The 72,089-nt window shown below is 25.2% G+C and overlaps 4 protein-coding genes across 4 annotated transcripts; 3 read left to right on the plus strand and 1 right to left on the minus strand.

Annotated features, from left to right (window-relative positions):
- Positions 1-14,713: 14,713 nt before the first annotated feature.
- LOC145835034 (uncharacterized) lies at positions 14,714-15,862 on the plus strand. The gene is made up of 2 exons (XM_082942564.1): positions 14,714-14,847; positions 15,356-15,862. Exons 1-2 carry the CDS (start codon positions 14,722-14,724, stop codon positions 15,551-15,553), a joined length of 324 nt encoding a protein of 107 aa, XP_082798690.1. The 5' UTR covers positions 14,714-14,721; the 3' UTR covers positions 15,554-15,862.
- Positions 15,863-26,077: 10,215 nt separating this feature from the next.
- Positions 26,078-27,620, plus strand: LOC145834422 (U6 small nuclear RNA (adenine-(43)-N(6))-methyltransferase-like). Its single transcript, XM_082941847.1, has one exon. It carries the CDS (start codon positions 26,078-26,080, stop codon positions 27,362-27,364), a length of 1,287 nt encoding a protein of 428 aa, XP_082797973.1. The 3' UTR covers positions 27,365-27,620.
- A 733-nt stretch (positions 27,621-28,353) lies between these two features.
- Positions 28,354-37,566, plus strand: LOC145834411 (protein SHQ1 homolog). The gene is made up of 7 exons (XM_082941837.1): positions 28,354-28,511; positions 31,821-32,008; positions 34,411-34,529; positions 35,408-35,520; positions 35,798-35,988; positions 36,377-36,560; positions 36,845-37,566. Exons 1-7 carry the CDS (start codon positions 28,369-28,371, stop codon positions 37,464-37,466), a joined length of 1,560 nt encoding a protein of 519 aa, XP_082797963.1. The 5' UTR covers positions 28,354-28,368; the 3' UTR covers positions 37,467-37,566.
- Positions 37,567-61,173: 23,607 nt separating this feature from the next.
- On the minus strand, positions 61,174-70,742 carry LOC145833983 (cysteine protease ATG4A-like). Its single transcript, XM_082941281.1, has 9 exons — positions 70,606-70,742; positions 68,598-68,724; positions 68,279-68,421; positions 66,697-66,889; positions 65,870-65,949; positions 65,172-65,317; positions 64,018-64,152; positions 62,778-62,933; positions 61,174-61,935 (listed from the first exon to the last, which is right to left on the minus strand). The coding sequence occupies exons 1-9, from the start codon at positions 70,724-70,726 to the stop codon at positions 61,732-61,734; spliced, it is 1,305 nt and encodes a 434-aa protein (XP_082797407.1). The 5' UTR covers positions 70,727-70,742; the 3' UTR covers positions 61,174-61,731.
- Positions 70,743-72,089: the final 1,347 nt, after the last annotated feature.

Below are 72,089 nucleotides of genomic sequence, written 5' to 3' on the forward strand. Positions count from 1 at the left end.
AATTTAAATCTTTGGAATTCTTTTGAGCAAAGTTGTTTATACAAATGTTCACAAAAATAATGTCATTGGTATAGTTTTAATTAAGAATAAATTGTAGCCAAAAATTTGTTAATATTACATTATAACACAATTATAAATATTTGCTATTATAAAAATTGAAATTTAAAAAAATACATACTAAATAAATATTCAAAAGATAAAGTCAGTCAATTAAAAATAACCTTACAAACCTTTTTGGTTGGTTTTTAAAAGTTTATTTAAATGGTATGCAAGTTATTTGTGTATAAAAAACAATACCCTGATTCTATACTTTTTGGAGCAATAGTCATACCCATGTAGTCTGGGAGGAAGAGGTAGATTTTCAGGAGCACTCTTCCAGTGCTTAAATATAAATTCACAAAACTCTGTATCTCTATCAGCTTTCGTATTCTTATCCATAAAACTAATCATTTTGTTTTCAATTATGCTATTTAATGTTAATCTATATAATTTACTACCTATAATTTTATACTGAAAAGTATATCTTGTTGTATATATAATATTTATAATGCTTAACTATAAAACAACAATAAACACGTTGAACACATTAATTAAAGTTATATGTTTAGAAAAATTAGGTATTTAGTTTATTTAGTAATATACTTTTTAACTTTGTTTTTATAGATTTTTAGAGCACTAAAAGAAGTTTTATATTTATAACTTCAAAATGAAATCAAAACACAGGCTTTAATATTGTTTTACTACCAAAGTAATGTAATAAAAACTGAGTTGTGATTTCTAATTGTAGCCAGTAACTATCAGCTTATGAACAGTGTATTTCTATTTTAAACTATATATACAATTTAATTAAACTTATATAATGCAGCAAGTTTTCTTTTTATATTTATAGATAAAACTTTTATATAAACTATACAGTTTTTGACTTTAATAATATAACTTAAGTGTATAAGTATTTACCTAGTTTTAATTATGTTGTGTATTACAGACTTTATCATTCTTTTAATTAGTTTGTGAATAAACTCAACCAAGAAAGATATATTTATTTATGATAAAGTCTAGCTGAATTGAATCAACAATGCCTGTGATTAAATGCCCTCTTGAGAGTTGCACATATGAAACACCAGACGTCGATGCTTCCGTAGTTGCTTCTTTGCTCATCATCCACAACAATGTTCACATTAGTGCAAATTCTTCAAAACCAAAGCCTCCAAAGATGGACCGTCCTCGAATAGGGACAGACTGCAATGAAGAGGGTTGGAACATATTTGCACAAAAGTGGACTATTTTTAAAGATAGCATGGAGATGACAGAGGTAGAAAAACGTCGTCAACTGTACCAGTGCTGTGAGGAAGATTTAGGCGATGCTATTCTGAAGGGACATGAAGATGTAATAAATTTAAGTGAGCAAGAGCTTTTAAGGATGATCAAGCAGCTTGCAGTTATTCCTGTTTCAGTTATTGTACGACGATCAGACTTTCTTAGTGCAAGACAGGATTTGACTGAAAACACTAGATCATTTGCTGCACGTTTAAAGGGAAAAGACAGTACATGCTCGTACACGTGTAAATGCCCAAAGGATGGCTGTAATCAAATGATAGATTTTACAGACATAATCCTAAAAGATGTCATGGTAACAGGTTTAGCCGATGAAGATATCCGTAAAGAGGTGCTAGGATGGGAAAATCTAGATGAGAAAAATGTCAATGAGACAATCGGTTTTATTGAAAGAAAAGAGATGGCACGTGATGCAATGTCAAAACCCGCTGTTACAGCCTCAGTTTTCTCATACAAATCCTCAAAAAAAACCACACAAAAACCAAGTGGTAAAATAACTTGTGGCATATGTAATAAATCAACTGATAAATTTGTTTGGAGCAGTAAAATATGAGGTATTTTGAGTGTTCTGCCTGTAAAAAATGCTGGATAAAATCCTGTAAAAAAGTTTATCAAAGTCACCAAAATAAAGCTGATGAGTCAAATGCACTTCTAGTTGGTGGATTGTATACACCAAATGTATACAAATCCTTAAAGAAAACCACACAAATACCAAGTGGTAAAATAACTTGTAGAATATGTACTAAGTCAACTGATAAATTTGTTTGGAGCAATAAAAATATGAAGTATATTAAGTGTTCTGCCTGTAAACAATGCTGGATAAAGTCCCGTAAAAAAGTTTATCAAAGTCACCAAAATAAAGCTGATGAGTCAAACGCACTTCTGGTTGGTGGATTGTCTACACAAAATTCTGATAGCTTTTGCATCCGAAGTCAAAGGAAAAATATGTTCGAGCGTAAAAACGTAAAAAAGAAAAATGAGGTAAAGGGACAGAAAAATGTATTTTTACACACTGAATGGCGACTAAAACCGCACAAATCCAAAAGCAATCCTCACTTACCTCCAAAAGATAAGAAGTCATTACCTTACGTCAGAAAGAAAGTTATGACTTCCAATAACCCGCAGATATCAAAAATGTGGCGTGACTTTTGGAATAAAAAGGAAGAATCTCTCAGTATTCGTTTTTTAAAGTCTCTGGAAAATATAAGTGAGAACACAAAATCGTTGCCACAACTGAATTGCGGTAATCATGTCGTGATACTAAATCAAACAGATAACTTTCCTAGCAAGTGGGGGAAAAGTGGAGTGGTGGTGGAAGTAAAGGACTGCCATCAATGTGTCTTAAAGGTTGATGGATCAAGTTGCTTAACTGTTCAAAACTGTAAGTTTCTAAGGAGATTTTTCCTTCCTGTTTGCAAATCTCTAAGTAGCATCCCTTATCTGAGAAAAACAAACATACCACTGTAAAAGTTTGTCTTTTCTGGTAAAGTTGAGAAAAAAGATGTCAAGAAAAGTTTTAATGTTCTTTGTTTCCAGAAAAAAAGATTTTTTTTGAGTAAGCATTGTGTAAATTCCCTCTGTACTAATGACTTTCTTCAAGATTGATGTTGAACTGGAATGGCTCGGATTTGCTTTGATCTGTATTTTCTTGACTTGTGTTTTCTACAGAAAAGCAAATAGACCACCAAAGTTTACTTGCGAACAAAAATGTGTCCGGGATGAGTGTGTGAATTTATCGGATTATTTGCAGCGTTTCTGTATAAACCTTTATGATGCTTTTCAAAAGCTTCGTGACACCAATGTTGCTGATATTCATTTATTGTCAAGTTGGAATGTTCACTGTAAATTAATTTTTATGGTCTAATTAATGAGTTTCAGTCCAATTGTGACTTCATAAAGTTTGTAGTTGACTTTGCAGCAGACTTGTCTAATAGCCATCTGTTCAAAGTGATTTTGGATGAGTACGCAGATATTGACTGTCAAAAATTCGAACTGTTGGTTGGTATCGAGTATTTGGAAAATAAGTGTAGCAGTATTTCTTAAGTGTTTAATGCTAGATTAAATCTCAAATTTTTTGTTACAGTTTGTTTGTTTAAGTTGTAGTTTGTTTTAACAAATCATTTAATATTGAACTAAGTTAATCGTAGTTTTTAAATGTTTTTGTCTTTTTGAGTTTAGTTTCGTTGAATTTTAGACCTGAAAATGTGTTTAAGTTGTAAAAAATTGTTTTAAAATAATTTTGTTTCGCTCGGTAAATTTATAGTTTTATCTCCTTTGTAGATAATCTGGGGGGAGATGTATAAGTATTTACCTAGTTTTAATTATGTTGTGTATTACAGACTTTATCATTCTTTTAATTAGTTTGTGAATAAACTCAACCAAGAAAGATATATTTATTTATTAAGAAATTCATTGATGATTCTCATTTCAAAAAGCAATCGTAATAATGAAAACAATTGTGTTGTCTTTAGATTTTCAAAGAAATTGGCTGATTGATTTTGAATTATACATACACTTAAATTTAGAGGAATTTTAAGTCATTGTGGTAACTAAAGTTTTTGCTTGTTTATTATGTAAAATAAATACTTCATTTTTACTTTAAACTATGAAGTATGGTTGCAAAATTTCATTTTGAACTAATGCTTGAATATTTTTTACAAACTTTTAAAATAATTATTTGAAAACGGTTTCTAACTACATACTTAGCGCCCGTTAAATACATAGACTACATAAGAGTCACTGGTATAAGTACATGATTTTCTAAACAAGAGTAAATATAGATTATTATTAAAACTATAGTTCTTTATTGGAAAATAAAAACTTTTGCTGTTTAAAAAGAACATTTTTGATTTTTCTACAAAAGTTGTAGGTAAAATTTATCTTTATTAACTTCCTAATGAGCAAATATTAAGTTTAAAACTTAAAATAAGTTTAATAAAGCTACTTTAATTAGTTTAAAAATGTACTTAAAACATTAAAACAAGAACATACCCTATTCCATCAGTCACCCATCTTGAAATATATGGAAAAAGGTATCTTGATAGCAGCCTGTTAAGAGTTTTATACATATAAGTATACATTAAGCAACTCTTATTATTTATCATTAATTACAACATTCAATGAAAAAAGCACATATCAGGGTTGCTTTTTTTGAGACTCAAAGCCAGCCTAAGTGAACAAAAACTAGTATGGGTTACATAAAGTTAGCCTTAATTGGTCTGAGTTGATTAAAAAAGGGAAAAAATATACTAAAGTATAAAAAAAAGTTATAAAGAAGGAAAATACCTTGTTAATAATTTTTATAAGTTCTAAAATCAGCAGTCTCTGATAAAACTATTTAAGTTTTACTTTGATTAAAAAGGCCTGTTGAAGTGCTTTTCTAACATAAATAATAACCTATATAATAATTCCAAAAAAAAAACTTAGTAAGTTGACACAACTCTTAACTTAGTTAGATGCATATCAAGTTTTTCTTTTATTATTAAAAACAAACAGTAAATCTAAATATTAGTATTTAAAAAATAACTAAAATTAAACTAACTCTGAATAAAGGCAGAAAGTGAGATAATTTACATGCTCATCATTTAGTACATAATTGAAGTTTTTGATTTTTTCTATAAAAAATTTAAAGTAAGTTTTCTATTGAAGTAATGTAATCTAAAAAAAAAAAAATGGTTTTTTTAATTAATATAAATTAAATATCAACTTGTATTGCAAATAAAAAAACTTAAACTTTATGTTGTAGAACATTTTAGGCAACTTTTATAAAAAAAATTATTTAGTAAAAACTAACTCTAAAAAACAACTAAACTTTATTGAGTTTATGAAGTTTTTTGTTTTTAAGCTTAGTAAACTTTATTAAGTTCCACAGATACTTAAAAATTCAAAAGTTAAGCAGTTTTTTTGGTGGAAAAAACTTCAAATTCAAACTTTTCCCTTTCAAACAAAAAATATTTTTTGAAGGTCAACAAGTAAGTTATATTATACATAGTTCTACCTTTCCTTTTACTTTTAACAAATAACCTGAAATTATCCTAAAATAAAGTATACAGTATTTGTACACAAAAATATGTAAAACTTAAATGTCCTAATTTAGCTGACATCTTATAAACTACCACTATTAGGTAGCTTTCTACTACAAGTGCAAATCTTGCTGCCGGTTTTGACTGAAAATTGATTCAATTGTGCCTGCTTGTGCTGGACCAAACCTACTCTATTTATAACCTATCATTTTTTATCAGAGTTTATATTTCTATATGCTATGAAATATTCTTAAAACCCTTGTTGGTCAGCTCCCAGTTGGACAATAATGCCAGTTAAAACGGATGGTCTACAGCAGGGTTTTCAAAAGTTTTTTTAAGGCCCCCTTTAAACAAACAAACAAATTAAAAAAAACCATGGCCCCTTCCAACAAGATTACTCAAAAAACTTACCACTAAAATCATCTAAGACCTTTTTTTTTGCTCTTCATCATTAACTCCAGAATATCTAGTGTAAGTTTCAAATTATGACTTCATGGCCCACTTTGGGAAACCTTGGTCTACAGTTTAGTTTGGTTTATTTACACTACTGCTTTTTAAATTTTATTGTGAATTGATTTAAATTTTGGTAAACTATAAAAAAAACTCAAACTTTATGTATCTACCACACCATAACTACCTAGGATCATAAAAGTTCGAAAAATTCAGAGTAAGTATAATGTATCAACCTTTAAATACCCCTTTTTGTTAATTTTTTTTATAAAAAACACTATAGATACATCACTTTTCAGATTAATGGCAAATTTTTTACCTTTATACTAAAAATATATTAACGTTATACTTTTTATAAATTTTGTAATGCAGAAATTTTGAATTGTTGTGATTTTTAAATTTTTAGGCATTTGTGCCAACAAATTCTACCATTTTATTTATTTAGCTTGTTTAAATTGAGGTTTACAAGTCCTAAACTATATTTTTAGATAAAAATGACAATTGGTGCCTGTTCTGGACAAAACGTTAAAAGGTATCCAAGTGGTGTGCAACTTGATAACCAAATAGTTTTTTTGTGCACCTGGTCTCAGGACTAAACATTTTGAGTGCTTTTATTTGTTATTCAATAAACAATGTTTAGCAAACACTGATGAAATTAAAATACAATTAATTATTCAAGTAAGACACTTCAACCCCTTTTAATGATATATGATGATATCAATTTAAGTACTGAAACTTTTACTACTAAAAAATAACTAAAAAACTAAAAAAATTGACCTAATGGAGTCTTTTCTCCAAAGTTACACAAATCTTTGATAAGAAATTGATCTTTCACTGTTCTCTCTTCTGTTAATCTAGTGGTAAACTCATGTTCTTTGCAACTTATAGAATTTGTTGAGAAGAAAGCAACATTTCTAAATAGCTTGTAATTACTTCGTGTGCTTAAATTCCTAATTTTTGGGAGTAAGACTTTAAGAGGTTGCATATTTTTATTATATTAGAGCATGAAATTTTGTTTTTCCAAAATGTGGTTCTAAAACTTCAATCAATATTTGAAATATAATTTGGCTATTGTCATGGACAAAATGGATTAAACAAAAAACTGATAATAGTTTTTATCTTGAAAAATAAAAAAGTTTCGGTTCTATTTTTATTATAAAAAAAAACATTTCTTTAGGAATCAACAACTGCATAACATTTTATTTATACTATTATAAAAATTTTAAACGTTTTCTAGCTACTCAAAAAAAAATTATACATAAAAACAGATTTTTCGATGGTGAAGTATGTAAACAAAAAACTGTTTGATGAAGTTTATGCAACTTTATTTTACACACATACAATATAATTATTTTGTGAACTTATAATCAGCTTTAATACTTAACTATTAAATAAGGTTGTACGTTATTATGGATGTTCTTAACAGGATATTCTTAGACGTTTAAAATCTTTCAGCTTGTAAATAAAGTAACTTCAATTAGCAACAATTAAAGCAAAATTTTTAATGTAACATTAAAAGGGCCATTAAATTCGAAGAGCAGTCTGTTTTTATTTTTAGTCATTTGTTCACTGACCTTTCATTAAAAAAAAAATCAAGCTAGCGAAAGGTGGTAATTAGATAGTAATTTAAACTTTTATGTTGATTTTTTTAATTTTTGTCGTCTAATTTGCTTAAGAGAATAATCAAGCTAGCTATTTTTCGATTGCCCTTAGTAAAATTTTTTAAACAATATCTAGATTTTAGTTTAAAATTTATAAAATATGCTTTGTTCAAAAATACCCAAGTTTTTAGCCTTAAAGATCAAGTTTTATTATGTTTATTCAACATTAAAAAAATTGCACAAAAAATATTTGGTTTAAGGACCTTGGTACAAAAAAAGATCTCCCGACTCTCGAGTCCCAATCATCGAGTCGTATACCCAAATTTAATCAAAATTATAGTGAAAAAATAAAAAGAAAAGCAAAAAAAACTTAATAGTCAAAATTTAAACTGAAAACAAAAAACTCTAAAAAAATGAGACTATTAAACTTATGTATACACCTAATTTATTTAATGCTTCTATTCTTACATTACAGTAATTATTTTTTACAGAATCCAGTTGAAGTGTGTTAACGAATAAACTTGATTCGTTAACACACAGAAACATATGTAGGTACAATAAAGGAAGATTACTGTATAATTTGTTTTTATTTATATTTCAGTGAACTTGTTTCACTAGGATCTTTTGTTATCAAACGATCAAATCTATATTTTTAACAGTTAGTGTTAGATTATTAAACTTATTATTTTTTCTTAACAAAACATCCAAAAATAAATTATGTACAATAGTAATTAACATTAAAACACATAAAATTTATGTTAAACTCTACGTAAAAATGTAAAGTTTTAATCTGAAATGTTTTTAAGTTTAAAACTTATCAATTATTTTAGCAAATAATTCAACCTTTTTTTAAATTTTATATGATTTAAAAAACAAAATTAAACCTTAAGTTTTTTAAAGTGTGTTTAAGATTTTGGATTCTACTATCAACTAATATTAAATCATTTAAAAAAAAGTAGTAAGAAAACAAAGCTATAACGTTTAAGGAAATAAAAAACAAAATAAAGCTGAAATATAAAAAAAAATAGTAAAAGTAAGCTGTCCAAAACAAAACAAACTATGCTTAAACCAAATAAAAATAAGAATAAAGTAAATATACCTTTTTATTTAAAATTATCAGTTTTTAAAAATTTGAATAAGTATCCAAATTTAAGAGTTTAACCAAACCAATAATGTAAACAAGCACAAAAAACACTTAAAATAGTGAAGTATTTTATTTTCCTAAAAGATAAAAATTAAAATAATCATAAAATAAGTCAACCTAATACCATTTTAAAATTAATATCAGTAACTCAGCTTATTATTTAAGTATTTAATTTTTTTTTTACAAAATTTGTATATAAATTTATAAGTTTATTTGTACAGTTAAAATGAAGATTCTAGACTATTAAATGAACTTCTTTACTAATAAATTTACAAACTAAAAAAACAAAATACAACCATCTACAAACTAGACTGGACCAACGCTATTGAAACCCAATTAGTATACTTAAAATAATATAAATACTCACACAGATGAAGAATATATACTAGTCTATTCGTTAAATTTATTTAGTTGATCATCTAATAAAGTATCCTTCTTTTCAACCTGGAACCTTCCAAGATGACTTTAGTCTTTTGATTAATAGCTAGGTCTGTCCAAAGCTTACTACCTTGACAAGCTAGTGATTTATCACCATATATGTTATTAAACCTTGGTTTTAACTTTGTTTTTGAGGACCTTGTTGAATGGCTATGTACTTTAGTAAAGTCCTTTAAAGTAACACTTAAAATTTACTGGTTAAAAACTATGTATAAATTTGAACATAAAAACTCCCAACTCGTTTTTGAATAAATTTTCAACATTAAATACTTTTTTGTTATTCTTAAATTACTTACAATCTCGTTGAACATTTTTTCATGATTTTCATGATTTAATTAACTTTTGTTTTATTAGTTCTGCCCCAGCATAACAGACCATTTAATTAGAATTTTTAGTAAAAAGAAACTATGTAAACAGTTGTATATTACTTTTTAGATTGTTTTATTTAAGTAAGATAATATTTAGATTGGTTTATAATTAAATGGTCAAGTTTAAAACATTTATTTAGGATCAAAGTTTATGATTTGATTTTTTATATAAAACAATCCTTAAAAAACCTTTTAGCTTAAAAACTTATAACAAAAAATACTATAAAAAAAGTAGTCGAATCGACATTGATTAATTTGTTTTGAAAAAACAAGTTAAATCGTTTTTGGTCAATAAAACATCATATTAAAATATTTAGCGGGTAAAAATTTTAACATCTCTGTTCCAATTTACAATATAAAACGAATATACTTGTCAAAAATATTTATGTTTTTGACGACAAGCAAACAATATATCTTTATTTAGTTTTTCGATTAAAATACGTTTAGTCTGAAAACGCTTATAGCTAATTTTTTTTGATATAATTTAAATTTTTCAAACAGAAAAAGAAAACGTTTATCGTTGCAAGGGGTAAAGTTTATTAATGATGTTTTTATACCATAAAATAAATCTTAGCATATATGTTTATGTATCAGTTTATAATAGCTTTATTTACAACGAGCGTGAACTTAGCTTAAGAGCATTTTTAAGGAATTTTATAAAAATGTCCAAACTTAAGACCCAATTATGTCCTTATCTTAATAGATAATTAAAAACTTTTTTTTTCATTCTAAAGAACGGTCCTTTGTCTTTAATTTAAAAAAATCCATTAAATTGGGGTTTGACTTTTTGAATAGGGCCCCTTTAAAATGTTTGTGTTTTTTTCTAGTTTTTTATTTATACAACCTTTTCTTAAAAAATAAATATTTTTTTTCAAATTTTTTTTCTTAAACATACTTATTAAAATGATTTTGATGATGCTGCAAACTTTTTTTTCAACTTTTTTGTATATCATAAGCCTGAATAAAGTTTTCAGAAAAATTCCAATTTTGCACGATTTTCGTTTTTCAGATATACAACCTTTTATGCAAAAATAAAATATTTATCTAGTAATTTTCATTTTTAACAGACTTATATAGTTATGTTTTATGATGTTGTGATATTTTTTCCCAGTTTATTATTGCTTTTAAAGTATATGACCCATACAAGTTTACCTAAATTCTTAGCAACGCTATTTGAGGGATCTCTTGCTCAAGTTTAAATAATTTAAAGTTTGAATAATCATCATAATGATATTGAAAATATAGGTTTGGACAGTGCCTACAAGATAATTTTTTTAGAACAACCTGAATTTAAAAATTTAGACTACAAAGAAAGTTTATGGATTAAAAGTTTAAATGCAAAAATTAACTTAATTAAAACAATTAATGAAGATTTAATATTTTAGAACTTGGTATTTTAGGATTTTTAGGAAAAGAGCATTTTTGTACATTGTGTTTTGGCTTGTTCACTTGTATGCATTTATGAGTTGTTAGTTAGTAGTATCTTAGTTTCAAAAACTTTGTATGATAATTAGTTGTTTGATAACATGAAATATTTAAAAATTTATATAGCCTAAAAGTTTAAGTTTTAACTTTTATTGAATTTTGTTTACTTTATAAATTAGTTACTATCAGTTGTGTTTTTATAATTTCAGCCGTTTATCGCTTGATAATGTTTTAATAAACGAAAGTACTAGTGAATCGAAAGCGTGTTATTTGTTCATTTTTAAGACAGTAGAAGCAATATTGTATTTTTTACAATAATTTTGTTATACTTATTTATTATTATTCACTATCTGAACAAAGTAGTTCTCATTATCTTTGACACTGGAAATAAAAAACGGTTTAAAATTTAGATAAATAAATTACATGTACTCAATTTACAATTATGTACTTTAAGTTTTTTTTAATTTTGTTATAAATCGTAAAATAGATGTTAATCAATACTTTATTATTCTTTTAAGTTAAGCTAAAAACTTTATAAACAAGTTTCATACTTAAAGTTTTAGTTGTTTGTTAGAAATCTTTATCTTTAAAAGACAAAACAGTAAAATTCATTAACAGTTAACGTAAAGACTTAAAATAAAGACTTACGTATCAAAGATGAATTTTCATATAAACTTATAATTAGTTTTGTCAAAACTAAACATTTTTGCAAAACAATTTTCTTTAAAAGCGATCGTTTTATTTAATTTTAGTTTATAAACTAAAAAAACAAGTTTAAAAAAAGTTGCAAAGATAATATTAACATATTTTAATTTTATACAATATTTATATACGGAAAAAAAAAATTAAATAAAAAAATATATTTTAAACGTAAAAAATAACTAAAAATGCTGCATTAAATTATTTTAATTTTTTAATGTTATGTGTTTCAAAAAACTGTTCATTACTTAACACTTTAAAGGTATTTTTTGTGCTGTAGGTTAAGTTAAAGTTTAAATTTTTTCAAATGTACTATGTTTGTATTATAATATTATTTAAAGAGAAAAATAAAAAATGAGCTTTAAAAAACTTGAAATTCTTGAAAGAATTTAACTTTTATAATAAACTAGAACTGAGTTTAATTTCAGTGTATTAAAGCTCGAGTAAGTATCATTAAAATAAAAAACGAACGTGCACTGTGTTGTCTAAAAAATATCAAGTCAAATATCGATTTTAAAAGCTTAAAATAAGTAAAAAGGCAGCATAGAAAAAAACATCACCGGAAATCTTATTCAATACAGCTAACTCAAGTAAGTTTCGAAACTTGCTTTTTGTTTATGTAAAGTAAATAATAAACAAGCTTTTGATCACGATTTCAGGGGTATTTTACTGGACAACTTGCTTTTGGAATTAGTTGACACTGAAAAACTCATTGATTAGTTGTGTGTTTTATTTTAAGTACATTATATTGATAAATTTTTTATTTGGTAGAGTATTTTGCTTTAATAAAACTACAAAAAGTAATACAAAGTATTTTTTGTATTGTAATGAAAATTTAAATGAACTTCAAATGAAATAAAGTGTTTTTTTTGTTTTGTCATTTGTTTTTTAGTTGTGACGGTTCTTATTTGTTTTTAAACAATAGATTTAAACTAAGTTTTTAAACTTAATTTGCAAAACGTATGAAAGGGCTTTGATATTTAATATACACCTCAAATAGATAAAAAGCAAATAACGAAATAAAAAAAGACTTAATTTCATTTAAAGTTCATTTAAATTTTCATTTCAATACAAAAAGTTGTATTTACTTAAATTATAATAAAATGTTTAATTCAACATTACTTAATCTACACACTAATAACTATATTAATAATGTTTAGTTTTAGTTTTGAATATGTGTAGTTGTTTATTTAGCAAGTCTTGTAAAATGTTCTATGAAAATTAATTAACACAATTTCGTTTGTAATGTAAATAAATTGAATTTTAAACTTTTTTTTCAAGTTTTAATCTAATGAGTATTCTTTTTTTACAAAAATCATTTAGCTCTATAATTACAGTTTGTAAAAACAAATTTTGTTAATGATAAACACATATTCGCCATAAAAAACTCAAAGTCATTAGCAGTTTTAAAATCACAGTAGTAAACTTTAATAGAAGAAAAAAAGGTTATTTTTTTAGACCTTCTGTAAACATATACTCTCAAAAAAGTTGAAACTCTTAAAAACTATATATCAATTATTTAGCACGAGGTGAAGGTAGTTAAAATTATAGTTTCTGTGTTTCGTCTTGTGTTTTTTGTCTGATTATGTACTTGATTATTATTTTTATCTATTTCAGTTTTAAGAATAATTCAAAAGTGCAAAAGTGTTTATTGATTTTCTTAGTTCATAAAGAAAATAACAGTCAAAATTTTTAAAGAAAGGGTAAAAACTTTTAGTTTTCGAAAAAAAAACTCAGGCATTATTAAAAAAGAAATTTATTTAGTGTCACGCTCACTTTTAAATAAGATTTTTTTTTGTTATATCTGATGCTCAAGTTTTACAAATAAATTTTTTTGATAGTAATACTTAGTAGCTTTGTAATACTTAAAAAAAAATTCTGGATTTAGTTTATAAAATAATAACGTTTTACTAGAAAAATTTAAACTAAAAGCCTATTTAAATTTTTAAGTTTTCATAGAAAATATATTCTCATATAGTATAATCTTTAATTGTAGATGTAATTGTTAATAATAACTTGACTGCTGTAAAAGTAAATACTTAATTAAACTAATTTAGTACAATGTTTACTAGTTTACACACTATGATAGAACTAAGTTTACAAAATTTTTGTAGATGTGTTCTATTTCTTAATTGGTGTAAACAACTTGAAAAAAAGATAAAACTTCTTTACTTCTTTGAATAAAAAGCGCTTAAAAGTTTGAACATTACAATTTGTAGTCATTGAATTATTTTAACCCAATGTGATATTTTCAAAAAGCTTGATAGCAATAAAATATGGTAAAAAACCATAAAAAAAAGTTTGTACTTTTTTTTTAATAACCGATGTGTGAAAACCATACAAGGTAATCTCTCTTTTAAACTTTAAATAAAGTTTACTTTACACTATTGAATTACTTATTTGTATTAGACTACATACTGAGAAAGATTTTAATGACTACAAAAATCTATATTTAATATCTTAACTTATTGGTTTATTGGTTTTTGTTTTTATAACATTATAAAGCTTCCGGATAAAACTGAAGTAATAGGTTTTTGTTTTAAACTAATTTTACAAGTTACAAGCATTACTTATCAAAGAAGTTTGCACATAAAGCTGTAGTTTGTTCAAGTTTAGTTCGTTTATTTTATCTAACTTTTTTTGTTTATTTAAAACACTGTTAGCTCTTAGCATAAATTTTTAAGTTCTATATTTTAAGTGTTTTTGGCTATAAAATATATTCAGATTTTGTTCTAATATTTGTAAAAATTATTACTTTTCTTTATTTATTTAAATTAAAAATTTAATTGACAGCTTAAGCTATTGTATAATATTTACGCCCACATAAAAGCCTTATCATCTTTCTTTTCATATATAACGTTTACAAAAGTTTTTAATAATATATTAAAAGTGTTAGTTAAGTAAGTTTATACTTTATATATTTCTACTCAAAGTTTAACGTTACACTAAAATGTATTTTACTGTAAAAATGTGAGAGCTTTTTGTTTAAAGTTTGCTTTTCACATTATGATATAAACTAAGCTTAGTTTTTACTTAAAACTACTAACTAAACATTTTTGGAGGTTACAGCTACAACATTTTTTATTTGCTTGTAATTATTCTAAAGATTTCTTTATAGTTTTATGTTTAGAAATGTTTAATAAATGTGCGTCAAAGATACTTTTTTAATGACAAGAAAAATAAAACAAAAGTAGTTATGTAACATAAAACTACTCCTTATTTATAGTTTTAATATAAATATGTCATCAAAACACGAAAAGGAGGCTGGCTGGGAAAAGTTAGAGGAAAAAACAAAAGAAAGCATGTTTACAAAACTAAAGCAAATGTTTTTGCCATCAAAAAAAGAAAACAACCAAGAAAAATACGTTAGTTATAAAATCGATTACTATTAGTGAAATTGGTACAAATGTTTTAATAAACTTATTAAAAATTTATAGTTTTAAATTGTTATGGTTAGTAAAAGGATAAGTAAACTTTTATAATTTACAATGATGATGAAATTCAGTTTAAAGATCTTTAAATTTGCACCATTGTTTACACGCATTCAAATTAACAGCATATTTATCAAATTTTTATATAAAAATGTAATTTAGTTTATTTTTACAAGTTAATTTTGATGTAGAAAAACTGTTGCGGGCTTTAGCTTACTGATTTATTAAGGTCGAATCGGTAAATGAGAAAAAAAAAATAGTGATAAACTATATTTTTAGTAATATTAGCTTCTTCACAAAAAAAAGAAACTCGTAAAAACTAGATCCGTTTTTTGACATATTTTTCAGCTGATGTTGTATAAACAAAAAAAAAATCTAAACCATCATACCACTTTGATTAAATTATTTTGTAACTTTAAATATAGTGTAAAATAATATCTAGGAAACAGACAACCGAAGCAGACTTTTGTATCAAAACACAGATGATTATCAAAGCAACAACCAGTCCAAGTTGACAACTGAAAGTGACAAGCTAAATGTTAACCAAGATCAGAACTTGTTGTCAGAAACGTCTTCGACCACTCAAAAGAACATAAATGTTGAAATCGGAGCAAAGACTTCACTGCTGAAAGATTGGTGAAGGCAGATATTTGTATTCTCGTTTTTGAAATCAGAGCCTAAATAGTTCTACAAATATCAGACATAAGGAATTTTTAACATTAGCTTTACAATTATAACATTTTATAAGTTCTTAAGCTTCGTTGAATTATATTTGAGCTGTTTTTATTTTCTAGTTTGATTTTAATAGTGCTTGGAGTTTTAAAGATATTTTAAAAAGTATTTTAGAAATACGTGAACAAAAGTTTGTTTAACAATCAAAATTAAAAGTTTTAAATTACTTTCCCTAAATGTATAACTATATGTACACTCACTTAAGTTGTTTTTTTTAACTAGCCTTACTTTTTTTCAATTAACTTTTCTAAAACAAACAATAATAGTTACTGTAATGCATATTATTTGCAAACAAATATAAAAAAACATATTATTTTTTTTATTTTGTTTAGCATTAAAACAATTAAGCTAAAATTTAATTCAAAAAACTTCTACAACAAACTAAAATATTGATTATATTTTTGATTTATAATATGTTTCAAAAGATTATATTATTATATCAGAACTAGATACAGTTTATTAAGTCGAAGCTTATTTTAGTTTTTTTTTTCAAACAACCAGTTAAAATTAGATTAACTTCTATTTTTATAATTTTAAATTGTGAGTTTTCAAGTTATAATTGATAATTTTCAAAAAAAAAATTAATTGTAAAATAGTAGTTAGAAATTACCTTCATTAACGAAACGGAGAACAACTTTTCATGTACCTTTTCTTTTAACTAATTGTGTGTTAAAGTTTATAGCTTAATAAATGTCAAAACTCACTTATTAAGTTTGTTTTTATACTGTAGTTTTAACACTTCCGTTGTGTTATTTTTCTATTTTTAAATAGCATACTACAAAAATATTCATTAAAGTTGTATCAAAATTCTTTTTTTTTATTTTACAATACACTGAAGTTAATTAAAATAAATTACACAAACAATTTACAATTTAAAAAAATAGTTTTCAAAATAAAAACATTTACACTTTCATTTGTTAAGTTATATTTTAACACTTATTCTTTCTTAAAGCGATGTTTCAGTACAAAGTATACAGAATAATAATTTGTCATACTTTTTATTATAATAAAACATTTTTTAATAATACTTTAAAATGAAGTTATACAGTATATGTTTTTTCGGCTTTTTGACATAGGACAAACTAGAAAAGAATCGCATACCACTTGTTTGGTTACATAATAATTAAAATCGATATCCACCATAAAAATCTGCTGAGTTTAGTTAATGCATTCTATATTTTCGTTCTAAACCATTTTTTAATTAAAATTCGTTACAGGTATTAAACTTATACTTGTTAAGTTTATTATAAACAAACAGTTTAGTTTTTTTTCTTTATCCTATCTGAATAATTTTTTTATTTAATCCTATCGAAATAAATTTAATATAAATAAAACAATTTTTCGGACTTTACCCACAAACGGTCGCTTCAGTGCATTTGCACTTAAACCCGCTTGGGGAAGTTCACAACAGCGGTTTCTCGCGACTAAGCCTGCCTGATGAGTCCTAACAAGGACGAAACCGGTCGTAGGCTGTCTGGGATGCAGTTGTTGTTGATCGTGCGGTGAAGTTCATGATCAATGGCATAAAACATCTCAACTTTGTTGATGATGGCTGAAACAAATACTGGCTAAATAGATTGTTTCAAAATCATTAACAACATGTTAAGACTTTTATCTGAATACATTTTAAGAAGTTTGTCGATATTAAACTTAATAAAATGTTTTAATTATTATTATTGTGTAACTTATTTCAGGCATCAGTTAAAAAACACATACAGTTTTTAAACAATTCATTCAAAATTTAAAAAAGTATGTAATTTACTACTACGAACAAAAAAACAACTTTTTTTATACTGCTAGAAGATGCTTATTAAAGTTTTTTTTTTGTTGTTTAAAAATATTTAGTTGCTTAAATATTATATTTTAAGTTTACACATTTTTTTATAAAGACTTAATAGTTGTATTAGCACAAGGGTAGGCAAACTGTGGCGCAAAATGCAATTTTTGACTCAAAAACTCTTTTCTTTTTTTTGAAGCGAATAAAAAAGGTTTTTTGACACAGTTAATAAATTAGTTAAAGAGAGCTGCTTTTGTTTTAAACTAACTTTTATAAAGCAGGATTTTTTTAAAAAGAATTACAAATATATAATAGTTTTTTAAGTAAACATTGCTACTAACTTAAATATATATTTTTTAACTTTTCATTATAACTCAAATACAGTAACCTCTCGCATCTTTATGCACTCGTGACGTTACGCACTCTCGTTTAGTTACGCACTTTAGAATTCTAAAATATTTAAAAAAAAGATTTTTTTATTTTTTTTAATATTGCCCAAATTAGATTTATTGTATATTTTTTTTTATATTGTAATTTTGAATGCTAATTTAGCGCTCTATTTCTTTAGACTTTGTAAACTTATGTTCCTTGACTAATTGATAAACATTTAGTTATACTTCAGTATATCAGAAATTTTGTGAACATAATGAGATTAAATTGAAATTCTGAAAGAAATATGAATGTGTTAAATAATGAAAGTATAATGAAATAATAAGAGCTTAAAACACAAATAAATAATACATCACTCTTACCCTATATATGACAAACATCTGAAAAAGAAACTTAATGAAATTTTCTAGCAAAAAGTAGCAGTGATACTTAATAAATATAGAGCTTATTTTACCACAAATGTCAATTGTTTTTTAGTAAACATATCACTAATTTTCATTTGATGTTTTTTTTTCGTTTAAGTTCCTCTTCTGTGACACTTGCTTTGCACAGCAAATTTATAATTAAGCATTTTTTAAATGGAAACAAATGTTTTATTATAAATTGAATTTGCTAAAAGATAATATAATATAAATATTAAGTATCAAAAAAGTCACAAATAAACAAAAATAAAATCTACTTACTATTGAAATTATTAAAATGTTTCTATAAGTATTATTATATTATATAAATTTAAAATATTTTTTTAAATTTATATATAGTTTCATCTTTTGTTTTCATATTCATAAATAAAGTAAACAAACTAAAAGTAATATCAGAAAACAGCCATTATAGTGAGTATATTTGGTACCTCTCGTATCTTTACGATCTCTCGTATCTTTACGCATTTTTTCTGTGGACACAATGTGCATAAATAAGCGAGAGGTTACTGTACTTTTTTTTTCGTTTAGAATTTACAAAAAATACAACGCCTTGCTAAAGTTTTAATATAAAAAACTATTTCTGTTACTTTTAAGAATTTTAAGAGGCTGCATACCCCTGAGCTGTATAATACAGTTTTGTAAAACAGTAAATCTAATCATTGGTAAATAAATCTTTAACAAGTTTCAAACATGATAATAGATTATTAAGTCAAGCTATGATTCAGCAATAAATTTAAATCACTGTTGGCAAAAACAGCGCGCGAACCAAATTCGTTCCTCTACGCTTAAATATAAGCTTTAAAACCGCATATGCACAACAAAAAACTTTAAAATATTTTTATAATAAGTATATATGAATATTCTATTAATTTAACTTTGAGTAAACAGTAGAGATGATTTTTAAAAATTTAACTGCAATTTAACATCTAGAGAGAAGTTCAATTTTTTTAAAGCTACATTTCTGAATTTTAAGTAGCCCAGGAAACTTAAAAAAAGTCTTGCCCACAAAAGATTATCTTTAAATCTATGTTAACACTTTTATAAGGTTACCGACCCCTACTTCAATATCAAAACTTGAACTAATAATATTTAAAACAACTTAGCGAGTTTACTAGTATACTTATTACTGTTATTAAGAATAAGATTAGTAAATTTACAAATGTTTTATGTAAAACTGTTTTTGATGTTAAATATTTTTCAGTTTAGATACAGCTCTTTGTGCAAAAATATATTGTGCATATTAAAGTTAAAGAATAGTAAATAGCTTACATTTTTAAAACAAATTAACAAATTATTTAAGTGAGTTAGAAGTAGTACTCCATTCCACAAAATAAAGTTTGGCTATACTAAGATCAATTTCCGAAACCTAAATATGTTTATTTTTTTATAATGTAACTAGCACACAAACTTTCTTTAAAGATAAGTAAGTTAAGTAGTATTATAATATTTATTACCTACCGATTAAAGTCTAACTAAAAAAAAATTAAGCAATGTAGTTAAATGATATACAAGCTTAAATTAGTACTAAAACAACTAAAAATCAACTTTATTTAAGATGCAAACTAGTAGTATATTGATTGTGTTTATGATACACATTTTTGTCGGTTAGAAAATTTTCGTAAATAGATAGTAATACAGTGTAGAAACAATTTTCTAAACTATATTTTTTTTGCACGAATAAATCGACTTCTCTAATTTCATAGCTGTTCATGTTGAGAATGAAGTTTTTTTTTTTGATCTTTATACTGTTCTTTTACTTAATTGTATCTTGTTCAAATTATACTTTAGTTAAACCCGAACATTCCAATGTTTCACCACCGTTTATATTGGTAGCTTAGTAGATGTTTTCTAAGGGACAAACTACCCAACCAATTTTATAGAAGCAAAGTCAAGTAGCTGTAATGTTTTTACTAAATGTTTGATGGTTTATGTTTTAATTATGCAATTTTTATTACAATTTTGAAAAGTATTTATTTTTCGATCATTAATAAGGGGAAATGAAACTAATAACTATACTAGTTTATACCTTTACTAGGGGCGGCTCTAAACTTTCTTAGTGGGGTTCCAAAGATACTACTTGTTAAGTAAAAAATCATTTAGTAACTTGTTTTTAAACTTTGTAAAATGAAGTCTGTATTAATAAAATTAATCTAAACTGTGATTTTTTTTTGATAAAGCTCTACTTGAGAAGAAATAAAGTTTATATATTTTTTCTGTTTCAAGTTGTTATTCTTGTTGATTCAAAAAAAATGATCATGTGATTTTAAGTATTACAACATTGCCGCTATGTTTAGCCTAAAGTACCAAAACTAAACAGAGTCAACTAGAGTTTATTATATAACCTAAACGTAAGTGAAATGATCTAAAAAAAATATATAAACTACATTTTTTTGTTCTTTAAGGTCATGTTAAAAAGCGTTAGAAAATCTGCTTTGATAAATCTTTCTTTTTAACTTTATTTAAAAAGGTAAAGTTTGCAGAACATAAATTTATTACAACAAGTGAATGTGTGTAACTCAATACTAAAAAAAAGTAAGTTAAATTGCAGTACTAAATTTAGGAGTAGTGCATGGAATTACTCCAAACAAAGGTTTTATTTTGAAAAAACTTAAGCAAAATAGTTGAGAATTTTTTTAAATTAAGCTTCTATTAACTATAAATATATTGTTGAATCAAAATGATTATTTTATTTAAAATTAATTGCAGCTTTTTCAAGGTGTTAATTTTGTATTTCTAATACTTCTCAATTAATTTTTAAACCTTAAAATTTACAATTTAAAAAATGAATAAGAAAAAGCAAGCAAATCTAAATAAATATTATAAGTTTTTGTTCAGTTTTTTTAGTGAATACTCTAACAGGTATACTAAACTACATTTTTATTTTGTATTTTTAATTTTTTATGGGTAGCATAGAACTCAGGAGTCATTATAAAATTCACTTAAAATTAATTGCCGGAAAGACAAGATTTAAGCACATTTAGAACGCCAAAAATTATTAAATTTAACTCGAACAGAAAATGCATCAGTTGGCTCAAGACTAACTTCATATTCATAAAAATTAAAATTTACGGTCAAATAACCTATCAAATAGTTTTGAATTATTTTCACATCAAAGTATTGTGTTTGATTTTTCTTAGCGAAAAAGCGTGTTTTTAGGTAAATAATACCTCATAGGCCGTAGTTTGCTGACATTGATATAAGTGAAAGAAAGAACAGTAAAATGCCATCTAGGTACGCACTTTTTAGTTACGAACTGCCGGTATCGTACGCACTTTTAGCCGAAAAACGCTGTGTTCAATTTTTTTTTTAATTGCTAAAAATAAAAACCTGAAAGTAGTTAACCAAAATTACGATATTTAAGATTATTTTTAGGGTATAAAACTTTAATAATCTAAAATTAAAAGATCCAGGAAATAAGTTATAAACTTTTAAATTGCCTATAAATACCAATATTTAAAACATACAAGTTATATTTTATTTTTTAAGGACAATAACGAATAGTGTAGTTTAATTTTGCATGCCCCATGATTAAAACATAGGAATAAAAACACTAAGTCTAAGTCATACAAAATTTAGAAAAACGAAAAAAATGTTCAACTAACAGTAACTTACCCGATGACTAAAACACAAATGTAAAAAGCGTATAAAAATACAAAATAAGATTAAAAAAATTATATAATGAACTATGGAACTGACTTTTAAATACCCCATGATTGAAACGTAAACATTATTTTTTTTTAAACGTAAAAGTTTCCAAATAGTAAGTAAGCAGGTATAAAATTTAAAAACCGTAAACTAGATTCTTTTAATGAAAAAAAATAATAAAAGCATAATTAACATTTTCATAAATTTTACTTATTTAACATTAGTAAATAACTATATGTACTATACAAACTACAAGGAAATAGAAAGTAGAATAAAAAACTTTGTTGTTTGAATATAAATACAAATATATAAAATATTACATATAAAAACGTAAATTAGGTATACGCTTAAGACTTCTAATAAATTCTTTAACAGATATGTTTTTTATGGTGAAAGTTCTTTTTTGAATTTTGCTTTAATATTAGTCTTTAATTTTAGTGGCTTCTAAAACGCTTGCATTTTGCTCAATAAAGGTAATTAAAGATCGAAATTTCCTTCGGTAAAGGTACATAGTCTTAATAGAAAATATAGTTATTATAGCTATGTTGTAAAAGTTTATTTATCTTTTTGATTTAAAAATCCTACTGCCGGGGATTTATAATAGTATTTGTTTTAGTTTTATTCAAAGGCGGCGCTTATACCATATCTGGTACATACTGCCTAGTACATTCCTTCTGGTTGGATTGCGCTGTGTTCAAAGTGAGTACCTAGTTGGTATGGTAGGTATATCAAAAGCTCAAACTCCACATGATTGTTTGAATATAAAAATGAGTCTCTTCGAAAGTTTGTTAAAAAAATTCTACTGACTTAAAAGCTAGACTATTTTTATATAATTCAAATAAAAACAACAAGCATAAAGTTAATTTTATAGACAAATTTATAATTTTTTCAAAAAACATAAAACTTTAATGTCAATTATTTTCCTTATCTTAAAAGCTATCTAAAAGTTTTTTTTTTATCTTAGAGAATGCACCTTTATCTTTAATTTAAGAAAAAAAAATTCGTTTGGGGTTCGAATTATTTCATGGGGTCCCTCCAAAAATAAAGGTTTTTTTTTTGTTTTTTCTATTAAAATTGCTTTACAACCAAAAATATTTTTTTTTTTAAATATTTTTTTTTCGATTTCCCTTAGTTTGCATGTTATTTAAACTCTTAAATAGTTATTTTATAAATAATGTTAATATCTTTTACGATTTGGCCCCAAAACAGAATGATGTATATTACACTATCATTTGCCTTGGCCATTTCCTAGATAAAAAATTGATAAAAGGAAAAAAACAATTAATAAGAATGTGAATTACAACAAATGTAATTAAATTATTATAGTTTAATTAAATTTGTTTTAATTTACATTCTTATTAACTGTTTTTTTCCTTTTATCATTTTTTTATCTAGGAAATGGCCAAGGCAAATGATAGTGTAATATACATCATTTTGTTTTGGGGCCAAATCGTAAAAGATATTAACATTATTTATAAAATAACTATTTAAGAGTTTAAATAACATGCAAACTAAGGGAAATCAAAAAGAAAAAAATTAAAAAAAAAAATATTTTTGGTTATAAAGCAATTTTAATATAAAAAACAAAAAAAAAACCATTATTTTTGGAGGGACCCCATGAAATAATTCAAACTTCAAACCAAATTTTTTTTTTCTTAAATTAAAGACAAAGGTGTGTTCTCTAAGATAAAAAAAAAATTTTTAGATAGCTTTCAAGAAAAAGAAAATAATTGACATTAGAGTTTTATGTTTTTTGAAAAATTTATAAATTTGCCTATGAAATTAACTTTATGCTCGTATAAAAACATAATGATAAAAAACACGAACATGAAAAATGGTAGGGATTCTAACTCTTAAGTTTAAAATCTCACTTTTGAAATTATGCTAAATTAATTGTAAAAATGCAAGCTAGAAGTAACTGTCCTAAGGTGAAATATAAAAATACTGTTTTATTGAGTATAGTAAAAAGTGTTGAATGCTTATATAGAATCGCTTGTATCAAATTATCACTCATTTTTAAAGTTATTATGGTGATGTGTGTGGTGAATGTGATTTTTGCTATACTGTAAATTGGTATCTACCATATTTAAGAATTAGTAAATAATTAAAGTTTATGTTTTTTATTGTGTTAGTTATAACTTATCTTATTGTAAAATCCTAATTACAAGGTTGCCAAAAAACCTGAAAACCTGGAATTTGAAATTTTAGGCTAAAAAACCTGGAATTTGAGAAATTTTGCAAAAAATCCCAGAAAAACCTGATATTTTGAACAATATCATTAAAAAAACCTGGAATTTTTAACAATATTAACATGTTAATTAGTAAATTTTTGATTTTATACAAAATATCTATCCTATTGGTATTTTTTTTGTCATTATCAAAATTAAATTTTATTTAAAAACACATTTAAAGTAGATTTATATTATCCTTTCAATGTTTTTATACTATTTAACACAGTTTCTTACCCTAAACTTAACTTTAAACTAAAATAGACCCAAAAATGTGTACTTTTAAAAACCTGGAGGAAATTTTGAAATCATGGAGAAAATTTGCCAAAAACATTGGTAACCCTGTAATTAATGTTTGCATTTATATTAATGTTTGCCATGATAACTTAAAGTGCATAACTTAACTTATATTAGATCTATTTAGAAAATTATTGTTATTAGAATATTTCTACTAAGTTATTTTATTGTAAATGTTTCTTTTTACTTCTTTTATTTGAATGTACTGTTACAAAAATTAAACAATTTAACTTAATTTTTTTGTAAATGTATTGACCACTTGGTTTTTGATCTTGCATCTCCAACACAAAGAGTTTTTTAATTTATCACTTGGGCCCTTACACCATCAGGCCACACATTTTAAGATGGCTTTCAAAAAATCAAATTTGTTAAGATTTATTTTAATGAAATTCATAGTATTACAGGATTAATTAAATGGTTTTTGTTGTTGTGTTAGTAAATAAATTAATTGCTTTGGGATTTGTACTTAGGAATTTCTACACTTAATTGACCAATCTAAGTTTCAATAAATTTTTACTATAATGGGTTTAATTATATAATGTTTTTTTAAGGATAAATTTTATTTTTCTTAATAAAGTACATGGATTAGTTTATATAGATTCAGTAAAAATTTTTTCTTGTTTATGTGTCAACCACTGGATTTCAATCTTGCAATGCTCAAATCAAAGAGTTTTATAAAGTTATCATTAGGAATCCTTAACTACCACGCAAAAATTTTTGTAAAAAGCAAAACTTTTAAGAAAATGATAATAGTTTTGTTTTATGTTAGTAAAATGAATTTTTGAAAAAATTGACTGTTTTATGTTGTTTTCTTTTACTTAGAGCAGGGTTTCCCAAAGTGTGCAAAGTGACCCCTTGGGGGCCATGGCAGATACTCAGGGGGCCACGAGCAGCAAAGGGGTAAGAGGGGGGGGGGGGGCATGAGTAGTAAAGGAGCCACAGGGGGCCATGAGTTCATAATTTGAAATTTACACCAGATATTTGAGTTGCAGATGAAGAGCAAAAAAAAAGTTCTTCAGTGTTTTTAATGGTAGTTTATAAACTTACACTAGATATTCTTGAGAGTTGCAGATGAAGAGCAAAAAAAGGTCTTAGGTTCTATTTGCGCAAATAGCATTAAATGGAAAAGCAAAATTATTAACAATTTATTAATAAGCATAACTTTACTTTAATTTTATTTGCTAAATCTCTAAATTTTGTATTTATTTGAATTTATTACAAACCAATTTTTTTTCAAATTTTATTAACATTTATCACTTGAGAGTTAAACTTGTATAGTTTTAAAAAGCTTATAATACAAATGTAATAGCGTGTAATAAAATATAAAACAAAATGAATAATATATTAAGAATAAGTTGCAAATGGTACATAAATTCTATTTTTATAAATTTTATATCCTTTCTGTATTTAGATGAAAAACTGGAAAAAAGTTGAATATACTTTGCTGTAAGTAAAGATATTAAGAAAGTGTTTGTAACTAGTTTATTCTATGTTTTGTTAAATCAGAGTTTCTATACACTCATGTAATTCTAGTTAACTCAGGCTAGTTTTGTGGCATAAGTGAGAGTTAACTCTGTTTTGTTACAACTTAATTATAGATGTAAATTCTTTTTTAAATAAGATGCCTTAAAGTTTTTATGAAAACTGACTTTAATATATATGTATTTTTCAGAATGTCTCTTAATAAGTTTATGCATCCACGCAATCTGTACAAGAACAATCCTCCTGACTTTAAAGATTTAAAAGAAAAATTTCCAAATTTTGCCAAACATGTTAAAACAAACAGCAAAGGTCACTCACACATAAATTTCAAAAATAAATTTGCAGTAATTGAGTTAGTTAAAGCTTTAGCAAAAAATGACTTTGATTTACAATTAGATATCCCCAATGATCGCTTAGTCCCTACACTCCCATCAAGGATCAACTACCTACTTTTTGTTGAAGATTTACTAAGAACCCTACCAATGAGTAAAGAAAATAAAGTTCTAGATATTGGTTGTGGTAGTGTATGCATTTATGCTTTATTAGGTTGTAAAATAAATAACTCTTGGCAGTTTGTAGCTACTGAGAAAGACAGTAAAAGCTACAAACTTGCTGTAAAGAATGTTGAAGACAATTTTCTAAGTGAACGGATATCTGTGAAAAATGTTAATGTTGAGAAGGATTGCAAGTTAGTTTATGGTGAAAAAAATGTTAGTTATTCTGCTTGTATGTGTAATCCTCCCTTCTTTTCTGACCAGGAAGAACAAAGCAAAACTGTAAAGAGACCAGTTGCAAACTCATCTTGTTCTGGGTCAGCCATTGAATTGCTTTGTGAAGGTGGAGACTTTGCATTTGCTGCACAAATTTACAAAGAAAGTTTAGAAGAACCATTTAAGTGCTCTTGGTTTACTACAATGTTAGGGAAGAAGTCTAGTTATGATAGACTTTTAAAAATGTTAACAAAAAATAAAGAACTTACTGTTGTTCCGTATGAGCTATGTCAGGGTAATACTATGAGGTGGGTGCTTGCTTGGTCTTATGAAAAAAAAATTAATAGAAGCTTGCTTAAAGTTTCAGAGTTTCAAAAAAATAAACTAAAAAGGAAAAAAACAAAACCACTGAAGTTTATTATACAATCAAATGATTATGATGTAAAAATTAATTCTATATTAGGTATCTTGAAAGATGTGCTCAAAGTCGCCAATTTGACCCATGGAAAATTAACCACTAGTTTTAATTTAAGTTCAAGCATAAAAAGCTGGGTTGGCTGCAGAAAACGACAAAGACTTAACAAGGAACATCAAAATGTTGAAACAAGTTCAACTGAAGTTGAAAGCTCAAACAGTCTTGTTTTAGATTGCTTAGTTAAAATAACCCATTTCTCAGATAAAAACCAAATTGAAGTAGTAATCAGTTGTGATAGTTGTTATCGTGAAAGTGTAAATGAATTAATAGTTTATTTGAAAAGGAGAATCTAAAAGAACTTTTTAAAATACATTAGTTTATAAACCTATCCAATTTGTTGTACTTTGAAACAACCTAGTTTACTTGAAAAATGTTAAGTGTAAAAACATGTACAAGTGCCTACCGCTTGAGTTGTTTTGTTATAAATATAATTATTTTAGATACATTTTTGTTTTATTAATACAATCATTTTAGGAAAATTAAAAAAACTGTTTTTTGTTAATGTACCTTAAATGCAGTTTTTTTTTTCTAATAAAAGCTTAACCTTTTAAACCATTCTATTTTTTGTAAACTTAAATTTATGAGGAAATAGTTATGAAGAACTTATATATGTGCTTTTTTTGTAATGTTAGAACTAAAACTTTTTTTTTTAAATATTAAATTAAAATAGTTTTAATAGTATCCTTTAATTATATTCAGTTAATTTCTTTAAAAAATTATATTACTGTATATTGTGTGGAATTTTTTAATGTATAATTTTAAGTTTTTAGTTAGCATGAGTTTTATTCAAAGGTTAAAAACTTAGATTTGAAGATGTTAATTTTAAACATATGAAAAATAAAGTAATTTTTGTACTGGAATATTTACTAAATTTAAAAATTAAATTAATTCTCTACAAAATCCAGCTGGTACTGGCCATTGCTTGCGCAAACTAGGATTAAATTTTGCTTTGATATGTATCTGGTTTTGAATCTAGATTAAAAGTTGGATTTTTCCAAACTTATTTTATTCTAAGGGTGTTCAGCCGTAGACCTTATTTTAAAAAATAGTAGATTCTGGATCAAAGCAAGCAATGGCTGGATCTTGCAAGCTCCGGTATTTAAATCTGGTGTACTACTAGTTTAAGTTAATGTTTTTATTAATTTGAATTTTTTAATAAAAAAATACTTCACAACAAAAATTTTAATGTTGTAATTTTTATTGATTTTATTGTTTATCTTAAAGTCATAGTTCAGCTAATTTTAAACATAAAATAATTTTTGTTGCAGTGTAAAATATTATTAGTTAGTATATAACAATGCTGTTGCCTAAATTTACTTTGTCACAATGTGAAAAATTTATTTCATGCCAAATTCATGCTCCCTACACTAAAGTTTCTGATGTTCAAATACATATCGAAGATTTTGACTTTTCATTCTTTGCCAAGCCCTATTTGCTCAAGTTTGTAGAGTTTCTATATAAAAAGTTCATTTTGTTCTAATAATATTTTTTAATTTATATTTTACCTTATTGTTAAACAATTGTTTAAAAAGTTATTTGTAAGTAATTCTTTGCCAGCTTTTATCTTATTATTTAAATATCTTAAAAATATTTTACAAAATTAGAATACAAAATTTACCTATGGTTAATTGAACTGTAGTTATATAAAGTTTTAGTAGTTAACAGGGTTCGTGCGCGTCAGACTAAGTCATGCTAAATTAGTTTTTTGAAAAAAGTTGAAAAACGTCAGGCTAAATCATTTTTTTTTTTTTTTTAAATTTGAGAATCTAAGTTTTTCTCAGTTCAAATGCTTAAAAATTTTAGATTAAAACAAATTGAGAAATCATTTTAAGATCAAATTGAGATGTGAATTTGTTTCTAAATAAAGATTTAGTTAATAAAGACAAAATCAGTCAGTATTTGTAAAAATAAATGCTTAAAACCTTTTTTTGAGTCTATAAAGTTTCAAGAATCTTCTTTATTTTGTTTTGAGTAGGTTGTATACGTCATAATTATGAAAAATCATCAAAAAAATACAGTTTAAACATTACAGTTTAGCTCAACAACTTTTTGAAATTTAATACTTGTAAGTGTTTTATTTTAAATTTTAATAAAACACGACAATGCACGTTGTTTTAATATAAATCTTTTGGTTATAATGTTTTTACTTAGTGCTTAAATAAATTGAACAATTGTGTTTAGTAATATATTTCAAATTTTTACACTAGTAATAGATTAGATATAATACTTATTTTAAAACTTTTTCCAGAATTTGTTATGTTAAGGGCATAGGGTGGTCAATCACCTTTTTCACAATTTAGTCTTATTTTATTGAGTTGTAACTAAGCTATGAGTTACTATTTGCAGATTTTTAAAGCTCAAAGTGTTTTTGAGATAAAGCTGGTTGAAGTCAGAGACTACAATAGTACTGATCAACACCCGCCCAATACCTAAAATGACTTCTAAAGGGGATTTTCCTTGCTTTAAAAATGTCAGGCTAAATTGGTCTCTCAGGCTAAATGAAAAAAAAAATTGCGCACAAACCCTGAGTTAAACTACTTTCAATTTTACAAAATAAATTTTTACAAGAAACATCTTAAAAAAAGGTATCCTAAAAAAACCTGAAATTTGATAATTTAGGTAAAAAAACATGGAAAACCTAAAGAATAAGAATTTTGAAAAAAATCTGGAAAAACCTGAAATTTCAAACCCTAATAACTGAAAATACTGATAGATTTGTTTAGCACTGACGAGGTCTTTGACCAAAACTTAGTTTTAAAATAATTTTTGAAAGAATAATTTCATTATTTCTCCTCAAGTAGTTGAGATCTCTTTATTTGTTTTCTTAAAACCAAAACATATAATAACTGAAAAACATGGAATTTCAATCAACATGTATATTTTATATTAATTAAGGGCATAGGGGGATATACTATGCCCTTAATTACTAATTACTTTAATTACAACTTTGACCAGCTTTTTCTCAAAAATTAGTTTGAATTTTCAAAATCTGTAAAAAGCATCTTGTAGCTTAGTAAAAGTTATATAAAATAAGATCAAAAACCAAAAAAGGGTGTTTACTCTCCCCTATGCCCTTAAGTTTCGATTAGATACAAAAAATATACCATAAAAATAAAATTGAATTATATCATTTAAAAAAAATTCAAAAATAAACTCATTTAAAGAAGCTTTTCAATGTTGTTTCATTGCCACAAAACCTGGGATCCTGGAAAAACCTGGAATTTGACAATTTAGGCTATAAAAACTTTGAATTTTAAACAATTTTTACATGTTAAGTGGTAAAATTTCGATTTGACACAAAAAATCCATCATATAGATAAAAAATATTTGTGATAATCAAAAAAAATATTTATTAAAAAACACATTTCAAGTAGGTTTTCAGTATATTTTTAATGTTGTTATACTTTTTAATAAATTTATTTACCTTAAACTAAGTTTTAAACTGAAAATACAATACATTCCAAACCTAAAAACGTGTTCTTTAAAAAATATGGAATATATTTATCAAAAACAAGTGACTACCCTGTATACTAATTGAGACTGTTTTTTAGCTCATGTTTTATTTTATGCTAAAGATGGATCGAAAAACATTGTTTTTTAAACCGGGAATAATTCAGAAACCTGGAAAAAAAAGGCAATCCTATAAATATTGAAACATAACTGACCAATTGTTAAATAATAAGATGTATAAGATACACAAATTTAAAACTAAATATATTTTGTGCAGTTCTCATCGGTATAGTACAAACCTAACATGTGATAATATTTTACAAACTTATATAGTAGCCATGTAATCATAGAGTAATCAAGAGAGTAATAAAATACAAAATCAATTATTAAGAATTAAAATCATTTAAGTATACTTAAATTATAATTAACCTAAAATTAACAAACATAATGACAGTATCACACCTTTTAAAATATTACAAAAATAAAGAAACAGTATAATCAAAATCTTTTTGCTTACCTAAAACATGTTTTCTTATTAAAATACAAATACCTTCTAGTTTAATTAAATCGAACACATTACTGCAAATTTTAATTATTTTAAATCTATTTAGATTGTAACTGTTTGCACATGTAAAGTTATTTACCAAATGTTCTGCAATGGACGAAGGGTTAGATGCATGTAGAATTTTGTTAGGTATATCATCCTTCTTTTCTGAAAAGCAAAACATCTCTACACTCTTTAGGACATGCTTTTTTATCCTTTTCCTTAGATGCCTTGTTAACTTAAGTAAAAACTTATATTTTGTTTGCTTTGTACTCTACTAATGAAAACTGCTCAAAATGTATTTAGTTTTACTGAATTTGTGTCTGTTGTATAGCTTATTGTACAACCCTATAAAGATAAAAATATTCTACTATGCCATCGCATAGCTTGCACAAATAAAGTTTAGTTAGGTTAAGTAGTTAAAAAATGTTTTGTTACTTTGTGTATAATATAACATGATTTAGCATAGCCTTTTAATTGTAAACAAAAATAAGTGTTAGATGTATAAATCAGATAAACTTTTTTTTACTTTAAGATAAGACTCTTTTTTAGAAACGCAGTCACAAAATGTTTGCAGACAAATGGTAGCTATGCTTCATGGTATTTTTAAAAGCAAACCAAAAATGATTTGTTGAATTAAAATAAATCATCTGGAGTTCTTGTTATTAACAAACACTTTATTAAAGTGTTTTAACTTGATTTTTTTTTTACATTTAATTTTGTAAATACATATAACAAACATTGTTTAATAACAGATTAAAGTTGCCAGGAAAGATTTTAGATGATGGTTCATCATGTAAGTATCATGTTGAAGATGGAAATTACGTTGTTAAAATTTTAAAAGAAGTAAAAGGATTTAATTTTGAAGGTCTGGATATGATTACTAGTTTACTCAAACCAAAAGAAAATCAATACAAAGCTCCCAAGATTGAGGTTGTCTCTGGTAAGTTACGAAGCTTTTAAAACAGTTAATAAAACCAATAGAAACTATATAAATTGTCTGTATATTTTTTTAAGGTTTTGTTTGACTGTAGAAGAAATGATGTTTTGAACATCTATGATTATAGAATATATTATAAAATATGATATTAATATATTATGACATATTTCTTCTACAAAAATAGCATGCATTTTCAAAGATAAATGAGATTGTTTTAACTTAAGATTTTGTGTAGTGATTATATAGTTATTGCTTAAAAATTGAAACAGTACCAATTGAATGTTTTAGCCCAGCAAATTATTTCTAACTTCTTATTTTAGATATTAGTAATTTAGTCTAAGAGTACCAAATTTTCATGAATCAACTTAATATTGTATATCTTCACTCAGTTTCAGGCATGTAAGTATTTTATAGTTTTAATTGTTTTTCGTTAACATTCTACTTGTTTAATTAAAAAATAACTTTAAGTAATAAATTTAAACTTTAAATATAACTATAAGTTACTTTTAAAAGAATATTAAATCTATACTTAACATAAAATCAAATTAAAGTGCAAATGTTTAATCTGTCAATCTACAGCTGTTTTAAAAGACAATAGTTGTCGATCTCTTCAAGCCTTAACAAAACAATTTATATAAGATATTTAGTAAGTTTAAAATAAACCTTTATGTTTCAAAGGCAGTTTATTGAACCTAAAATTTTAAAAGTCTGGAAACTCATAAGTTTATATATTTTTCCAGGTTTCTAAGATAAGAATAAAAACGTCTAAGAAAATGAATGTTTAAGTATTTTTAAGTTTTAGATTTAAAAATATTTATTACTTTTAAGTGTTTTAAAGTTATAAAATTTATTAAAAAGTTAAATAAAGTTTTACTTGAACTGTAGAACACTAAGTGTTAATTTAGTTTCAAATTTTAAGCAGTTTTAACTAAATTGCTCAAAACCTGTAAATAATGATGATTTTGGCCGAAGTAGTCTTCTACTTTTAAATTGTCTTCTTATGTAAAAAAATATTGAACTCTTTAACTCAAAGTTTACAAAACTACCCAAGAGTTTTGAAGCAGTTGAGAGTATCTAGTAGAGATAAATAATTTCACTAAAAAGTAAAGTTTATATGAACTTTAATACTTTTACGTTTTCTATAAATGTAAATAAAGTAGTGAGATATATACAAATAACAACATAAATTTAAGTGTTTGTTAACAAAAAATAAACAAGTTAACTGAAACATATAATAATAACAAATTGTACAGCATCCTTCTTTTATTACACTGACGTATGTTTCTGTGTGTTAACGGATTAACACACTTCAACTGAGCTCTGTAAAGAAAATAAATACTGTAAGGAAAAAATAAAAGCTAAAGTTATACTTAGCATATAACCACCTTGTTGTTTTATGTTTTACATTTTAACTTTCATATTAAACACAAACACGTAATTTATAACACAGTTTACTTATAAAATATTTAAAATATCTGTATAAGATCTTCAATTTAAATACCCGACTGCTCCTTCATAAAACAATAATTAATTATTTTACTAACTATATTAAATGTATAAGAAGTTTAAGTCATTGTGGTTTTATGTATGTCGCTGTAACTTAATCATTGGTCGGGGCTTTGTAAGCTTAATAACTAGTTTGTTTTTTGTGCATTGTTTTCTTATATTTTTATTTTTTAAATTTAAGCTCAATCTGCTTCCTAATTGCATCTAACTTTAATTTTATTAGTTTAGATTTAATCGTTATAAACATTTAATAAATAAAATAAACATTATACCAAGTTCCTGTGGCATTTATTACCTTTACTGTTGTTTAGTTTATTGATTCAATAATTAATGTTTGTTGTGTTCTTTTTATTCACAATAGAATACATATTACTTTTTAAAATTGAAGCGCTTTACTGCTTTTTCCAAATGTAAAGAATAAATTATCTAACTTCGTAGTATAAATTAAATAGCCAATCCTAATGTTCATATATATCGTGACGTAATTATTAGATATATTTTTTTCAATGATTAGCAACCAGTAAATAATTTGAATTAGTTCTTCCTTCCATTTCATTTAAGTAGTTTTTATTATGATTTGTTATTTTATAGTGTATTTTACTCTATTCAATTTATACTTAATAATTACAAATATTATATAGTTTTATAATAGTCAGATTTAACATTAAGTATTTTATCTGTTCTTAACGATTAACCTATACTCTATAGCAATTATTTTTATTTTAATGAACACAATATATACACCTACTTTAGCTTCTATTCTTTCCTTGCAGTATTTATCTTTTTACAGAGCTCATTTGAATTGTGTTAGTTCGTTAACACACAGAAACATATGTCAGTGTAATAAAAGAAGGATACTGAATAATTTGTTATTATGATATATACAAATATTTTTTTAGAAAACGGCATAGAAAATGAAAGCAATGGTCCTGAAGAGCAAAATAAATTGGAAGATCTAACCAACAAAAATACATACGGATTTGCAAATCAGAAATCAGATGTTTTTCCTAAGCTTATGGTTAGTCATTACCTTCTTTTTCAACAAATAAGTTGGTACTTGGTTATCTTAAGTTTAAAACCTTAAACAATTTTATTAGTAGTTTTCATTATGTTTTAAAAGAGTATTTTTAGTGAAAAAGTTGTATTTTATTTATATCTAATTTTATTTAGTTATAAACAGGGTTGCCAAAAACTTCGAACTACCTGGAATTTGACAATTTAGGCAAGAAAAAAAGACTAAAAAAACCTTTTTTTTTTGAGAAGTTTTGGAAAAAACCTGGATTTTTGAACAAAATCACTGATAAACCTAGAGTTTTAAACAATTTTTACACGTAAAATAACAAAAAGTAGACTAGATACAAAAAACCTAACATATACAATTTTTTTGAAATTATTTTGATTTTTTTATTACAGATATCATTTGAAGTAGCATTACAGCATCTTTTTAATACTTATACACCATTTAAAACCTTAGTTTAAATTTTATACTATAAATAGACTAACAAACTTGTACTTCAAAAACCTGGAAGAAGTTTAGAAAACCTTGATTTTTTTAACCTTTGGAAACTCTGTATGAAATTAATATAATTAAAGTGACAATTTGTGTAAAATTTATTCTTTATACGTAGATTATGCAAGAAAATAGTTACTTTAAAGTTTTTATTTTTAAGAGGTACACAAAGCTTTAGATTTTATGACAAGCATATGAAATAAAATTAATTTTTTGTTATAAAAAAACTGAAAAAGTGTTTTGTTTTTCCTTCTTAGTGTTTTGTATTTTTTTTTATTGAAGGTTTTAAAATTACAAAAACTAACTTTAAGGTTTTTTGAGGATTTGATGGTTAAAATAATGAGTTTAAGTTATTTATTTTTTTTTACATATGTATACTATAACAGACTTGTGATGCATCAGTGCTATTTCTAACAAATCTGGATGAAAAACCTTTTGACCTGCGATTTAAGTTAATGCAAGAAGCTGAATTTGACAAATTTGATGTTGATTGGTATTTGTGAGTTTATGTTAGATGATTGCATAAAAATGTTTTATGTATTGACTAGGCTGTAGATTGTTACTTCAATTTGAGATATTATCAATATAAATATTCAAGTATTTTAACTTCAGAGTATTTAGTTTACTAAATATGAATATTTGTAGCTTTTATGCAATTACAAAAAATATATAACTATAGTTAAATCTTTTTTTGGTAAAGGACACTTTTCCATTTTTTCTTAAGTTGATTGAAATTATTTACAAAATTATAGATAATACACTACAAATTTTAATAGAGGGGATTTTTTCAACGAAGAAAACTTTCAATTTATGATTGAAATGCAACCAGAATGGGTAAAGCTTAAAAAAGAAAAGGATTTAGTAAGCAAGTTGCAGTTCACAGATGATGAAAAAGATGTGTTACTAAACTCTTTGTATAATAAGGACTATCTGCTTTCTGAAAATGAAAAACAGTCTGTACTGATGGGTTAGTAGTAGAGTTTGTTTGAGCTTGATCATGTATTCTATATCTTTAACTATAGTTTATCTAAAAAGCTAGGCTAATGTTTAGCATCGTTAATGTATAACTCTTTTTCCTTATTCATCGTTAGTTTGAATAATTAACATTAACAAATTATGAGTTTTAATATTTTAAGTTTTCCGAAAAACATTTTATGTTTTGCCTTCATCAGTTTACAAGGCCTCTAAGTTGTACTCTTAGCTGCTTATAATTATTATTAGAGATTACATTTTTTGAGGCTAACCCAAAAAGATTAAAAATTAATTAAAAAAAATTAGGACTTCAAATTTTCTTATGCTTATCTAGAGCTGTTTTTAAAACCAACTTTGCAAGTGACACGTAATTAATTGCGCAGGTTTGGTGAGCATATTGTTTGCATTCGCCTATGACGTAAGAAAGACCGAAGGAGAGGGCTGGGTGGAATCAGCTGTCGACATTCAGATCTTGTCGGCCACATTGTCGTGGTGTTGCAACATTACCACTGTTGAACAAATGGCCATCTGCTGCTTTAGAAGAGCAATCACATACCCTCTCTACAGGTTAGCATCAAGTTTTGTTCTCTTGTTTCTAGTTACATCATACTTAAGCCTGTAAGTTTATAATATATGGTGGATAAATGAAAAATTGTTGAAAATTTTAAAACCCACATGAAAAATTTGGATGAATTTAAATAATGATAACTAATCAGAAACAAAAAGCTAAGTTTCCTAAGAAAGATGCTTTAAATAGTTTTTAATTATAATTAAGATATTATAGTCTTGCCTCATGATAATCTTCTAATACCATAAGTTCTTAAAAGTAACTACTAATGAAATTCAAACAGGAACTTCAAATTATGTCAGCTCATATGGGAGGACGTGGCAGAAATACTATCGCTTGGAACAAAATACACGCTCAAGTGCATGCTAAAAGTGAGAAGCCACTTTGAATCGTGCGATGCCGCGCCTTACTACTTGCTGAACAGATTGTACATTGACGACTACTGCACGTGGCTGCAAAAAGTAAACCACGTGAACGACGAAGACTTGAAAGACCTGGCCGGTCGGATTAGAGGATGCAAAACAACTAAGTTGGATCTCGGCTGGGACTTGGAAGCGCTGGAAAATTACGATTACAGCGATAAGGCCTCCGATTCCGGCGAGTCTACGTCATCGGAAAGTGACGACACAACCGCATCGGAAGAAAGTGAGACATCGGCTGACAATGAAGAACTTTCTGAAGGTCATGCCACAAATTTGAACGAAGATTTTAAAACTAAGATAACTTTAAGTTGTAATGACAATAGTTTGCAATCGAAGAAAAAACCTTTGATAGAAGTTCTGGAAACTTCCGATGAAAGTGAAAATGAAAAATGTGAAACAGAAATACAAAATAATCTTATTAAAGAAATCGCTTCATTGAAAATAGTGGAATCCAAACTGATCAGTAAAGAAAATTGTTCTTAAAACTATTGATTTATTACACTTCATACAGATTCTATTATTTCAAATAACTTAGACCATTTATTTCAAATTAAAGTGTCTTATTAACTTCATTTAAATGTTAGTTTACATCAGTCTAGAAAAACAAATTGGTTAGTATTGATGTTTCTCGCTTGTAAATTTTTGGTATGTCTAAGTAGGATATTTTGTTTGTTAACTAGGAAATTTCTATAGTGTAAAATTCGCATAACAATGCTTTTCGTTTTTTCGAATAAAAATATCAAAAATTAGTATATAGTTTCATTAAGTACACATGCATTGAAAAAAAACACTATATCTGTAAACAACATTTTTAAAGATTGATTATTTCAAATTTCAGACTATGTTTTGGTACTTCTACACTAAATTTCGTCATTTTTTTGGTCTCAAAACCTAAAACTGTTTTATAACAACTATCTCACAGTTTTCATAGTTATATATCACTTAAAGTTGTAAAAAAAAATAGTTGATATTATGTTGTTTGTAAACCTTGGGTATCTAACTAAACATATAGGTCAATTCATTATGTATTGTAATAATTCGTTTAATGATGAAAGACCCTTGGTTAAAAAGTATCAAGATTTTGATTGTCAGAATAAGTTAAAAATGAAATATTTTTTGAAGTAAATAAGCTAAAAATAGTACCTAAAAAGACTTGTGTATTGTAAATGAAACAATTGCTAAGTATTATGCCTAAAAATTAAAAATGTTAAAATCTAATGTTATCGATTTCACAATAAATAGTTTGTTTTATTAATTGTTTCTCCTAATCATTATTAAATGTTTCAAAGATACTTAATTAAAATTCTTTTTATAAACAATTGAACGTTTAATTTTCCATCCGTCAACTCAATTAATTTCTTATGTTCTCTATATAAGACAATTAAATCAAACCGTAAATATTTATGTACTTATAGCTAAGTTTTAAATTTTAAAAGTCCGGATATTTTTTCAGCTTGACCTGTGGCATTGTATTTATTAACACTATCATTTCTATTATATGTTTTGGTTTTAAGAAAACAAATAGAGAGATCTTAACTACTGGAGGAGAAATAATGAATTTACTCTTTCAAAAATTATTTTACAAACTAAGTTTCGGTCAAAGATTGTCAAAGTTCTCTTTGACCGAAGCTTAGTTTGTAAAATATATTTTTGAAAGAATAAATTCATTATTTCTCCGCCAGTAGTTGAGATCTCTCTATTTGTTTTCTTAAAACCAAAAAAGATGATATTATTGCTCTTCAATCTTGAATTGAGCACTCAATAAAGAAAACCAATTAATCAGTCATGGAAAGTTTAAAAAATATAGAATTTAACTACAGCCTTAAAGATATCCCTTTGGCCAACAAAAAAAGAGTACACAATCAAACTATACGACGCCGCTTAAAAATTTATAAACAAACTGAGGTGGAAAGTGTACTTTATAAACAGCGAAACCACTAGCATTAATGAACAAAATGAAGAAAACATATTTAAAACCACTAGATCGCCCCGGCATGCGATGAATTAAAAAATTTTGAAATCGACTTATTCAAACTATTGGGAAACATTAAATTTACAAACTACAGATCCACATTCCAAAAAACCCTAAAAAAAAGACCTAAAAAATATTCTAACGTAAAACAAAATAATACTATTTGCGGACAAGACCAGAAACCTCTACCAAACAGAAATTCTACAAAAAACTTGTGATTGACAACCTCACCAAAAACTATAAAATTTTTGACCGAAACTTAGTTCGTAAAATAAATTTTTGAAAGAATAAATCCACTATCATTTCTATTCAAAAAAGGCTCGACAATTTTTGTTATATAATTATCATATTTTTACAACTGATTAAACACTAGTTTGATATTTTGTACTTAATTTTGAACTTCTCATAGATTACTCTTTACCACTCTTAAATGTCAACGAATAGAATTCATCTAAACTTTAATGATGTAAAATCTATAAGTAATATAGACTTTGTTTGCTTTTTTCAAGTTGCAATACTAGATATGAAAGCTTTTTAAATTTTTTTAATGTTTTATATATACTTGTTATTGACAAAAGTTATACTTATAAATTAATTATATAAGTTAAGTGTAGATTTACTTACGTTAACTTGAGTATTTAAACTGAAATTATACTTTTAGACACACATTATAAGCATAAAGTGACTTGAAGTTTTATATTGTAGAAAGTAATATTTTACCAAACTATCTACTTACCCAAACTAACCGTTTATTAAGTCACGTAATCTCGCAAAGATTAGAATTCAAGTTAAAATAGTAAACTACACAACAAGTATACGTAATACTTATTAGTTTGTATCTAATTAAGTAATCTCTTAATACTTGGTCAGGTAAATACATAACTTTATTTTTTTGACACAATCTCTTTTAAAACCTAGCACTAATTTAACAACAACCTCGACTAAAAATACATTAACCTTTTTTTCAAACAGGAGAATTCAAACTGTTATCTACAAAGCAAAACTGAAATTTAGCAATTTAAAATAATCAAGTATGTAGCGCGTGTTTGAAGTTTAAAAATTATGTTTGTAGATAATACTATATTCATAGAAAGAAGTAGTTTGTAAGATACTTTGTAATTTTCAATATATTTTTTCTCAATAAGTTATCTTGCGTATTAAGCAGAGAAACTTGCGGAGTGCTTTTTATCTTAAAAACAACTTGTGCATATAAAATACTAAATAAACTTATTATAGAATTTATTTTGAATTATACTTAGTTAATGTGTAAAAGTCAAGAAAAATGACAAAAGTCAGGAAAAAATGTAGGTTTTAAAAAAAATGTAAACAAATTTGATTCTAACATACTCTGAATAAGAACGTTTGAAATCATTAAAAACTGCATTTCGCTTATGTTGTTTTCAAAACAACTTTTGTTTCATGTACATTTCATATAAACTTTTTGGATCTAGGCTTATATTTTGTTCTTATTCAGAGTATATAATTTTATTTTTAACCACTTTATTAAGTTTTTACTACTCTTAATAGCCATATTTTTTATGCTTTTAAGTAGTTTTTGTGCATAGTTTGATTTTATAGCTATATAGTATAAGAGTATTTAGTGTACAGAATTGAATTAGAAAAATTGTCTGTGAAAAAAATATTAGTGTTTTAAATTAACTAAACTATTTCATACTTTTACGCAAAATAAAATTCTAGTTCAATTACTAAAGGCTAATTTATTTTCAAATACAGTAAATGCTAAATAAGTGATTTACCGGATCCGGACGGATCCTAATTAAAATAAGTATATAGGTCCGGCCGGATTTTGATTCAAAAAGTTGATCTGGATCCTACATTGCAAAAAAAAAGTTCGGTAGATAACTGGTTTAAAACAAGTTAAAAAATTTAAATATTTTTTACATTATAGTGACTAAAAATTAAACTAAGAGTTATAAGTAGAACTGTTTTTTTTTCAAAACTGGCTTTATTTCTGTTTTCTTAAAGTATTTCAAAAGTTATTTAGGTCTAAATACCCAAATTTCTGTTTAAATTTCATGCTCTTTTTAGAAATCACTTAAAAATTTCTCAACTTTACGTCAAAAATAAAGCTTGAAACAACTACAAATACAGACTTCAATCACTTTTGTATACCAACTCTTTTTACTTTTTGTTTATATGTCATGGTATATATCTAGTGAAAATAACTTGAGTTATTTGAAAATTCGAAATATTTGGATAATATCTTAGTGTTTAAATTTTTTGTTTTTTCAAAGCTCAGGTATGTTTTTATGGTAATTGTTGGTAATACTGAGGGTCATATAACTTTTAATATCCCTAGAAAACCTTGCTTGTTTTTTATTCTTTTACTAAAGCACATACGATAGAAATAAAAAATAAAAATTGTTCTTTAAAATACTTTTGTTAAAAAATGTCTCAACTTTTTTTTCATCTCATAGATTATTCGATGTTTATAAAAAACGTATATAACAATGTTTCTATCATATTACAAACGTAAATATTATAAAAAAAAAAAACAATTATCAATAACTATCATTACTTTATTAAAGTTGTCTTTTATATCACCGGAAAATTTTGAATGAATGTTCAGTTTCTTGAGTTTTGCTAAAATGTAACTTATTGGGATTTACCCCAGAATCGGTGTCAGTATAATAATTAACAGGATGTAGTCTCGGTGATAGCTTCTTTGTTTTTATTTTAGCTAAATCGAGTCTAGAGGATCAATAATTTTAATATGGATGTTTAATTTTGATAAAAAATAGTACACAGTTATCAATAACTAAAACAAGCACAAGTGTAAGTTGTATAAATTATTGCAGTAAAAGAACGTTAAAACTAAAACTATATCAATAAAACAAATTAATAATACCCTACTCAAGTTAAAAAAAAAAGTTTAGTTAGTCAAATCTTTACCAGAAACACAAACAAAATATATCTGGTATAAAAATGAAATACTAAAATGAAGTTCAAAATGTTAAACTTGTCCAAATCGCAGGTCAAAGCTGACAGAAATTACCAGTACTATTCAAACACCAAACGACAACTAAATATTAAACTGATTCAGTTAAACAACAAAAAACATCGGCGAAAGTCTGCAGAACAGAAGTCCGGACTTTCGTTTGCTGTGAGACAAGCTCAAATTTAACAAAAGGGTTGATCATGCCAATTCGATCATCAGACCACAGGTTTCACAGTCTACCGAAACCTGTGGTCTGATGATCGAATTGGCATGATCGACCCTTTTGATTCAGTTAAATTGAGCTTTACTTAAAGCTATACACTTTTGGACTGTGTTTAAAAACTAATTTGCTAAATTTTGTTTAAATGAAAAGTGTTTGAATGTTTTTTTTTTCACTACTGACAATACTGATAAATGATAAAGTCAACTAGGTTTAAATTTAACGATTGATAACTGTGTATTAACAATTCCCACCTGCACAATTCCCATTTGCGCTTAATCACCACTCTTTTTTTTTCTTTCTTTATTTATTTTTACTATCACTTATACCCCTAACCCTTATACTCGGTCGGTAAGCTGTTCTCGGACTTGATCGGGTGGCAATTGTGCGCGAGTCGAAACTGAGCACTTGATCAGTTCTAACTATTTTGTTTTGAAAATTTAAACCATACTTTTTTGTTTACTTTTTTTATAAAACTGCCTTTAACAGGGATACATTGCAAATTCTTTAAAACTCATGTTCAGTGTTTTTAAAAATTGATTTTGCAGTTGGGAATCATGTAAAAATCATGTAGTTTTTATCATTCCAGTTAAATCGAAGTCACAGCATCAATATTATTACAAAATATTAAGTATGTTTTTTAAAAGTCGTCTACTAATTAGCTTTAATATAAGATTTCAAGTTATAGGTTTAAAAAATATTTCTTATATGAATCATTTAACAAGTTTCATGAAGCTAAGAATGTCTTATTACTTTGCTTAAATTGGCTAAGCAGTACTTTAGTGTAAATTTTGTATGATTTATAAAGTTAATAACAAATTTTAATTATTCCTAATTACTATAAGAGCTTTGATGTTTGAATTACTAGTCTGAATTACTAGCTCAAAATTACAATTAAGTGTATTTTTTTCTATAGACTATATAAAATAAAATTAATAAAAAATATTAACGAATTAGCTGCTTGAATAAGTGTTGAAAATTTATGTGAATTTAAATTGTTTAACAACAAGGTAGTGAAAATAAGCTCTAAATCAAAATAAATAAGATAAATTAACCAAGATGAATATTAAAAAAAAAACCACTGACTAGTAATAGTTTTCCTACATTTTTCTGACACGCTTCTCAAAGTAAAAATAAAACTACAATGTTTAATGCAAACTTATTAATAAAATGTGTTGTTATGTTTTAAACATCAAAATCAACATAAGCTATTTAGTAAAAAATGAAACTTCACAACTTAGTTTTCAAATAAACTAAATATCTTATCTATCAAATTTTAATACTTTTAAAAGAAGCGTTATAACAATGTTAGATTTCTTAAAAAATTTATTTAAACCCGAAAAAAAAGAGTTGAAACACCAGGCGATATAATGAAGATATCACAAAAACAAGATAGTTTGTCTGAGAACTCACCAAAAGAAAACACAAAGACAACTGTACAAATTATAAGTAAACAAACCCGTACTAATAAATACACTTGACTTCCTATATATAATCCCATACCACTATATAACTATACTTTTTGTAAGTAGAATAACTTTAATAAAACTACTTCTAACTTTTCAGATTTTTTTAAACTTTAATTTTGTATTATTTTTTTTTTATTTATAATCTGAAAGTGTACAATACAACTTTTACAGTTTTTACTAAAGTTCTTTAGTTTCGTCAAAATTAATTTTCAGTTCTAAAATAAAAAAACGTTTATCATCTTTTAGTTTAATGTATGTAACTTTTGAAATTTTTTATTTTTTATAATGGATTAGTCTATAGAAAAATTAATGTATGTTGTCTTTTTTCTCTGAATATAACAACTTAGACTGTGAAAAATATTTTCTACTTAAACATTTTTTATACAAATATAATAACAAAACTTAGGGTGCACGGCTATTAAAATTTGGACAAATAAAAGGCAACAACTTAAAATGTAATGTGTATATTAAAAAAAGAAACACACGTATGTAGGTTTCCTTTGTATGAAAAGCTCCGGCAAGACCAAGAAGATCACTGAGATTTGTAACGGGTCACAATATACGAAGTTACTTTTACACAAAGCGTCACATTTTTTCTCTTTTAATTTACTTATTTTTATTTTTACACTAAGTTAGCATTGAACATAAAGGTTTTTGCCGCTTGACTTTTATTCTTAAAACTTAACATTTTTTGTCTCTCAATATTCTGTAATTTAGAACAGTAAACAGTTGATCATTTCAAAAATCTATACCAAAAGGTACACAAAATAATGTTCAAAAATTATCAAAAAAAGTTTCCTTAACTTAAAAACAATTGTAAGTAAGAACGCTTTGGTTATTGTTATCTAGAAAAATTAAAACTATTTAAGTTCTGTGTAAAGTTTAAATGTGTTTAAGGGACACCTTCCGAAGAAATACTTCGATTTAAAACAAAAATTTTTGATAATAAATTGTATTGATTGGATTTTTTATAACATACTTTCTAAAAGTTGTTTACAGATAAAATTAGACTACTTTTAGCTCTCTCATTTATAGTTATTTAACTTTTTTATAACATTTATAAATAAGATTAACCACTAAATCGGTTTTATGGATATTTTTTTATTATTGTTAAATGATATTAACTAATTTTCAAGCTGACCGAAAGGAACGGAAGTAAATAAATGTATAAACGAGTGTGAAGTTAGTTTGGTAACGTTTTTCATGAAATGTCAAAAAATGTCCAAACTTTAGACCCAATTATTTTCTTTATCTTAATAGCTAAATAAAAACTCTTTTTATTCTAGGGAACGTTCCTTTGTCTTTAAGGTAAGAAAAATCATTGGATTTTGGTTTGATTTTTAGTGTTGGGCCCCTTAGGAAAAATGAGTTTTGTTATTAATTTTTACTAAGCTCGATTTTAATAAAAAAAACAAAAACTTTTTTTTTAATATTCATATTTATTAGTGAATAAACGCTTTACAACATTTTTTTTCCAACTGTCAATATTTCGTACTGTTTGGCCTTATTCAAGAATCCCTTATTCCGGAATAAGGCCAAATGGTACGAAATATGAGTTTTGTTATCAATTTTTACTTAGCAATAATTATTATTTTTCTTTTTTATTATTCATATTTATTAGTGAATAAGTTTATTTTTTAGGTCTTATTCCGGAATATTCCGTTTTATTTGGCCTTATTCCGGAATAAGGCCAAATACTACAAAATATTAACAGTTGAGAAAATAAAAAAATGTTATACAGCGTTTATTCACTAATAAATATGAATAAAAAAAATATTTTTTTTTTTCAATCAAATTCGATCATAGTAAAAATTGATAACAAAACTAATTTTTTTTCTAAGTGGCCCCACAAATAAAGTCAAACCCCAATTTAATGGAGTTTTTTCAAATTAAAGACAACAAATTACATGTAATTTTCTGCTTACAAATTGTTTCTCCCACCCATGAAAAAAGTAACATCATCTATAAATTTAGTTGTCACTGTGGTAGTGACTACGTGGAAAAAATATCTCAAATGTTTCATGTAAGAATCGATCAGCATGTTCCGAAAGTCTTGAAAAGCTGGTTTGATGGCCGTTCGGAGAAACCAACGAAAAAAATACTCCTCGGCGATTGGGCAACATTTGTTGGACAATCCTGAATGTACTAAAAATCATAAAAAGGACAATTTTTCAGTTTTAGTGAGAGCGGAGAAATCTTTTCAACTGCATATTCTGGAAGCCTTATGTATTCAATCTTTAAGGCCCAGTTTATGTAAGCAGAAAAAGTTCGTATACCGAACTAGACTTTTTAAATCCTTATATTAAGTAATTTTAAAGTAATTAGTTACTTGTTAAATTTTATTTTAAAGTATAGTTTTAATTTTAACTTTTATCGCTTATTTATTTTAGATCGTTTTAATTCTAACGAGTTTTATAATAGCATACCAAATGTATATAGCATAAGCACTTAGTTAAATTTAACATTTTAATAATATGTCATTTTATATTTTAAAACTTTAAACTTCAGTATGATTTTATTTTAATTTGTATTTATTCCAATTTAGTAAGAATTTCTGATGAGCCTTACTACGAAGTTAAAGACAAAGGGCCGTCCTCTAAGATGAAAAATAAGTTTTTATTTAGCCATTAAGATAAGGAAAATAATTAAGTCTAAAGTTTAGACATTTTTTTAAATTCTTGAAAAACGTTATCAAGCTAACTTCACACTCGTAATGTAGAAACATCCAGATATGTAAATAGTGGCGATGCGTGATAACGTCATAAAGGAGCAGATAAACACGAACTAACTTGAGTTCAGTTATCTCTCACACTTTAAGTTTCACTTTAATAAAATTTTATTTTAAATGCACACATTAATAACACATAAATAATACTTGTTGGAGTTTAATTTGCTCCACATCTCTAAGACATCATCATATGTCACCTCCTGAAAGGTAATTCAGTTTTAGTGAAAATTGATTAAGTTTAACTAGCTATTATCTGAACATATAAAAATTTTATTCAAGTATTTTTACTAATAAATTGTCTCGGTTATCAACGAAAAAACTTTATGAAATACCAATATAGAAAGGAAGTACACTAACGATGTTTTCAAAAACTTGTTCTATTTGCATATATAATAAGTTTGTCAAAAGTAACTATAAAAGACTATAATTTTAAAATAAAGTACTTATACACGAATGAATTTAACAAGGTTTAATCAGATCATAAGCCTTTGGTAAAATAAGAATGGTTTCGTTTTGATTAGGACTCACCAGTCAAACATAACTGAAAAACTTGAAGTAATAAATCTACAAATAAACCTGAACGTTGCACGGTAAAAGACAATGCTGACGTCACTTATCAATACCAGTTAACGGGTTGTAGGGTTATAGTGTAACGAAAAACCAAACTAAAAACCATAGTTAAATATAAATTTAACTTATAACTAAACGATATGTAAAAATATATATACTACTTATAAAAATTAGGCATGACTTTTGGTGGTTATATTTTACTGTATATTAACGTATCAAAAACTAGAAATAAAGAACATCATACTTCAGAAACAACTTTAAGTCTGGTCAAAACTTTTACATAACAGTTAAATCTAACACGAGTTAACAATAACAATGTATAAGTAAATTAAGAGTTAATTACTTGGAATTAAAATGAAAAGTCTATTAAAGTAATAAAAGTTTTATAAGAATGAACTTTAGAATAAGTAATATCAGTAAGAATAATAAAATGAAATCAGTTCTGGAACTACATCTGGAAAGCCTTGATTAGAATATCACTGCAGTCACACTGTGGCTATTTTGTGTATCTAAATCTTAAAAGTGTATACCTTATTCAGATCAACTTGCTTGACTGGTTTAATAATATTTGATGTTCAATTAAATGAAACAGCAGTGAAACTAGTATTCCATGACAGGTTGCTTCAAGCTTGCATGTATTTGCCGTTTGTAGATTGATGACATCAAGTTTTTCATTTTTGACTGACTGATGAGTCCTAATCAAGACGAAACCGGTCTCAGTCCACCAAAAGCTATCTGATGCGGAATTGATATGTTCAAACTTTGTTAACTTTAGCTTGTCTCACGGCATACAAAAGTCCAGGCCTCGTAGACTTTCGCCAATGTTTTCGTTGATCATATACGTATGAAGTAATTCTTTTAAGCAATTATTTAAAAACCTAAAATTAACAGACTCTTTGAAAGTCTACATATAAAATCTCAGTTTATTAAAATATACAATTTTACGCATTAAACTAAAACTTTAAATTCTGTTAAAAAATTGAAACTCTCATAGTGTAAAAAAAATCAAACTTATAATAGTACTTCTTAAAGTTTGAATTAGAAGTATTATTTAAAACGTACAGTTATCCAATTAGACAACTAATTTTCAGTTACGTGTCCGAATAGACCCAATGGAAGAGGTAATTTTGGACCTTCTGACCATACATCATTTTCAATGTCATAAACTTCAACAGAGTCAATTACTGTTATTTTCTCTCTTAAATATCCTCCGTAAACAAATATTTTTCTGTTGAAAATACAGCATCCAAAATATGAACGTACTCTGTTCATTTGAGTTACAAAAGTAAATTGTTTAGTCTCACTCGAGTAAAGTTCAACTGAGTTTACGTCTTTGTAATGTTTACTTATACCACCGATAACAAAGAACTTATCGTTATTAACCACAGCTCTGTGACCCCACCGTTCTTGAAGGAGTCTGGTATTAATTGTTGTCCATTTATTCTCTGCTAAATTATATGTTTCTATTGTATTTAAGCCTTGACCGTTTGAACCACCACCAATTGCCCATACTTTATTTTGGAAATATATCAAAGCGACCGAATTTCTTTTTGTATTCATACTTGCAACTTCGATCCATTCAGAACACTCCGTACTGTAAACTTCACATTTATCAAAGTCCTGCTTATCTTTAATTTCTCCCCCTCCAACAAAAATACATCCAGCAAATAAACACATTCCAAAATTTTTTCTTTCGTAATACATTCTAGGAATCGTTAAATTGTTTTCTGCCACTTTTTTATTATCTTGTATCACTTCACAGTCAGCTAAACATATCGCATTTTTGATACCACCAACTACATAGATATTACCTCCAACAACAACAGACTGATGACAAGCTCTTTCTGATTTTAATTTATCGAACAATACCCATTTGTTTGTTTTTAAACTTAACTTAAAAACTGAATTACTGCATGTTTCAATACTTTGTCTGCCTCGTGGGAATGAAAAACCCCCACTTAATATTATGCTTTGTTCATTTTCAGCCGATTCGTTTTCTGTTCAATTTTAAAAAATATATAGTTAAACGTAAATTTATATTCACAAAAAAGTACAAGATTATAAAAAAAAACATATATATAATATTACACTATTCTAACAAACCTTCCTGACTTAAAGTATATTTGTCCAAACTGTGGCCTGGTGGCGTAGGGGCCCCAATGACAGCTTTGAAAACTCTCTGAGTTGAACGTTGCAGCATCAAATCCCATGGCCGACACATATACAAAATAAAATCATTGTTTTGTGTTTTTGAGTTTATTCCTTTTATCGATAGTTCTTCAGGCTGGTCAGTTTCAGTTTCTTTTGTCAAAGCTTTACAAGGTTTCAAATTAAGTGCTGAACTTTTTTTTTGAACTTTCAGTACTTTGTAGTTCTCTTTTAAAAAAATTAACTTTTTTTGAACTTTTTGTAATGCAGCTTTTAAGCTTTTCAAATCAATCTGATATTTCTTATTTTCTTCTTTTAGAGCTTTGTTTTTATTTTCAAAAATCGCTATCTTTTCTATCAATAAGTTAATATTTTTATTTTCATAGTAAGTCATTTCTGCAAGTTGCTTTGTAATTTCTTGTGAGATGTTCTTGTTAGGGTATTTATCCTTAAAACATTTGTTCAGTATCTTATCTAAGTTCTGTAGTTTGTGACCAGTCTCAGTTTCTGTTTTACAAATTGACCCTACAAAAATTAAGAATCATAATAGATTAAAATAATCCAATTTTGGTGGATTTATACTCAGAAGCATTAACTATAATTTAAGTTACAATATCTTAATTTCAAACTACAAATAATTGTAGAAAAGTATATAAAATAGCTCTATTAAGTTATTATAAATAAACTAATTTAAGATAAAGCTGTTTAGATAAAACGAACCTTTACTATACGATGTTTCTATGTTGGAACTACTATCAATTGAAGACACAGTTTTGATTGTTTTATTGGTTTTTGTTATTGGGCTTATGTTGTTATTTTCTATATCATTATTCAACTTCCGTACTTCAGCTAACAAATTATCATTTTTAAATTTCAATACTTTTGTTTTTTCCTGCCAGTCTTTACAATCTTTTTCAAAACAATTAAGAAACACTTTAGCAGTTTTAATATTGTCTTGATAATTTTTCTTAGCTTCTTTCAGACTTGTGTGATCTTTATCAAGTTTTTTAATAACTTCTAGCAAAATTTTTTTAATCTCTCTTTCATTGTCAAAAAAATCCGAAAGAAACTCTGTTGTTTCATTTGAACAGCTGCTGTAATTCAGTTCCTCATCTACATCTGGGTGTATTCTTTTTATAACATTTGTAATTTCAGTATTACATTTTGGACATTTTTTGTAAGTTTTTAATGCAGTTTCCAAACAATCTTTGTGGTACATATGACCACATTGGGTGACAGATACATCACTATTTACTAAAAATAAGTCATCGAGGCATACACTACATATTAACTCCATATTTAGTTTTTTATTAACAAATCGCGTAATACCTAGATTGTAAGAATTTAAATTTATATACGTGTATGTTTTAATTAAACATAAAAATGTTATACTCTTTGAGAATCAATGTTTTAAAAGTTTTAATATCGAAAAAATACGAGTGATTTGTTAGTTTTAAATAAAGTTGTTAAACAATAAAATTCATATAAAAGTTACCTTTCTATGTTGTTTATTGATCGACAAAAAAAGAGCTAAAAAACTTTGGTCTAAGAACCTGGTGCTCGAATAACTGGACATTTTGTCTTTGTTTTAGTTCTCGCAAAATATCTTTAAAGTAACATCAATTTTTTCTTTTTTTTTAGATAATCTTCAGTGAATTAACCTGAGTAGTCAGTGAATTTGTTTTGTATATAAACTTAATAATTTTTTAGATATAGGCCATTTTCTGTTTTTTTTCAGTTTTTGTCTTTAATTAGGGTTTTTTTTGTTAGTCTAAAAAAATTATTAAAATCTTAATTCACTTAATAATAAAGATGTTTTGTTAAACATTTTAAAATTTAAAAAAATGTTTAAATCTATCTTTGTTTTAACATCGTGCAAGAACTAAAAAACCACAAAAGAGAATATGAATGTTTTTAAGTTCTCGCAACATTTAAAAAAAAAAAATTTTTTTTTACTGTTAAAAAAAAACATCTTTGTTAGTCAGTGAACTAGTTTTTTTTTGACTAACCAAGAAGACCTTAATTAGATACAAAGATTGAAAAACACCGGAAATAAAATATCAAGTTTATATAAAAAACAATTTCACTCACCATTAAAATTAATTCACTGATAAATAGAGTTTAAATGTATTTTTTGAGATTTGCTGCGAAAACTAAGAAAATTCTAAAATATCCAACATTTTCTATTAGCTCTAGCACCGACCCAATAAACCCGAACTCAAAAAAAAAATAGCTGCATCATTTAACTAATAAACTATAGAAAAAATTCTTTTTAAAACTAAGAAATTGCTGTGTTATAAAATTTTAAGTCATGAAAATTGACTCAATTTTCCCTTTTAAGGTCTGGATGTTGGTATACTTAGTTTATTAGTACTATTTATCATAATTAAATTAGACCTTATTTGATTATTATTTAATAAATACTAGATTCTATTTTAGACTACTTAATATAAACCAGTCAAGACAGTCTGAACAATGTGTCAAATTATTAAAAAAAAAAACACAAAACACTATTGTATTAACACTATTTCAAAAATATAAGTTAATTTTATAAATAAATTTAAATAAATTAAACTTAAAAAAAATTAAACTTAAAGTTTAACTGAAAAATACTCTAAAAACTTAACTAACATGAACTATAAAATGTTTAAAGATATCTAAAACTATTAAAAGTTGGCAAATCCTCTTTGCAAATAATCTCTAAGTGCTACAAATGTGAAGTAAAATACTTGTAAAGAATTTTTAATTAAAATTATCAAACTAACCATGTTCTGTTATTTGGACTAATAACTTACCCATATCATTTAATATAAAACCTTAAAAAAAATGTCTTTTTACTTTACAAACTTAATAATAATTTTGAAATAATGGTTTTTCCATTATAAAAATCAAAATTTTTATACATTAAAGTTTATTGCAAACAAAATACAAAATAGAAGTACTTTTCGGACACGCTCTTCAGTATTTTTTCGTGTCAAAACAAGCTGAAATAATGATTTACTGATAAAAACTAATAAAACTAAGTATTTAAGAAAACAAATTAAATTTAACACAATAGTAATAATTAACAAATTAAGGCAATCGTTTAATCAGAAATAATATAAATGTAACACAACTTTACTAATCAACTAATTTAAGTTCTACGAATTAAACAAAATGGTCGAATAAACAAATTTCTTTTGTTTACAGAGATCTGGCTTTAAGCTTAAAATGTATATAGCTTCTAAAGTTTTTAGGTGAAATTCATTACGAGCAACTGATATTATTTTGAAGTTATCCACTTTATAGTTTTCGACACACTTAGGATTAGTAATCAGGTGTTGGCCAATCGCTGAACTACTATTTAGTTTTTTCAAATCATCAAATTTCTTTTCCTCGTTACATGACTTTATCTTGTTTAAAAGGTTTTTTGGTATGTGTTGGTTAATTCTTGCAATCAAATTGTTACTCGTTCTACCCACGTATGTTTTTTTTACATAAACATACAAATTTATAAATTACATTGCTGGTGTTTAGGGTGGGTAATTTATCTTTGTTTTTAATCTGAAACAGTTTATTGGTTGAGTATACTATTCGTAAATTAACAGATCTATAGCCATTTTCTACTATTTTCTTCAAATTATTATGCAAAACTGTATTCTGATTGTATGGCAAATTTGTTTATTCGACCATTTTGTTTAATTCGTTGAACTTAAATTAGTTGATTAGTAAAGTTGTGTTACATTTATATTATTTCTGATAAAAAGATTGCCTTAATTTGTTAATTATTACTATTGTGTTAAATTTAATTTGTTTTCTTAAATACTTAGTTTTATTAGTTTTTATCAGTAAATCATTATTTCAGCTTGTTTTGACACGAAAAAATACTGAAGAGCGTGTCCGAAAAGTACTTCTATTTTTTATTTTGTTTGCAATAAACTTTAATTAATAATAATTATGATAAAAAAACCATACATTTGTTTTATAGAATACTTCCTCCTATATTTTTTATAAAATTTTTAAAATATAAAAATAAACAACATAATTTGCTTTTACTTAATTCTAAAAATTATTTAACTGTAAAAAATTTTATTAAAAGGTAAACTATACATATAAACCTGTTTCATAAAATACTAAACTAAGTGGTTAATTATAAAGGTCTTAATAACTTACTTGAAAAATAACAGTCTGATTCTAAAATTTTGCAAAATACACTTTAGTGTATATATCAAAGTTTAACTACGGAAGTGTCCTTGCCACAGATCATCAATACTAAAAATATTTTATACAACAACATTTTGTTCAAAAAGGGTAATAGTTCAACATATTTGCAGTTTTCGTCGGACTTAGAAGAATGTTTTTTTAATTTTTTTACCATTTTAATGCTTTGAAAATTAAAGAATTTTGTTAGTTAGGGACTAGGGTTGACAAATTCTGACATTTTGCCCTTTTGACCTTAAAAAATTAACTTTTTGTCATTATAAACCCAAAAAACTGGTAAGGGTTGTGCGTGGGTTAGAACTGACCGTGTCAATTAGAAACATTAACCAGGATTGCTAAATGTTTATGGCAAGTTTTCTTCAGTTTATTAAAATTTCTACAAGGTTTTTAAAGTACACATTTTTGAATCTATTTTTAGTTTAAAGTTAAGTTTAAGATAAGAAATTGTGTCAAATTGTATAAAAACATTGAAAAGATACTGCAAAGCTACTTTAAATAAGCTTTTTAATTTTTTTTTTGATGAATTTTTTTTTTTATCTTTATGATAAATTTTTTCTGTCAAATTGGAATTTTACTAAAGAACATGCTAAAATTGATAAAAATTCCAGATTTTTCCAAGTTTTTGGGTTTTTTTGGCAAACCTGGTAAACTTCTCAAGCCTTATAATGTAACCATTTGTTTTTGATTTAGTTTCTGACTAGTTAAATTTAGCATTTAAGTAGCAATAAACATATGTATCTTATTATTTCCAGTTTCTATAAGTTTACAATAAAAATAAATATTTACTTCATTAAACTTTTAAATCACGTGTTCTCTTATAATCTTAGTTAATAAAATATAAGTTCAACATATGTTATTTTTAGATTAGACTATTTTCATACTATTTGTACTTAAAATTTATGTACACTTTAGAACAAATATCTGTTAAATAAAGTATAAATATATTCAAATAAAACTACTTAACAAGACTTAAGCCATAAAAATTAACTCTTTTGTGTATATTTTTGGTAAACTAAACTAGAATTTTCAAGAAAAAGCCATTTTGCTACTTTTCAAAAGTATCAGGTACAATAAAATTTTGAATTAGTTAAATTTCAATAAGGCTTGTTAAAAGTAATCCTTTTCGTAATGATATTGATCATGTTTCATTTAGTTTTAAAAGATAGTTTTGATTATTTAAACAAAAAATTGTACTCTATGGTTGAATTTGCATTTCTAACTTTAAGATGGCAAGTATAACTATGTTAGAAACCAAAGAAAAAAGTACAAAACGTATGTATATATACATATAAATTTTGTATAAATAGTTTTAAGAAAATCATCAAAGTTTAGTAACAGTTTATATAGATAATAATTTCTATAATTATAAACTGTGGTTTTAAAAAATATAGGCTAAAATTTTTTTCTAAGTCACATTATTTAAAACTTCAAACCTCTGTTAATAAAAAATTACAAGCACGTTAAAAAAAGGGTATAGATTTTGAATAAGATATAATGCTTTATGAACTATTTTGAATTAAAAACAAACTTTCAGTTTTATAAAAAGGAAGGCACCTCTTATTAACAGAATATTACTCTTTTTAAAACACTACTATAACTGAATAAATAATTCAGTTGTAATAAACTTTTGTTATATTTTTTATAATATTTTTATAATTTCATTCTTTATCAACAAAAACATTTTAAAAGCAGGTTGGTAAATTAGAAATAAATTGTTATTGTGAATTCTAAATATTAATGTCTATTAAACAATAAAATATTGTAGTACTAGCCATGATTATAACACTATTAGTCTCTTAAGTTCGTGTATGAAACTGAAAGAAATGAGAGTGTGAATACCAAAAGCTATAATCAATGGATTCTTGTATAAAACACCTTAGGTCATCGAGCTACACACCATTTGCTTGTTAAACGCTATTTTAGTTTTATAACAGTAAAAATTTAAAAGTTAGTTACAAATGTAATAGTTTACGGTTTTAAATATGACGTCAAATAAAGGTGGTTTTAAGAAAAAACAAGAAAGTACTTTGAAGAAATTGTTTAGATTTACTAGATGACAAAGTTTTAAGACGATCGAATCTAAGAATGCTGAAAGACAAAAAAAAAGCGCTCAAAAAGTTTAGACCTAGGACCTTGTGTACGAAAAAATCTTTCGTTTGTCGAGTCGTATACCACTTGGACAAAGTTAAAATTCTTTTCCAGATACTAACGCTAAACTAAAATTTATTTACATTTTTAAAGCCTGTATTTACAAATAAAGCGTTTACTATACAACACCATGTATTTACTTATTTTTCAATTACTTCACTCATAGTTTCTAGGTTTGGTTTTGATTATGTGCTTGATCACTGAACTACTTTTATTTATAATACTATACAAGATATAAACAAATTGTTACCAAGGCTTAAACTAAAAAAGCTTTATATACTTATTATTTTAAATAAGGTATATTTATAAAAAAGCTGGTTGTGAAAATTTAATGAGAATTCTTTAAATCTCATGTACAATTAAGATCAAGGTAAATCTAATGAATGTTTAAAACAGTTTAAGCAGTTATTTTTCAGTTAGCTAAATATTAAGACGAGAAATTTAGTTTAATAAAATAAGTGAAGAAAATAAAAACTTTTTAAATTTAGCAATATTAATAGATACTTCTAGGTAGTTCTATTTTAATAAGAAAAAATCTTCATTTTTATCTCTCTATTATTTTGTTCCTACTCCCTAATAAACTTTCAAGTAATAACTTTATTCAAAAATATACATTTTTTTACTTGGATGAGTGCTTGATGACCGAGAGGTCTTTTCGTGCACCCAGGTACTTGGACCAAGGTATTTTAAACATATTTTTTGTTTTTTTTAGTAAACTTTATAATATATATGTAGCTTTGTTAATTTCTTCGCTGCACAACACAATTTTACAGTTTAGTACAGTCAAAAATATATCAACTATAACTTATTTTAGTCAAAACTATGAACTTTATCAATTAAGTCTATCAATATGATTTTATTTAGTTATATGTTTTAGTTTATAAACTATAATATATGTTTTAAGTAACTAGTAGTAACTTTCTCCAACTTAGAAATTATTATAGTACATCCAAGTATTACTGGACAAAACGTTACAAGGTATGTCCTGGACAAATATGTCCTGGACAGACGTTAAAAGATATCCGTGGTGTGCGACTTAATAACCGTAAGGTTCTTCGTGCATCAGGTCCGAGAACCAAAGTTTTCGAGCGTCTTTATTTTATGTCGTTCAACAAACTATAATAAATTTATTTAAAGTTATACTGAGCTTAAATTTTCCTTACAAGAAAAAAGTAGTAATAAAAATATAAAACTAATGTTTACATATTTTAAACATACAAAAAAAAAAACTTTATTTAAATGTTTAGTAAGTTACTAGATAATAATATTTACTGCTTTATAAGACAATATATTAAAAAAAAAATTAGCAAAGTCAAAACTAAATCACATAGTTTATTAAGTGACTACAAAGCAATCTAGTAACTGGTTATTATAACAAAATGCGTGAGTGATTAAATCACTGTAAAGTGATTTTATTGTTTATAATAAATGCAAGTGATTAAATTAATTATGAAATTTGTCTTTGTTTTTTATAAACATAAATGTTTAAATATGAAAAAAAAATTGATATGATTAGTCAATGTGTTGGCTGTCTTCACAAATGTTAAAATCAAATTAAAGCAATTTTGTTTTCAAATAAGGTTTTGCGTGTATCTGAAATTCAATTATTTTAGCACGTTTTTCTGTAGCCGATTTTTTCAAATAAAATAAATTTAAGTCAAAAATACCCAAAACGTTTTGATAAAACCTTATTTGTATGTATTTTCAATGTTTTGAACTGAAAATTAAATTAAAATTTTTAATTAATTTTTGCACGAGTTTTACTTTCAGTTTAATAAATTATATATCTGACCTACTGGCTGATAAAAAAGGTTAAATAAAATTAAACTAGACCATATCTTAAAGTGTTTTATTTCTTTACAAGGTTTAATAAATATTAAAGCAAGGTTGATATACTTTTAGTACTACTGTTAGTGTATTTGAAGAAGTTGATATTTTTTGAACCCAATTGAAGCCTAGTTGATTTTAAATTTCACAAAATACATTGATATATACTGCTTATTATGAACCTGTCATAGTATATTGGGTTTACACTTTAATCAAAAATAACATAAAATATGTTTTAACCTTTAAGTTATATTCTTATTTGTAAATTAAGACATTAAAGTTAAAATTAGAGTTATAAACCAAAACATTAAGTAATTTTTTTATTGAGCGACATAAAGGGCTAACAAAATTTGCTCTAAGGACCTGGTGTATGAAAAAACCTTATGTTTATTCATACATTAAGGATACATTGTAATGTACTTTTAAGGACATACAGTAAACATTATGATATAAAAGTAATCTTCTGTAAAAGTGCACAAACTCTATTCTAGTTTTTGTACCCAAAAAGTCCTTAATCTAATACTAAATAAAAAATAAACTGCTTTTAGAACTCTAATTTGGTTTGAAAATTATAAGTTATGCACAGAAGAATTGCGTAATCACGTGTAAGGTTATCTGAATAAATAGATTTGTTAATAAATAGGTTTGCTTTTACGTTTATAACTTGGAAAAAGATAATTTATTTTTTCATTACTAGTATATGTTGTTGGTATCATCTTATAATTGTATTTAATTAACTTTTTCAGTTTAAAGCCTGGTTCTACTTTTGACGACTCGTGTTACTAGTACTAATAACTAATTATTAATGATTCTGACATTGCTTTAACTCAACCATCAAAAAAGTAAAACTTGTTTAAACAAGTACATAGAAAAATATGTATTGTATTTTAATAACATTTAACAAAATAAAAAGCAAAGTTATGATTAGTATTTAAATTTCGGTACTACGCATACTTACACTTTTTCTTATTAATAGTAAAACATAAAAAAAGACTTAAAAATAGTATATGTTACCTACAATTATAATATCAGTGTTTTTAAGACAGTTTTTTTTATTTTTAAGTTTAATCAGTGTTAGTTGATATATGTAGTGTTCACAAAATAGTACAGTTTTAAAGAATTTTATTTTTACTACTAACTATTAATCAGCTTAGGTGTTCTACTTTTTTGATAAATTAAGTTAGTGATAGTATTTTATTGTTCTAATAAAAAATTAAAGTAAATTGTTAAAGCATTAATTTAGTTAAACTTACCTTTACAACTTTTTAAATATATATATGTGATTTAAGCAAGTCAAAAATAACAAATGTAATGTCGTGGACATGACGTTAAACTATATCCCGGTGTACGACTCGATAACCGAAAGATTTTTTCGTATACCAGGTCCTTGGACCAAATTTTTTACCACTTTTTTTCGTTTCTTTTGTTTCATTCAATAAAGAAAAGTATTAAAGTTTTAGTATTTTATTGAATTCAATTAAAATTTCATTAAGATACTTATTTATATTATGTAAAAAAATAGTATGAGGTGTTAACATTCAAAAATGATTATAAAGTATCAAAGCGTTATGGACCTACCACTTAGGTACGCACTTTTTAGCCTAAAAACAATGTGTTCGGTTTTTTTTCTACTCTAACCAGTGAATCATATTATTTAAAATGTAAGTAAATTCAACAAAGCGTTTTAAAACTGTTTTCCTTTTTTTTTGATGAAAATTAACATTTAAAATGTAAAAATGTTTCATGACTGGAATTGTCCTATAAGCATGAAACTTATATATAAAGTGTAATATATAGTTAAGTAAATAAGACATTAAGAACGGCAAAACACATTAAGAAGATTTACTTATTACGTAGGTATTGTATTACAATTATTGTTGCCTTAGAGTAGTGTTTGTTTTTATTACTGTAAAAAAAGTGTTACAGTCAAGAATAATATTCAAGAAGTCTCCTTGTTTTAAAGCATAATTATTAAAAAAAAATTCTTAAAACAAAACTTGTTTAATCTTTTATATGCTAAGATGCTTTCACTCTTAATTATTTAAATAGTTTTCTTTTTTATTTTCCAAATTGATTTAAAATTTGAATAATATTTTTTTTATACAATCAAGAATTTTGCTCATTATATTTTTGATACTACTTTTTACAGTACACTACTTTTTGTATCATAAATGCAACTAAAATGAAAAATTTGAAAACTCTAAATCCAAAATTGGCAGTGAGAATGTTTTTTTATTACACGGTGAAAATTTTTTATTTTTCAGGTTTTAGAATTTACGAGTTTTTAGTCCATTTATAGTATAAAAATAAGTTTAAGGTAAAAAAAAATTGTCTCAAACGGTACAAAAATATTAAAAAGATACTGTAAACGTCCCTTTAAATTCGTTCAATGATGTATAAAATTCTAAGCATTACGAAAAATTGTACATGATAGATTTTTTTTATCTAACAATAGATTAATTATTTTACATTAAAAAGTTAATCAAATTTTTTTTTCCAAGACTTCTCAAAAGCCATATGTTTTTACCTAAGTTGTCAAATTACAGGTTTTATGACTACCCTCTATAATAGCGGCAAATTTAAAATTATTTAATTTATGTTTTTGAAATATATTGTCATTAAATTTTTCTATTCCTAATTTAATAAAAATGTATTAAGATGCAGTAATATTAAAACTAAACTTTAGTTTCAAATATTTATGTACGATTTAAGTAGAGCTAGCTACAACATTATACCTAAGAAATTTTACTAATTCCAAAAATAAGAAACATGAATTTTAGAACACATAACTTATTATCACATTAAAAATTTTGAAAACTGAGTCTTAATCTCAAGTAAATACAAAAAAAAAAAACTTAAGTTTATCAAAAAAATTTAGCTAGAACGAATTTCAAATACTTCAAACCTAACTGAGTATTTTTGTATAGAAAAGATTATAACATTACTACTATGTATATACTATTGTATTAATTTTTTTAATTATTCATTATAGGGCATAATGTATTAAACAAGTAAAATATTACATAAAAGCAATTTTAGAAAGTTCAAATAAGTCTTTAAAATTGTAGTGTGTAATGAATTTATAAATACCTTGAATATATCTTGAAAGAAAATTATTTTTTGAGAGAACTTTTATCAAAGATTTTATTGTATTGTTTTTTTTTAAAGTTTGTATATACTATATCAAATCGTAGTTTCATATCCGAAAATAAAATGACATTTTGAATACTACCAAGTAAAAATCAGTAGTCTACACCAATGATTCTGAACCTTTTTCTAGTGGCGGAACCCTTTTCAAAAGTTCAACTTTTCCGCGGTACCCCTAACTTAAATTTTACATAAAATTTTTAATTAAATGAATATATCTTTAAGTTTCGAAAGGCTTCGCGGAACCCCTGAGAGGCGTCGCGGAACCCTAGGGTTCCGCGGAACCCCGTTTCAGAAGCACTGGTCTACACTCTATACTTAATAATTATTATCAAGTTACATTTTTCTAGTAGATTAACTGTTGACAAAACTTTTGTAGGAATTTTAGGAACAACTTATACTTTTAAGTTGTTAACGACAAATATCTAAAATTATTTTGTACAGTTTTTCATTTTATTGCTTTTAGAAAAAAAAATTCTCAAAACTTTATTTTTATCTTTACTACGACATTTTCGAATTATTACAATGTTTTATAACTTTTACAAGAAATTACATGCCTGTTTTTATAGTACATTAAATAATTTATTGTTAAGTACTTTGAGCAGAATAACTACAAACAATATAAACGATTAAATAACAAAGTTATGAAAATACAGAAGGCAATTTTTAAACAGTTAAATAAATTTTAGTTTACCAAAAAAAAGAAGATTCCTTGATAAAAATAAAACTTGTCTGGGTTTGTATAAGTACAGATTGGATTTTATGATTCAAAGCTATGTTGAAAATAACTATTCAAATTTATGTATGTTATGAAAAATAATAAGAAAGTGCTTAAGTTTTATATTATATTTTTATAAAATATTTACTTAATCTAAGCATTAAAAAAAAATCATAATTTTAATTATTTAGTTTCACTGGTATAAAAGTAAGGTTAAGAATTATTTTATTAGCAAAACATTAATGAAACTGATAAAAACTTTCATGAATAAAACTCTGGAAACTATGTGTACTTTAAATGTACTTTGTGCAAAAAACAATTGAAACTAATGATATGGTAAGCTTTAACTGTTAATGAAAACGTATGAAAATTTACCAAAACATACGAAATAAGCTAAGAACTTATTTAATTAAAAAAGCTATACGCTTTTAAAACAGTTTTAAAAATTGAAAAGTAGGCAACAATAGGAGCTAAAATTGGATTAAAAAGGTAAATATATTGTTTGCACTTAACAGTTGTATATCACAAAAAACCTTTTCTTAATCGTGTACTTTTAACTTGTCAGTTTTCTAAGTTTAGAAATCATAAGCTTTTGGATTAAAGACAATAGAGAATAAAATGATTGTTTTTTATAATGCATTTTCAAATTTCTTCTAAAACTTCAAAACTTTCATCAGAGTCAGTACTAGTACTCATTTTCAAGTCTTCAGTCAAATCAACGCTTTCTTCGTTGTATGTTTTTGGTTTCTTTTGTTTTTTGCGATTATTGGGCATAAATTCGAAATTGTATTTCGGTGCTTCCTTGACAACAGTCACAACTCTTTCGCAGTTTTTGTTTGTTTTATACTGTGAAAAATATTGTGTTTGTTTCTTTATGAAACTGAGAACAGTAATATAGTTACTGTTGAGTTTCTTTTGGGCATAAAATGTTTCAACTACGGGATTGTAAAAACTTACACTTAAAAAGTACTTGTACATAGAAATATACGTTTATGTTATTTTAATTTTACCTAGTAATAAAAAGTATATTATTGTAAGCTATAAGACTGTATGAAAAGCATTGAGAAAAAATTGGTTGATTTTACGGAAAATTATGAGAATTTATCGTACAAAACCATAATTTTGTTTACAAAATCCATAAAACTCAATTGCACAGTTTTTTAGGAAAATAACTTTTTAAACCGACTACAAAATATAAATTTGAAGAAATAGAAATCAGATAACTCTTTTTAAAATAATAATATTGTCAGTGAAATTGACTAAAAATTAATTATAAGTATCAAAATAAAAAATTGTAAGTATACTTATATCACGAGAAATAAAAAATCACATGTAAAAATTAAAACGTGTTTTAGTAAATAACAATACATGACTAAACTATTCATTGCTATCACTATGTGACTAAAATTTATACGTACCATTGTATTGATATAAGTATGTTATTCTATTAACAATAAAAACTCTTTTTAAATTTGTGTTATGCACTGGCTAAAAACAAAAATAAACTGAAATCATTAGTTATTCATAAAAATAACATATTATTAAAAATAAAAAAAATGAATAATGGTTTTTTACTGTACTGAAATACTTATTATAGAATACATTCAAATGTTGATTGTTGTAAAAACGTAATAAGTGATTCAAAAATAATATAATTAGTATATGTAAATACAAAAGAAACAACTAACTGATTGTATTTGTTGGCAAAATTTATTGAATTGATCGTGTGTTTTAATGAAAAATCCAAGGGCTAGTGAAGGATCGATGTCATCAAACAATATTTTTCGTGGAAAGTCGCAATGATACGAAGAATCATCGAATGATTTGTTTTCTTTGGAACACGCCTGAATTGTTAAACTAATAATATTTGCATTAAACCTAATAATCTTGCTTAAAAAATTTTTTTACTTATGTATATATAGTAAGATAGCACTTAAAGATAAAATAGCAAGTTTATGAATATTCTATGGTGATGTAATCCTAATAAAAAGTTATCTTTATTTTAAATATTTTTGTAATAACAAGAACAAACAAAAAAACAACAGAAAAAAGTTGTGATAACAGTCCCTGCAAATTTATATGAAAAATTATTAATAGAAAATTCACAGCTCACATTAATACTACTTTAGAAAAGTTCATTTTTAAGCTAAAACAGTTTTGCTGAAAAAAATTACAATTATCTTATAAACTAAAAAATTAGTTTTACTATTTATCTAGTAAAAAGAAAACTAACAATAATAGATCTTAATAATTTTATGTTGCAAAAAATATAATTTATAATTTTTTATATTTTTTATAAAAAAACTTGTATATATATATAAGAAGACAAATCAAAAAAGTTTTATTTAACACATGATTAAAAAAAAAAACAATGTTTAACACTAGGTCCGCTATTTTTACGCACTTGATTTACAATATCTTCCATTTATTTGTCTAAACTTTTTTTCACATTTAATCAAAAACTGACAATCTCTAAAGAACATAGGCTAGAGTAAAACACTGTATTGTTTTGATAATTTGTTGCTTAATGCCAGCTGGTGATGACTAATAGTTAACCTTGCTTAACAAGTTAAATTACTTTTTTATCATCTTTACAAATTGAGTTACACAAAACTATGTTTCAGAAACTATTATAAAAGTAATACAAAATACAATTGTATAAGAATTCCTTTTTTAAAATTGGGAAGTTTTCAGCATTTTAATATTTCAATTTTTATTCTATGCTAGTTAAAAAAAATCTAAAGTACCACTTGAAGTCAAATATTGTACTTAACATAAAATATGAACTCAATTTTTACTTAAAGTAAGTAATAGAATCTAATAACATTTCAACGTGTACCAATCCATCAAACTACTTTTATACTCAGTTTTTTTTAAATCACAAACTAAAAAATTTAAACCGAAGTAAAAAAAAAAGCTTCAACTAACAGGAATCTCGGGAATGTTTTGAGTTGTGTGTGGATCTAAAAACACCAACGATTTGTCAGAAAATCCGAGAAAGTAAAAAGCTTGGTTCGGTTTCCCTCCCACGCATCCAACAGAGTAAGGATGCTGAAGACATACCTGTTATTTTATATATCTTTAGTTGAGTAATTTTTTTACCATCATATTCTTATTAGTTAGACATACATGAGCTTTTTTTTTATTACAATTTACTTTTATATATTTGGTTGCCCCCTTTATACTTTTATAACAACTTAGATAGTCATAATTTGAATTATGGCAACTTGAACAATCATGTAACGAAGATATACAAGAAATGTATAAAAGCAATTTGTAAGTATACACAATCACTAGTTGAAATTTATCTGGCACCACTTATAAAATAGAAGTTAAAAAGCTAAATCAGCTAGACTGTTCTGAATAGATAAAATAGATATATCATAATATGCATGCAAAACTATCTTTTTAAACTTTTAGTAGTCTACTAAATTGCCTAATAGGGGTAATCTATATCATATTTAGACAACTAAAACCTCAATGTAAGCATGTCAAAATTTTCATTAAATAATAATTAAAATTTACTGATGTAGTAAAAGTACTTTAAAACTATTTGATATTTTCAAACTACTTATTAATAAAATCGTTGAAATTTTGATTACAACTATTGTTTGCACGCAACCACTTAATTCAATGTTATGAATTGGTTTACTGACAAGGCTATGGTTGTCTAAATCTTTAGTAATTTATGTAAACCTTTAGTAACCTTTTTTTAGTATTTTGCTCTATGACGTTATTTCTGATATCAGTTTTTAGTAATAACTTACATTTTTTAAGTTTTAATTATTGCTTATATAGTTAAAGTTTAAAGTTATTAGCTTTAAAATACGATAAAACTGAAATGTATTTTACATATTACTAAGAAGTTTTTGATGTGGTATTATACAAAATTAAGTAAATAAATTAAGTAATATGTAATGTTTATGAAACAAATATTTTGTTATATTCAATTTTATTGTAAATATTTAATTTCATAGTAGCATCTAGATTATTTTAAGTAAATCATCTAACCTAAATATTTTAAGACAAAACATACTTGAATATTTTATTTAAAGTAATTTAATAAAAATATTATAACTTACTTTTAAGTGTTCTAGATATGCTTGATTAAAACTGTCTAAACCAAGACGAACAGGAACAAGTAGTAACAAGGGTTTCCAAACTTTTGATAGTTCTTTTTCTAATTTACTCTGATCATCATCTTTGGCTCTTGAAAACAGTTCTTCTTCTAAAAAACAAAACAGTTTATTAAAAATAAGAAGATTAGAAAATTTTTTAATAAAAAAAAATCTTTTTAATCAGTAATTAACCAGGGTGTACATTTATTTAAATAAATTCAACTAACGAGTAAAACTATGAGTAAATGAACTTATAGCTAAATTATTACAAACTAAGAAACACTTACTAAGCATTTTTAAGTTTGTACAAATCAATACTAGGCTCATTAGTTGTTAAAGCTTCATTTTAATTTTCTTTTGGGACTAAAACTTAACAGGATTTTTTTACGATAAAAACATAAAAATAAACTTATGCACTTCATTAATGCTTACTTACTAGTCAAAAAATTAGATTGTGAAGGAATTGTTAATAGTTGAGCATAAAAGTTACATACAAAAAATCTTGTAATGTTTTATATTAACTGTTCAAAACACTGGTTTGCAATAGTGTTTAGAAACATAATACTAATTTTTATAATTTAAAGTATATCAAAAGCTAAAATATTGCTGAAAGGTTTACTGTAAAGTTGACCTGATTTCAACTTCTAGTATGTATAACTTACCAATAGTATCAATATATATTGTACTTGGATTTGTAACATGAACATGTAGGTTATTTATCTCATCATACTGTGACAACTTTCTGCAATGATTATCCATATGTAAGTTTAATCTTTTTATTATAAAAAAATTTAATCTAAAATAATACTACTCTAATAAAATTTTTGAGTTGTAAAAATTTATACACTAGTTGTAATTGTAGTATATAAATAATGTTATGCTGTATTGATGAAAACGATAGAAACATAAAAAATATAGTATTGATGATATTCAATCAACATCATTTTAGTTAACCAAATATTAAGTGCTCTATGAGTCTGAAAAGATTAAAATACTTATCTTTACAAACTTTGTAGAACTGTTCATTTTAGTAGATAAATAAATGTTGTTAGTCTAATGTAGTTTAAAATTATTTGATAACAAAAAAACAATGTTTTGATTTTCTAACAAAACTTATTTTTCTGTATCTTTAGAACTTAACGCCCTATGATATTATCTCTACCGAATAGATATTATATTTTCTACAAACATTTTATCATTTGTTTTAATTTGAACTGTTTTTTAACAACAATGATAAATCCAAAACAAAAAAATATGTACCTTAGATCTTGATACTACATTAAATTTAAGTACATTTTTATTTGGAATAGCAAAGATTTTTTCAATTTAACCAAAAAAAATTATAATTTATTTCAAAATAAGTATTTTACTAAACTTTGTAATTCAAATTATTTTAAAAACATTTCTGTTATAACATATACTTTTATTTTGTATATTTTTTTTATCTTTTTAATTGAACATCTGGTTTAAACAAAAATACTTATTTTACTTGATAGCATGGCATATGGAGTTAGGACCAAACCATTCTCCCACATTTTTACCGTTACCAGTACCCATAAGAGCAATCTGATGTATTGAGTATCTAGATGATCTTTTGTCTATTATCTGATTAATGATATCCCAATACTTACTATCAGATCTTAAAGTCCTGTTATGAACTCTTTCTTCGTCATACAACCAATCTGTTTAAAAAATAATGCTGTAAAAACATATTAATTGCAATATTTTAATACTTAATTGAATTATTAAAAGACAACCAATTAGTAGGTTACAAAAAACTACTAAAGACTATTTGTTTAGACTTCAACTCTAAAAAAATTAACTTAAACATTAAAAATGCTATTGTTATAAAAAAAATGTTTTTTATACTTTACATGCTAACAATGCATATAAAATTAAAATTTTAATCAAACTTCTTACTACTTAAAAAAAATTAAAAGTAGACTAAAAACAATTGGTATGATAAGTTAAGAAATAAAAGTGATAAAAAATAAAATTACTATGATCTTAACAGCCAGTAGCTTGATACTCTAAAGTATGATTATGTATAAATACTCACCAAGCTATAAATATATATTATATTGGTAGCTGTCAAAATTGCACGAAGGGTCACTTTTGCACGAGCAGAAAGCTTTGCACGGGTTATTTTTATTTTTTTTACTATCACTGTTAGCCCTAACCGTTACCCTCGGTCGGTAATTTATATATTATTATTTTCATAATTTTATTTACTATTATTTTTATTTTTTTTTTACTATCACTGTTATCCCTAACCCTTACTCTCGGTCGGTAGATTTATTTTCTTTAAATCTTTTTTTCAATAATAATTTTTATTAGTTATCTTTTTATTTTTACTATCACTGTTACCCCTAACTCTTGGTCGGTAGCTTTTTTTTTACTGTTTTTTTAATAATTTTGTTTTTTATTTTTATTAGTTCTATTTTATTTTTACTATCACTGCTACCCTTACCCTCGGTCAGTAACTTTTTCTTCTTCTTTTTTTTTAATAAATGATTTTTTAGTCTTTTTTCTATGTTTTTATTTTTTCTGTATTTTTTTACTCTTGTGCAAAAATGTAACTTGTGCAAAATTGACCCTTGGTGTAAAATCGTCTTTGTGTAACTTTTTTCCCTCGTGCATTTTGTGCCCTCGTGCGATTTTGGCTTCGTGCAATTTAGTAACCTGGTGCAATTTTGTATTCGTGCAATTTAGACCCATTCTCATATTGTATGTAGTTACGTTTATTGATAAGTAACTTTAATTTTAAGAAACATGTGTTTAAAAATTTCTAACATTAAAGTTATGATCACAAGAAAGACATGATACTTGACCCTTTTTTAGGTTCAAAATACTTTGGCTAAATATAAACTGCTTTGTATAATTTAGCCAATTTATATACTTTTTTTGTATATTGAACAAAAAAAAGCGCTCAAAATGTTTGGTCAAACAGCTTTGTGCACAAAAAAACTTTATCAAATCATACACCACTTGTCCTGGACAATACATTGTATAAGGAGCTTTATACACAACAAAGTATCTAGTTAAACTATAGTAAAACTTGATGAACAAACCAGTTCCAAGGTAAAGTCTAGTGAATGCTTCAGCAAGCAGCATTTGTCCAGATCTCAGCATACATCCCCATCCGCTGTCACTAGATGGTCCATCTCCTCCTATTTGGCAAAACCCTTTCCTGTAGCTACACCATATCTTTGACCTATGAGAGCAGGTTGATTTTACAACTTATATTTAAATACTAACCTTTAAAAAAAGAAACTAAAATTTTATACCAAATAGTTTATATTTATGTATTTTAACTAGAGGTCTTAATGAAAAAGCTAGTAAATACATGGAAGTTTATTAAGTGTCTAATAGCCTGATAAACATTCTAACTTGAGATACTTCAGGAAGTTTTCTTTATCTTGTGGTAGATTAAACTTTTTGCCGAACACAATAAATTCTTCCTCGTCCTGCCAAGTTTCAATTACAGGAGAGGCAATGTGCTCGATTATTGGTCTCACTTTTTACAATTTAATTAATTATTTTTTAGCTCTCTTGACTAACAAATACAAAAATTACAATAGAAACCACTATAATGGTATAGAATCTATCTTTCTTTAAAAAATATATATGAAAAATTATTTTAAAAGTATTAATTTAATGCAAAAACAAATAAATAAAACACTCTCTCAAGTTTTTTTTCTGTGATAGTTTTGTTTTTTTATATTTGTTTTTGCATTAAATATGAATTAGCTGATAATGTTTGAAGTATTAATTAACAAAAAACATTTATACTTAAATTTAAAACTATTTTTTAACAACTTTTGAAAATTTCTAAATGAAAAAAATATGTAAATAAGCAGTATGTAACATAAACTTTTTTATACATACTAGATTTCTGCCATTAAGATTAAACAGTTTAACAAAGTTTAATTTCATTAAGTTTACCTCACCTTAAATTAGAGGTTTTAATTCAAGTAAACTTATTTAACTTTATAACATTTTTGTGTTGAACAATATAAAATAAATAAATAAATTTGAAATATTTATTCCTAATGTGCAGAGCAACAAATAGGTAAAATAATGTTTGACATACTTTAGTAGTTGTAAAAACAAAAACAAAAAAGACTTATATCAGGCAACCTTCATCTACAATAAATAACTTAGTGAACTAAGAACAATTTTATTTTAATAAAAAAGAAAAGTGAATCAAAAATTTTATAAAAAAAGTTAGTTAACATAAAAAAGCTAAAACTACATATTTTAAACACATAAACATATTTTAAGAACTAGTTACTTAGACCAGTGGTCATCAAGGTGTACACTGGTGCACACTAGTGTGTACGAAATTTATTTTGGGGTGCACGAAACTTTTAGGGTACACAAAACTCATTTAGGGATGCACAAAATTTTTAGGCTACAAAAAAAATCCAGTTTTATTATAATATTTATCTAGTTTAAGCGACATAACAATATTAAATAAAACATTTTAAGAGTACTGTACTGGGAATTTTGTAGTGATTGCAGAGATGTGTTCAATTAATAAGTATGTAATACAAAGTCATATAAATAAAATATTATTGTGCAAACAAGGTAAACCAAATAGAAAGGTTCGTTAAAAACAGGATCACATGATAAATTTCAGTTTTAGTTGTTAAAAAGTTTGCATGTAAATATAAACTGAGTTATTACTTTTTAGGAGAAATGCATTAGTAAAAGTGTTTACGTAGTCACACCACTAGCAGCATTTATTAAAATTAGATCTTGGGGTGCACCAATTTTATTTTTGCATTTTGGTGTACACAGATTTTGGTTAGCTTGACGACCACTGACTTAGCTTAGACAACCATACTGTTTGTTTTTGACTAATTATAAAACTTAGTGCTAAGTTCAATACGATTTTATAATAAAAACTTTAAAATACTCAAGTAACTTGTTAGCTAAACAACATTTTTCAATAACAAAACCTTAAACTTTTACATTGTCATTTAAAAAGAACGTATTAGTATATTTTTTACATAGTTTACTTTTTATTCTTCTTATACCAATAATTACATTTTATCTCTCTGACAATTAAGAAAATATACAATTCAATACTCCTAAAAAAACAGTTGACACAACAAAAAATAGATAAACTTTATTTTTATAGTTTCTACATGCTTTAATTTTTAGTATTTTCAAAGTATTTATCATTAATTACAAAGTTATAAAGTATTACCTCTAACACAATTTTAAAAAAAGTATTTAAATATTCATCAAAAATATACCTGACACAATAAAACACATTTAAAAAATCTCTTTTAAATCAGACTATAAAACAAAAAGTTTACTTAGAAGTTAAAAATAAAGTTAATGTTTTTAAACCTTTTTAAGTTTTTTATTGTCTAGTTTGAAAACAAACCTATTTCAGTATGAGTTGTTATTGAAAGGTCTTCAATTTGCTGTAGCATTTTATTTGTGAAAGTAACAACTGTATAGAAGATAATAATTAAAAGTTCATTTACTAAATCATCACTTGTCATAAATTATAATATAGCTGTTCGTTTTATTTTGTTTTGGTTCAATTCAATTTAAATAGTTTATATGGAAATTTTCAATTATTTAATAGTCTAATTCAAAAATTAGTTAAACTTAATCTCTTAAAACATTAAGAAATCTAAAAAAATGGAAACAAATTTAAAAAACTAAAAACTTGTCAAATTAAAATAACTTTTACCACTTTAACTTAAACTAATTTAAAATTTTACAAAATAAGTAAAATTTGATTCAAAACTATATAGGTTTAAAATATAATTTTAATCACATTTAAATTTTTAAAAAATACAAATTATACTTTAGAAGTATTTTTTTCAGTCACAGTTTGAGTTTTTAAAGTTTTCTTAAGTCTTATAATCAATGTAATCATAATTTTTTAATTTGGTTAGTCTAATGCAGGGGTCGGCAAACTGCGGCCCACGGGCCACATTAAAATTTTTATTCAAATAGTTTAATATATTAACATTTTCGAAAGCACAAAAGTAACATTTTAGTGTTATATTTAAAGGACATTCTATTGCCTAATTTTTTTTGTTCAAAAAAAGTATTACTAAGTATTAAACATAGTTTAGAACTTGATTTCTTGTTTCAAAATTGGTTTTGTAATTTTTCTGATTCAAGTATTAGTTCTAACGGTTAGTCATATTTTTATCTATTTTTATTTTAGTTTATCGCTCTGTATTGTGTTTTACAGATTTTTTTTGTGTCTGATGAGCCGCTCTGCAGAAATGGCGTAATACAATAAGATTTAAACAAAAAAATTAGTGTCTTATATTTAAGGCCATAAATAGGGGGTTAGAAGCTTGTATTTGTATACATAAGCTCTTCTAAAAAATTTAACTCTAAACTTTAAGAGAGCTTATAAGAGAACTTAAACAATTTCTTTCAATTTTTGAGATATTGACAACTTTCTAAAAATAAATAACATATGGTCCTTAACTTTTTTAACTCCAATTTTTATAGAAAACTAAAATTTAAATAATTTTTTTTTTTTTTTTTTTTGAGTTAGAAACTTTAGACATTTAAGAAAAAATAACTAAATTGTCTAAAAATATGAGTTAGAAAACTTTTTAAATATTGAAAGTAAAAAATTTTGAAAACAAATAAAAAGATTATTTTAACTTAATTTTTCTAAACAAAAACAACTGAGGTGCGTTGTTTAATATCAGTATTGGACTAGTTGTAAAATTTGATGATTTTTTTTTAAATATATAAAAATATTTCTAGTAAAGTACCAGGTTACCACTCCACAGTGGGCTAAAAAAGGGAATCAAGCGGCAACTGCCTAAAAAATAACTTTGCTGAATAGAAAATCAAACTAAGTATTAAACATAGTTTAGAACTTGATTT

The sequence above is a fragment of the Thalia democratica genome, chromosome 4, assembly GCF_965202585.1.
Source record: "Thalia democratica chromosome 4, ktThaDemo2.hap1.1, whole genome shotgun sequence".
In the NCBI taxonomy this organism is placed as follows: Eukaryota; Metazoa; Chordata; class Thaliacea; order Salpida; family Salpidae; genus Thalia; species Thalia democratica.

Bases quoted from the DNA above. Each gene is read 5' to 3' on its own strand.
- LOC145834422 (XM_082941847.1), top strand. From the start codon at position 26,078: ATGTCTCTTAATAAGTTTATGCATCCACGCAATCTGTACAAGAACAAT.
- LOC145833983 (XM_082941281.1), bottom strand. From the start codon at position 70,726: ATGACAAGTGATGATTTAGTAAATGAACTTTTAATTATTATCTTCTAT. The intron at 65,950-66,696 runs GTAAAATAAGTA...TAATCATTGCAG, and splicing joins TCCATATGCCATGCTATCAA to AAAGTTGTCACAGTATGATG. The intron at 61,936-62,777 runs GTTAGTTGTTTC...TATTTTTCACAG, and splicing joins TTTGCCAACAAATACAATCA to TATAAAACAAACAAAAACTG.
- LOC145834411 (XM_082941837.1), top strand. From the start codon at position 28,369: ATGCTGTTGCCTAAATTTACTTTGTCACAATGTGAAAAATTTATTTCA. The intron at 34,530-35,407 runs GTTAGTCATTAC...ATACTATAACAG, and splicing joins ATGTTTTTCCTAAGCTTATG to ACTTGTGATGCATCAGTGCT. The intron at 35,989-36,376 runs GTTAGTAGTAGA...TTAATTGCGCAG, and splicing joins AAAACAGTCTGTACTGATGG to GTTTGGTGAGCATATTGTTT.
- LOC145835034 (XM_082942564.1), top strand. From the start codon at position 14,722: ATGTCATCAAAACACGAAAAGGAGGCTGGCTGGGAAAAGTTAGAGGAA. The intron at 14,848-15,355 runs GTTAGTTATAAA...AATAATATCTAG, and splicing joins AAAACAACCAAGAAAAATAC to GAAACAGACAACCGAAGCAG.